At 33.9% G+C, this 72,089-nt stretch overlaps 7 protein-coding genes across 10 annotated transcripts in view; 5 read left to right on the top strand and 2 right to left on the bottom strand.

Annotated features, from left to right (window-relative positions):
* Nucleotides 1-7,574: 7,574 nt before the first annotated feature.
* LOC7476266 (multiprotein-bridging factor 1c) lies at nt 7,575-8,189 on the bottom strand. Its single transcript, XM_002324373.4, has one exon. The coding sequence runs from the start codon at nt 8,098-8,100 to the stop codon at nt 7,663-7,665; it is 438 nt and encodes a 145-aa protein (XP_002324409.1). The 5' UTR covers nt 8,101-8,189; the 3' UTR covers nt 7,575-7,662.
* Nucleotides 8,190-19,218: 11,029 nt separating this feature from the next.
* On the top strand, nt 19,219-23,743 carry LOC7458753 (ARF guanine-nucleotide exchange factor GNL2). The gene is made up of 2 exons (XM_002324940.4): nt 19,219-20,379; nt 20,466-23,743. Exons 1-2 carry the CDS (start codon nt 19,331-19,333, stop codon nt 23,542-23,544), a joined length of 4,128 nt encoding a protein of 1,375 aa, XP_002324976.1. The 5' UTR covers nt 19,219-19,330; the 3' UTR covers nt 23,545-23,743.
* A 1,124-nt stretch (nt 23,744-24,867) lies between these two features.
* LOC7476265 (trihelix transcription factor ASIL2) lies at nt 24,868-28,996 on the bottom strand. Of its 2 annotated transcripts, XR_008058039.1 has the most exons (3): nt 27,676-28,996; nt 26,177-26,225; nt 24,868-25,208 (listed from the first exon to the last, which is right to left on the bottom strand). XR_008058039.1 is itself a non-coding variant. In XM_024590309.2 (2 exons), the coding sequence occupies exon 1, from the start codon at nt 28,743-28,745 to the stop codon at nt 27,681-27,683; it is 1,065 nt and encodes a 354-aa protein (XP_024446077.1). In that variant the 5' UTR covers nt 28,746-28,994; the 3' UTR covers nt 24,868-25,208; nt 27,676-27,680. The 2 variants fall into 2 exon arrangements, 1 of the variants encoding a protein (XP_024446077.1); XM_024590309.2 differs by lacking the exon at nt 26,177-26,225 and having other exon boundaries at nt 27,676-28,994.
* Nucleotides 28,997-33,898: 4,902 nt separating this feature from the next.
* Nucleotides 33,899-35,013, top strand: LOC7458751 (uncharacterized). The gene is made up of 2 exons (XM_024589669.2): nt 33,899-34,599; nt 34,683-35,013. The coding sequence occupies exon 1, from the start codon at nt 33,953-33,955 to the stop codon at nt 34,589-34,591; it is 639 nt and encodes a 212-aa protein (XP_024445437.1). The 5' UTR covers nt 33,899-33,952; the 3' UTR covers nt 34,592-34,599; nt 34,683-35,013.
* Nucleotides 35,014-36,048: 1,035 nt separating this feature from the next.
* Nucleotides 36,049-37,628, top strand: LOC112325053 (protein ALP1-like). The gene is made up of 4 exons (XM_052449085.1): nt 36,049-36,250; nt 36,386-36,753; nt 36,846-37,077; nt 37,177-37,628. The coding sequence occupies exons 1-4, from the start codon at nt 36,049-36,051 to the stop codon at nt 37,626-37,628; spliced, it is 1,254 nt and encodes a 417-aa protein (XP_052305045.1).
* Nucleotides 37,629-50,549: 12,921 nt separating this feature from the next.
* On the top strand, nt 50,550-53,848 carry LOC18107633 (leucine-rich repeat extensin-like protein 3). The gene is made up of 2 exons (XM_052448941.1): nt 50,550-52,344; nt 52,652-53,848. The coding sequence occupies exons 1-2, from the start codon at nt 50,858-50,860 to the stop codon at nt 53,346-53,348; spliced, it is 2,184 nt and encodes a 727-aa protein (XP_052304901.1). The 5' UTR covers nt 50,550-50,857; the 3' UTR covers nt 53,349-53,848.
* Nucleotides 53,849-69,863: 16,015 nt separating this feature from the next.
* The window catches only part of LOC7458750 (uncharacterized), a 6,434-nt gene continuing 4,208 nt past the window's right edge, over nt 69,864-72,089 (top strand). Inside the window, exons 1-4 of one of the 3 annotated variants that reach the window (XM_024590739.2) lie at nt 69,864-70,188; nt 71,315-71,441; nt 71,529-71,834; nt 71,988-72,061. In XM_024590739.2, the coding sequence (XP_024446507.1) occupies nt 71,642-71,834; nt 71,988-72,061 (267 nt within the window). In that variant the 5' untranslated portion in view covers nt 69,864-70,188; nt 71,315-71,441; nt 71,529-71,641. Of the gene's footprint in view, nt 70,189-71,131; nt 71,214-71,301; nt 71,442-71,528; nt 71,835-71,987; nt 72,062-72,089 lie in introns of those variants that run through there. The other 2 variants (XM_024590741.2, XM_024590740.2) reach the window with 2 other exon arrangements.

Here is a 72,089-nt window from a genome sequence, read left to right as displayed (position 1 = left end):
TAATTATTCGTATAAATTTGTGTAGATGCGTAGAATGAAATCTACAGCACGTCGTCAGAAGACGGTTGCAGCTAGTTCTTCTAGCAGCGAGGAGGACGTATCCTTAGGTGCTGATCACGGCGAGGAATCTACGCCAACTTGTGATGCTGCCTCTTCTAGCGCGGTTTCACAACGCAGAAGCGGTGTGCCTTCACAGCGGAGTCAATTCACCCGCAAGTACCAGGCACAATGGAAGGATGACCTCTCAATGTAAGTTTGTTTAGGTTTTAGTTTTTTTTTTATATATACTTATAACATAATTTATGAACAACTAATTAATATTACTACTTTTATTTAATTTCAGGTTCACAAACATTGAGGCTGCAAGGACTATAACATTGGCGTTTAAATCGCCGATGGAGATTCCATTGTTTCAATGGAGCCAGGTTTCCAGACATCCTGAGTGGAAACCTAATATTGATGCATGGTTTAAGCGATTTCAGGTCGGTGTTAATTTTTAATTTCCAGCTTATTTTAAATAAATGATTTTTATAATTTTATATCTTGTACTATTTTTATTTTACATGAATTATTTATATACACAGAACAAATTTGAGTGGGATAGGGCGGACAACAATGTTGTCAGGAGGGTATGGAAGAATCACGCGGCAACTAGGTAACATCAAAAATAATATTTATTTTTGTTTTATAATTTTATGTTTTAAATTCAAATTTGTTACTATGGAAGTAGGTTGCGTGATTTTTGGTATGACACCCAAAAAAAATCAAAAAGACATGCGAGGGATAACGGTCTTGAAGGATGGAATGAGGTGGCGGTTTGGCAGGAATTCAAACCGCCATTCATCTCGGGGGAAATATGGACGGCATATATTGAGCACGTGACCTCAGAGCGGTTCTCACGGCGCTCACAGTCCGGCTGCCGACAACCGGAACCGGCAAATTCATGGTTCGGTGACCACGCACACTGGCGGATCCGTCCCATTCAGCGCACATGCAAAGCGGATGGTAAGATTAATTTTAATGAAATATATCGTTAATTAATTTGTCGTTCCTTATAATATATTTAACTTTCAACCTATTTTTTCCTTACAGGCTGCGTCTCTTGGACGTGAACCGAGTCCAATGGAGCTGTTTGTAGAGACGCATGTGCGGAGTCAAGACCGCCAAAAGGGGGTGCAGCAGTTCGTGGATCACAACCGTGCTCAGCACTTTGTGGTATGTTCGTTCATTCATTTTATTTTGTAAGTTATTATTTTCTTGAATTGCATCTTGAATTGCATTTGATGATTTTTTTACAGACAGAATTTTCAGGAGACCTATAATAGCCGGTTGAGGGAGAGATATGGGGACAATCCGTCGACCCATCCAGATTTCGATCCAGATTTGTGGATGGAGGCGGGATCGTCTGGTGGACCCGATAAAAATCGGGTCTACGGGCTCTCCAACACTACGGCTGAAAACTTGCGTTCGGCTCGTAGTGTCTCAACTGTTGGAAGCTCTCCATCAGTATTGAACACCCAGTCTGAGAAGTTCATTGCGTTGAAACAACAATATCAACAACTCTCGACGAATTATGATGAGCTCCGTCAAATAGTCATGGAGATGAGATCAAAGATGGGTGACGATACTTGTGCAGCTTCTTTTTGGTCGTATGGTCTTGGAAACAACCAGCCTCCTCCTCCTCCAGCTCCGCCCCTATTCTAGTTTAATTTTGTTTTTTAAACACATTAAATTTGTAATGAATATTATTTAACATTACTTTTATATTTTTAATGTTTAATCCATTTTTATTTGTTTATTAAGGTTTTTTACTATTAATAAATTATTTTTATATATATATTTTAAATACATACCGACGGCTTTACCGACGGATAATTTCCGTCGGTATTTCACAGAGAGTTGCCAAACAATTATCAGCCATGCCATAATTACCGACGGATAGATTCCGTCAGTGATTAAATACAGACGGATTTATCGATGGATAATATCCGTCGGTATTTCACAGAGGGTTGGCAAACAATTACCAGCCATGCCATAATTACCGACGGATATGCCGTCGGTAATTACCGTTGAAATTGCAGACGGATTTATTCCGTCGGTAATGTTCCCGCGGGAAACTTGTTTTTTTGGCGCGCACGTATCCGTCTGTAAGACCGTCGGTGTTCCGTCGGTGGGTGTTTTTTTATTTGCGACAGACTTAGCGACGGAAATGGGAGTTACCGACGACTGGTATACCGACGGACGTGTTCCGTCGATGAGGCCGTCGGTAATTATTTCACCGACGGATTTCATTCCTATCACCGACGGAATTAGTCTGTCGGTAAAACTGTTTAATGGTGTAGTGTTTAAGCTTAAATTTATCCTATTAATACATAAAAATATATGTGAGGCCATTCACCTAGTATACATGAGTCGGATCCCTTCTAGTAATGTCATCCTTATCCAAAACATAAGAACCTTTAGTTTTTACTCTTTCGGCTACATCAGGTACTGATCCGGGAAGGATTATAATGAAATTTGCAAATTTAATTAACCAAAACACAGAAGAATTAGCAGCATTAGACACTATTGATGCCGGAAAACTATTCCGTTTTGCCAAAGCTTTTGACATTCCTTCAACAGCAAATTCTCTTCGTTACTATGCGGGAGCAGCAGATAAAATTCACAGGGAAGTGTTGAAAATGTCTTGTGAGTTGCAAGGGTGCACCCTACGTGAACTCATTGGCTTTGTAGGACACATAACTCTCTGCAACATTCCTAGCTCCATCTTCTTTATGAAGGTTAGTCCAGCCTTAACTGCTGGGTGCAGTACCGTGGTAATCAAACCTGCTGAGCATTAATCAAACCCTACGTGAACCCACTGACACCTCTCTAAGCTCTCTTCTATGCTCATCTTGCTAAGCTGGTAAGCTCAACTTATTAATCTGGATGATTAATACTAATTAATTGATAGTTGCCAACGTATTTCTACAATATTATATGAACCAAGCTAGTTGACATATTCCCATCTCTTGTGGTGTTCTTATTTGTCTTCTGTTTTCTCTTTAAAAAATATTTTTGATAGTCTAAATAGGCGGCTGGCATTCCTGATGGAGTTCTCAATGTCATAACTGGATATGTACCGACAGCCGGTGCTGCCATGCATTGCCTCTCCTATGGACTTTGACAAGGTGAGGTTGTTAGAAATAACAAGGTGAGAAGGAAACATGGTGGAAGATAATCTTATTCATGTCATCTTACTCTTCTAAGAGAAGAAGTCGTTATAAACTTAGTATATTTATACTAGTTTTGGATAATTCAAGAAATTTAAAAAACAAATATATTTTTAATAGTTATATGTACCAAGAAGATACAGAATTAAAAGACATTTTGACTTCAAAATTAATTCTAGTACTCCCTTAATTTTGAAAGTCTCGAAACTCGAAATTTGAAATGTATTGAAGGATATCTTGCCATGGTTGTTGCATCTTTCTCATTTTTTATTTACGATAAAAACTTTAATGTGTTTTTGGATGCCACCACTGCATTCTTACAAGAAACTTGAAATAACTATGATAACGTTAGAAAATCACACACACAGTTCAAACAAGACTCCAGCATATCGCACATAGGGTTCAACAAACATCAATTGGTGGTTGAAAGTATCATCCATATCTTGTTTTGTCACCACAACATTGAAATGGTAACTATCAATTCCTTTCCAGTTATCCAAATCATATATAGGCGGTGTAATGTTTACAGCAAGCAGCAACCTTAAGTTTATCTGGATCGCCATCATCTCTTTGTTACAGTCCTTTACATAACATGATCCATACATACTTGAAAGCAACAGGCTCCCTCCTAGAGTTTCTTGGCCTATTTCCCTCGAAATATGTTTATGTGGTGACCAAAAATGTCAATCCCACGTTGTACATTGCTCTTGATTCCGTTGAAACCACCAGTGCTCCTAATTAAGGCTCTTGAAGAGGTCCATGCAGTGTCACTTCACCCGATCTTTTTTATCATTCTGATCTGAGCAACTGAAGAACAACTCATCAATAAAGCATATAGCTCCGTTTTTTAATAAATCAGACAGAAATTTCAGTGCCACCTCCCCTTCGTTCATCTTTAAAACCATAAAGTCAGCATACTGCACTGTTTCTCTAAACCAAGCAAGGAAAACGAACCCTTCATCTCCCATGGATGGATCAAACTCTTCTAGATCAGGATGAAGAGTAGCCTCATCTCCAGCAAGGTTTGGATAATAAATAAATGTAACACCAGACCTTTCTACCCCAGGTCCCATGGCAAAATGTTCTTAGCCCATTTAGCCTCAAATTGATCGGACAAAGTATTCTCCCTAGCCTTCTCAGCCTTTGGATTGTGGATACTTTCCATTAGAACTCTCTCCCTTAAGTAACTTTAGTGTTGACTCAAGAACAAAAAATACTAGATTATTGGGTTACTGTTCCAGAGCTCACACAAGAAGAATTTGTTACTACTAAACTTATCTTCTTATTATAGCAATTGCACTTGCTTAAACATGGCTCATCTAATCATTTTTCTTGTCCAGTGATTGCTGCTACATTCTTCATCATGACTCTTTAGCCATTGTTCATCTCTTTTATGTAGAGTTCTCTCTTCTTTTCTTTATATATAGTTTTTCTTGTACAACATCTCATCTCTTATACAAGAAGTTGTTTTAAGCATGTTTTCTTAGGCTTCTCTATTTATCTTGATACAAGGTCTCAAATATCTTGTTAGGCACTATTATCTTACACCTTTAGTTTCTTCTTTAGATGTTACTTGTCTATCCATACTCTTATCTTTTTCAAACGCCCCTACTAGATCAAACTAGCTCTAATACCTTATGATGTCAATCTCTTAATTATGTAGTCAACCAATTCTCAATCAAGTAGATAACAACCTAGAAAGCCAAAAATCAGGTTTGATAAAATCTTGACCCAGAGATAACCTTGTACCTAAAAACCAAAGATATTGGAAGAAAAAAACTTGGACAAAGAGATAACCTTAATTCTATCTAAGAACTCTAAGTATGCGAATGACGCCATAAAACTAATTAACATTCGATAAGTCAATGTACAATCTTTGTCCCTGCAAAGAAAGATTGTTTTGCCACAAACAAAAAAAAAATCATGTTTATTCTCTAACTTGCTGCTAGAATTTCTAGCAAAAAAAAAAACATAATATAGTCTCATCTAACTAACCCTAATGAGACCATTTTGGGTTGCAAGCTAATGAGCCTAAACTAATAATCAACTAACATACGTCCAATAATAAAATAAACCACTAAACAATGTCTAATGAGCCAAAACAAAATTAAATTAAAAATTAATTATTCAAAATTAAATAAATAAATAAAATAAGATAATAAAAACAAAGTTTTCATGCCAACATTCCTCCATGTAGTCCGAATCTCCAACTTTCGCACATTCTTGATAGATTTTCAATCTTGACTTCAAATACGTCATTCTCTTTTGTTTGGATGAATTATTGGGCCTACCATATATTGTTGTAAAACTTGCGATGTCTAGTTTCCAGCTCAATCTGAATCGTAACAAACTTCCACTTGTAGCTCCAAATATATCTTAAACAGTACACAAAGGTCTAGTTTAACAGATTTGACAAGATTTTTCTAGTAATATGTTCTCGAACTTCATTTGACCTGAAATTTACCAAAATATAATTCCATTTGTTTAGTATTTCCATGTAAAATTTTAGTTAGTTTTGATGTATGGTTTGAGAGATATGCTCGATTAATTTCGCAAAACTGGTCAACAAACTTGTTAAGACCAAATTCGGACCTAACTTGGTTCATATCACCTTGTTAGAAATAATAAGGTAAAAAGAAAACATGATGGAAGACAATATCAATCGTATCATCCTACTTGGATTATAATACTTAAACCCTTATATTTATACTATTCTAGAATAATTCAAGAGATTTAAAAGATAAATATATCTTTAATAGGTACACATTTATCTAGAAGATACCTATAAGAAATAAAAAACACTTTGACTTTAAGATTAATTCCAACAAAGGTGTCATTGAGTTTGCTAAAAGAAATTAGAAAATTCTACTACAGTTTATGACAATACTCGTCATTGCTGTTTCAAGAAGTTTTACTAGGTATGTAGAAATTGGATGCCAAGTAATAAAGGATGTTGCAGCTTGCAATTTGAAATCAATTTCAGTTAAATTAGGTGATAAGTCACCTTAATAATTTTTAATGATGTTTTATAATCTTGTCTCACTAGCATCCTGTCTAACAAGGTAAGATAGTATTTGCTTTCGGTCTTATCCATGTCCATAGAGCTATTAATTTTACTTATCGGAGAGAAAATAAAAAGTATACCAAAGAAAGAGAAGAAAAATCTCTTAACTCTACTCATATACTCTTTATAATTTTACTCAACTTTTTTTTATCACTTAGTGTATTTTTTTTATTTTAATTTGGATAGTCTTCTCTTACAAGCCCTTTATTTATAGTTGAAATGAAAAAATACATGCCACGGGTTTTTTTCCCAAATATTTTGTAAACAAACCCCTAAATCTATTTACTAAAAAAATTTCCTTACTTTCTAGCTCGATTCATAACTAGTTGTGTGCCTAATTTTTCTCCACGCACAATAATCTCTAACTCAGTGACAAACAACACCAAATTTGTCTTATATCATTGAAACCTACTAAAGCTTTGCAAACCCTACTAGTTCAATTTGCAAAGCTTTAGTAGGTTTCAATAAGAAGAAGTTGGAGCTAGTTCTCAAATTGACCAAATCATATACTAATTCAATTTTTGTTCAACTTGTTTAAAGAGGAATCAACAACGAAGGAAGAGAATAATACCACATTGAATAAGAAGAGGAAAATCAATGGATCTGAGAGTGAAAAGGTGTATAAAAAAATTCAGAAAAAATAACAAAGTAAAGATAAGGAAATCTCATTGACAAATTAAGGGACTAGTGGAGGTATTTGACACGAAAGCTCATTGAAAAATGGATTTATGTATTTAACTTGGAAAAGTCTAATTTTCAATGTATTAAATAAAAAATTTTGATGTTTTTATTTTTAAAAAAAATAAGTTAACCAGTTTTATTTTTCTAACTCAAAACCAAAATCATAACTCAAAATTCACTCGAGTTAACTATCAAATCGGGTTTAAAAACATGACAGTATGATAAAATTCTCTCTTAAATTTAACATGGAACATGGATTAAGAGAAGGAACGACTTTGTTAACATGGAGATAGTCTTATGAAGGGCATCCAATCCATGATCTTTTCCAGACACCCGCTCGTCTTATGATCTCGAACAGGACAGTCCTTGTCAATGGCGAAATAACAATTGACACGAACGATCCCTACAAGTTTGATGTAGCTCTCCTTGGATATGACCACCTACAAGAGTGCTTCTAGCTTGTGAAGTATATATATGCCAATTCTCTACTCACTTCGAAGTATTTACATTCGATTGATGGAAGCTCGGAAGCAGATCTCACAACTATTGGTATAACAATTCGGCAAGAAATTAAAATTACAACATTAACGAACACCAACCAAGCCAAGACTTGATAATTCGAAGGTAATTGGGGTTGCCCATAAAACTTGTACTTTATTTCGCAAGAACACATACCAAATCCTAACATTACTAATTTACATCATCTCACTTGCCAGTCTTCCCTCTAAGCTTCACGCCTAGCACTCTCTCCATCTTGGCCAAAATAGCTTGGTTAGGCACCGCCTTTCCATTCTCATACTCTTGCACCACCTTTGGCTGCTCATTAATCAGCTTAGCAAGCTCTGTCTGGCTCATCTTCTTCTCCAGCCGCGCTTTTTGAATCGCCTGCCTCACCTCCGTAGAAATCCTGTCCAACGCCGCTGGCTCCGTCTCCTCCTCCAACTTCCTGGCATTCACCACTGGTGCCGTTGCTTTCTTATTAGACCCAGCGTCGAATTTCTTGATTGTCTGGACTGGAGCACCCGATCGGAGGGCATGGTTCACTACCTTCGGATCGCGAAGGTCTTGGGACTTGGGCTTCGCCTTGTGCATCACCACCGGCTCCCAGTCCTGCTTTATTACTCCTGCTGATCTGCTTGGCATTCTTTTCGACACAGAAAGAGAACAAAGAGATAAATTACGGGAAATGAGAGAACGAGTATGAGTAAGGAAGAGAGATGATGAAGGTAAGCGAAGAGGAAGGTTTATATAGGAGGTGAGCTCTCTGGAAGGTTCTGTGCTGGTTTTATCTCTGGAAGGTTCCCGCGGTTGCTTGTGGGTTGAAAACTCAAAATTTTCTATATTCTTTCGATGATCTGGCATTTTGTTATTGGTTGATCCTAAAACATTCACGTGCTTGATACGCAAGGGGAGTAAAATATGCCTATTTTAAAGCTGTTTATTTTTTCATTTTTAAAATGCTTTTAAGAAATTATTTTTTTTTAATTAATGTATTTTAATGTTTTTATATTGTTTTGATATAGTGATTTTAAAAATAAATTTTAAAAATAAAAAAAAAATTATTTCAATGTATTTTTAAATGAAAAATATTTTAAAAAATAACTATTATCACAATATTCAAATGTCTCTAATATTTCTTATATATATCTATTTTATCCATTTAAATGAGTAATTTTATGGTACTTATAAAGTAAATAGTGATATTTTATAAATTATTTATAAGAATTTACTTTAAAGAAATAATGAGATACAAGTATGAGAGAGATAAATACTAAATAAAAATTTTTATTACTTTTCATGTATCGTGAAATTTATATTCTTTCTCATCTTCTCTTTATATTTATTCTTTATTCAAAGTGAACCCAATACAACTTTTAAAAAAGAGAAATCCTTGTGAATATTTTTTATCATTTTTTTTTATATCAAGAGTTTTATATTCCCTCTTATCTTCTTTATTCTTTATTTTTTTTTTTTTCCAAAGTAGATTTTATAAAATAACTAATAGTATTTGACTAATTATTTCTTAAACATATTAAAATTTTCCCAACAGGTGAATTATTTTTTTATTTATTTCAATCCATCTTTTTAAAAAACATATAGACCAAATTAGTTCAATTCAAAAACTAATTAATAAACTAGAACGGTTCAAGATATTAGTTAACTCCATCAAGAACTACTCAAAGTAAATGGGAGTAGCTTAGAATTTGTAAGAACCCAAAATCAATAGAAAACTATTAAAAATGGCTATCTTTTATTGTAAATTTGGTATTAAAAGTATTTTTTATTTAAATTGCATCAAAATAATTATTTTTAGATTTTTTATTTTTGGCATCAGTAAATCAAAATTATTGAAAAGTATTATAAAAATATCAATTTAATATTTTTTCAAGTGAAATGTATTTTTTAAAAAATAAAAACTATGATACTCTCAAACACTCATTTAAGGTTTAAGCACAAAACTTCTCATTCAATGATATGTGCTTTTACCACTAGTCTACTTAACTCATTTATAATATGTTATATAAATAAATTTACACAACCATCTAACCGATAAAAAAATATATAATTTTAACATTTTTATTTATAAATTCAATAACAAATATAATTAAGAGAACATCAATTCAAGCTTTATATTGTAGTGTAAATGTATTAATCCAATCTTTTATATAAAATAATGTTCATTTCTTTATTAAATAACATATATAAGTTACTCTTGCTTCATTATGAAATATCAAAAATTGGTATAAAAGAAATTAAAAGATCAAAGTAGCATGATAAATGTCTTAAAATTATCATCTATTATTTTATCACATTTTGATGATAATTTTGGTAGTTTTAACAACAACACGCGGCCATTATGTTATAATTACTTATTAAATATAAGGGAATTGTTGGAAATTTATTTAATTAATAATATTTAAAAAAATTATTAGTGATTGAGAAATCAATCTCAAACAACTCTTAGTTTTTGTACTCAAATAACACTTGAATTTTCTAGATTTAATTATTAATTTATGGTGGCTAATCAAAATTAAAATTGACAATTATGAGAATTAATATTTATTAATTTTTCAACCTTTTAACTTTCAAAATTCACTATAAAAAAAGGATGAAAGATGAGTTTCTAACTTTAATTTTAAAAAAAATTCACACTCTTTATCACTTCATTTTTAATCACTTCATTTTTAATGTTTCCATTCCTATTATGCTTTGGTTATTTCCTATACTAGAGCTCAGAGAGATATTTTAGTTGTTTTATTTTAATTCAAAGATCTTATTAAGAAGTGCTTCTAAACTAAAGTAGTATTGTTGAAATCTTGAAAGGTATTGTAAATATTCTAGGTGAATAGCAATAAAGCTTTAAGGATAAAATATTTATTTTATATATTTATTGATTTAAAATTGGTTACACTCTAGGCTTACCTTAAATAATATTTAATGTTTTATATGCTCTGATAAACTAACTAAACATTATTGCTTACAAGTCTAGTATAATACAACTTATTTTACAACCAGAATTTAATCTAAAGATATCATTGGCATGGAGGTAACGGAAGGGAAATTATATAGGAGATGATTTTTCCACTCTTTACTTGGGTATGACATAATTTGTAGGAAATAGAAAAATATAGTACATCAATTTTAGTCCTACAAAGGGTTAAATGTTAAGCATATATATTAAAAAAAATCTTTGAGATGGAAAAAATTCTTATTTTTGTGATTTTCCTTTCTTTTCCTTTCCTAAATCTAATATTAATACTTTTCCATTACACTTCTGCTTTTAAGTCTTATTATTTAATTTTAAATTTGATTTGATTTACGGTAATATTTATTTTTATCCTTAATTTTTAAAATATTATGAAACATTTTTAATTAAGCATTTGTATCTTCTCAATATTTTGTAAGAGAACATCAATTCAAGCTTCATATTGCACTCGAAAACCTTCCTGTAGATTGTTTTTCGTCATAACTACCACCGGCTCACAAAAGAATTTGCTTCTCATCCCCAGCGTTTGTTTGGTGCTTCAAAAGCTACTATCCCCCTAGATAGTGTTGTTATCCAATGTGGGCCTTGCATAGATCCAAGTTCTCATGATTTTCTCCTTTCTCCAGTTTCCAATGAGAACATTCGGAAGGCTGTGTTCAGTATTGAGAATGAGAAAGCTCCTGGTCCCGATGGCTACTCCTCTATTTTCTTCAAGCAAGCCTGAGGTGTTGTGGGGAGAGATTTATGTGTTGTTGTGCAGGACTTTTTCATTTCTAGCAGACTTCTCAAACAGATTAATCACTCAATCATTGCTTTCGTCCCCAAATTGGCAAATGTATCTTCTACAAGTGACTTCAGGTTGATCTCATGCTGCAATGTGATCTATAAGGTTATTGCCAAAATTCTTGTTGGTCACCTTTGCTCATGTTCTATCCAACATCATCAGCCCCATGCAGAATGCTTTCTTGGGTGGCAAATTAATGAGTGATAATATTAACTTAGTTCAAGAGCTTCTTCGACAGTATAACAGGAAACGACCCTCCCCCCGCTGTCTAATGAAAGTTGATTTTCGGAAGGCTTTTGACTCAGTCCAGTGGAACTTTATAGGGGATCTATTACGGTAGTTTGGCTTCCCTGAGAGATTTTCTCACCTTATCATGCAATGTGTTTCCACAACCTCCTTCTCTATTGCTATAAATGGTGATTTGTATGGGTTCTTCCCTGGGAAAAGTGGGGTGCGGCAAGGAGACCCTTTGTTCCCCTATCTGTTTATCTGTTGCATGGAATACTTATCTAGGATGCTCATACTTGCTTGCAGGCACCCTGGCTTTCGGTTCCATCCAAAATGTAGTATCCACGACATTAGCCACCTCGCTTTTGCGGATGATGTCTTGCTGCTTTCTCGTAGGGATTGCTCTTCAGTTAATGGTATTTTCCAGCAGCTCACAATCTTTGGCAAGACTGCAGAGTTGGATATTAATCCGAGTAAGTCTTCAATTTTCTTTGGAGGTGTTAGTCCCAGTCAGAAGCTAAGTATTCTTCATACTATAGGCTTTCGTGAAGGATGTTTTCCTTTCACTTATCTTGGAGTCCCCCTGAGTCCTCATAGGCTTCTTGCTAGTCAGTTTTCCCCTCTCCTACATTCCTTGGAATTGTTTGTTCAAGGCTGGATTGGCAAGCACCTCACTTTTGCTGGAAGGCTAGAGCTCCTGAGATCCGTTTTATATGGGAAGGTGCAATTTTGGTTGAACATCTTCTCGCTGCTAGAGATTGTTATCAAACAAATCACTAGCATATGCAGGAACTTCCTCTGGACTGGGGATGTTAGGAAGAGCACTTCTATTTTGGTTGCTTGGAAATCTGTTTGCCTGCCTAAGGCAGAAGGAGGTCTTGGATTGTTCGATATCAAAACTCGCAACAGAAGTTTTCTTGCAAAGCAGCTTTGGAATATCCATCTCAAATATGATTATGTCCGGATACATTGGGTGCACCATTTCCACCTGCGCAATGGAACTATTTGGACTACTTCTGCCCACCATTCTTCCTCTCCCCTGTGGAAGTCTATTATCTTCATTAAAGACTAAACCATCTAGCACTGTGGAAGTCAATCTGGGAGTATTGCATTGATGAGTGGCTGGAATTCTGGAATGGATAAATTTTTGTCACATGCTTATAACTTCTTTCAACCATCTGGCTCGCCAGTCTCATGGGAAAGAGTTGTATAGGAAAAGTGGTATCTGCCAAAGCACTGCTTCATTTTATGGCTGGCAGTTTAAAGGAAGCTTCGAACTCGAGATAGGTTGTCTTTTCTTCTTAGTGATCCCCTTTGTGTGTTCTGCCAGTATGAGGAGGAGTTGTATGACCATTTGTTTTTTGCATGTGAATGGACATCCTGCTTGTGGGGAAAGATTAAGTCCTGGCTGCGGATTGGCAGGAACATGACAACTTTGTATAGTGCTCTGCATGGTCTGAGGTTTAGGAAAAGCAACCTTGAAGCTCGGATGCGAAGTGTTTCCTTGGGCATCGTGTCTTCCTTATATGGGAAGAAAGGAACAAGTGGATATTTGAAGGAAAGTGCTTAGGAGTTGATAGAGTCTTCAGGAGATTTCAAATCTTATTCTACACAATATTCCACTTCCATGTCGCTGACCACTCCCGACTGGATGTTGGTTGAGTTTATTTTGCTTTTGTTGTTGGGGTTGCAGGCCTCCTATTAATGGACCTTATGTGTTTCAGTAGTCGTTGGTGGTTCTCTTATGTTTCAGCTGCAAATTGCGTCAGCTGTTGGATTTTCTTTTGGTTGGTATTCTTTTTGGTTGGTTATCTTTGGCACCTGCTGGATCCTGGGTTCTTTAGCTAACCGATGTGATACTTTTGGTTCTCTCTCAAGGTAGTTGTCTCCCTGTATTTTTGATGAATGGGAGCATGTTCCCTTTTGCTTCTGATTTTGTATATGTGTATATATGACTTGCCAGAGCCTGTTTCATTTTGATCTATTATATTCTTACATTTGATCAAAAAAAAAAAAAAGAATTTACTTCTCATCCACACGTTTCATTGCAATACATAGCTTATGCATTCAAGCCGAAACCTGAAAGCTTTTCTAAAAGTGACCAAGACCTGATCTTCTCTCATCGGCTTGTATCTGGAGCATGCCAAGGGAGCTAAGAATTGCATGTGGCAACTAACATGTTGGGCAACTGATGAATAAATCAATTGGAGAAAGTTCCAAGTTCTCAATTATATTATAAATTTGGGGATGTTACGTTAACTCTCCATGAAGAGTGGTTGAAAACCCTAGCAAATGTCTCACAAATCAGAGACTTTAATTGTTAAAGGAAAGCAAATATGTTACAAGACAGAGAATAAAGGGGAGTGGAAAGGAAAAACAAATCCCACTAATTGATTCAACGAGATTATAAGATGTCCATGTAATTAGTTTTTATCATATGATCTACTTACTCGAAATAGCATATCTGTAGTAGCACATAATTACTGTATATATTACTGCTTCACGTTTTCAGAAATATATAATACAATATACATAATTCTCAACTTCTTATGGTATCAGAGCAAAACCCTTGGTAACCTTAGCACACTTCTGCCACTATAACAAATACAGCCTCCTCAAATATACAGCCCTCTCATAATAATCACAAATCTCCCACAAACACCATGACAAAAACAAGCATGAAGACATACAAGTATTCCATGGAGTTATCAGACCCATATGCCATACATCACACATATCATACTGGACTTATCCTTGCTTCCAATCCACTTGATGGAAACAATTATAGGCAATAGAGTTGTGCCATATGCATGGGTCTCAGTGCAAAGAACAAAATTGGGTTCATTGATGAAACCATTATAGCTTCATCACCCCTGAATGAAAACTATGCGTCTTGGAAAAGATTCAATGATATGGCAACACTATGGATCGTGAATTCAATCCACTTAGACATTTCCAATAGCATCATGTACACAGAATTTGCTAATGCGATTTGGAACGATCTCAAAGAAAGGTTTTCACATAGCAGCGCTCAAGGATCTATCAGATTCGACAAGAAATAATTGAAAACCGTCAAGGGCAACTCTCGGTTTCCTCTTATTATACCAAGATGAAAGCCATGTGAGATGAGTTAGCATCATGTCATGATCCACTTGTTTGCACTTATGCAGGTTTAAAGGGGCTCACTGAATGGGAAGAGAAAGAAAGAGTTATACAGTTCTTAATAGGATTGAATGAATCTTACTCCACAATACAAGGCTCGATCCTGATGACGAAACCGCTCCTTGACACACGACAAGTTCATGGTCTCATTCTCCAACATAAACAGTAGATGGATATGGCAAGTCGTCGAGATATAGGGATGAATTCCCATGCAATGCAGGTAAGGCGAAACCCAACATTGCAGTCATTCAACAAACAGAGTATCAACACATCTTCACGTAAACTACTCAAATGCAATTATTGCGATGGAGATGGACACTTGGTAGACCATTGCTATTACATTATTAGGTTTCCAGAAGGACACAGATGGCATGGAAATAATGTAAAACCGAGAAATAAGATATCAATGGCCAATAATGTTAAGGTTGTTCACTCTGCTACAAGGGTTGTTCACACTGCTACAAATTCCAAGCCTAACACTTCAGTTCCAAATGGCCCTACGTTCACTACCGAGGAGTATAATCAGATCATAGCCATACTCCGCAATGGTAATGGATAGCCACCTATAAATACAACAAGTATCTCGCCAAAATGCAATATAGCATAAACAGGTTCACATTCGACTCTCTGTTGGATTATTAACACTGGAGCAACTCATCATATATCGCATTCATCACCAACGCCCAATGTTATTGATACTCAGCATGAATCTATTGGTTTACTAAATGGGGGACAAACAAAAATAAGACACATTGGTTCTATAAAATTATCACATGAATTATCTCTCGATAAAGTTCTTTATGTACCAACATTTCATGTCAATTTATTGTTTGTCAGTAAATTAACAAGAACTTTACATTGTATAGTAACATTCTATTTGAATTTTTATATTGTGCAGGACATGGACACGAGGAGGATGATTGGTCTGGGCAAACATTTTGATGGCCTCTACTACCTTACACCAAGACAAAACCATCATCTCGCCAACCACATTCACTATACCAATAACCTATGGCATCGACGTCTAGGGCACCCATCATCTACACCTTTACTTTCATTAGCAAAAAATAATGCTAAAATCATGTTTGATTCCACACACATTTGTGACGTTTGTCCTTTAGCAAAACAAACTCGTTTACCTTTTGGTCATAGTGAAATAAAAACTTCTGCACCTTTTGACTTAATTCATTGTGATATTTGGTGACCTCACAGGCATCCAACACATTTTGGGGCACAATACTTTCTTACTATTAGACGATTATACTTGTTTTACTTGGGTGCATTTTATGAAATTCAAATCCGACACACAATCAATTTTGAAATCTTTTTTCTCTTGGGTCAAAACACAATTTCAAAACGACATTAAGATTCTTCGTGCAGATAATGGTAGTGAATTTCTTTCCATGCACTCTTATTTAGACTCATGTGGGACTTCTTTTCAACATTCTTGTCCTTACACACCACAACAAAACAGGGTTGTTGAACTTAAACATAGGCACCTTTTAAATATTGGTCGTGCTCTTCAATTTCAAGTCAATTTACCTTTGAAATTTTAGGGGGAAAGTATCTAAACTACCTATTATCTCATAAATTGCCTTCCCACATCATTACTCTCTCATAAATCACCATACGAGCTTTTGCACAACACATTGCCAACCTATACGCACTTACGTGTTTTTGGATGTCTTAGTTATGTTACCAACCTCACACTCACTAATAAGTTTGATGTTCGTGCACGTCGTTGTATTTTTCTTGGTTATCCCATTGGCCAAAAGGGTTATAAGTTGTATGATCTAACCACACATAAATTTTTCACCTCACGAAATGTCATCTTCCATGAGCATATTTTTCCTTACACCTCCCGCACACCTGACAGTCAACCTGTAATGCAACTTATTTATCCATCTCCCGTTCCTACTCTAGATCCACTTTTCATAAAAATTCACCCATCACACAACACCAATCCTTCTGATCTCATTCCCAAACCCATCCTTACAGTCATCGCAGTCACACCAACAACTACAATAACTGACACCACACCCGAAACTACCTTTCCTTCTACCATCACTGCAACCCCACCAGAAACTGTTATTACTGTCAGATCCCCTCATCAAGACACGTAATGCTAATCCATCCATCCCACCAAACCACCAGCTCACTTCAAAGATTACGTGGCACTCAACTTTGCTCCCATCCACGACAACATCCTCATAGTCCATGTTCAGCACACGACATCCACTTCATCAGTATGTTTCCTATTCATGTTTGTCCCCTAAATATTGATGTTTTCTTATTCATATCTCCCACTTGGTAGAGCCTACTACTTATGAACAGGCTTGTCAAAACCCTTACTATATCACTGTCATGCAAGCCGAACTCAAAGCTCTCCCAAACAACAATACCTGGAGTTTTGTCCCTCTTCTACCTAGACAACGACCTATCAGTTGCAAATAGGTGTTCAAGCTTAAGTATCAATCTGATGGGACTCTTGAACATTACAAAGCAGGTCTCGTCACAAAAGGTTTCACCCAGCATGAAGGCATTGACTATAAAGAAACCTTCGCACCAGTAGCCAAACTCATTATTGTTCGATGCCTCTTGGTTGTGGTTGTTGTTTGCAACTAGTCTTTACATCAAATGGATGTTCAAAATGCTTTTCTTCATGGCAAACTCCAAAAGGAAGTTTATATGTTGCCTCCTCCGAGTTGTCATCGACAAGGGAAGAACATTGTTTGTCGACTCCATAAATCTTTACATGGCTTAAGCAGGCATCCAGAAACTGGTTTGGAGAATTTTCTTCAGCAATACAGACCATCGGTTTCTATCAATCCAAGACAGACTACTCTTTATTCACTCAAGCTAAGGGGACTTCACTCACTATTGTGTTGTTATATATTAATGACATGGTGATCACATGCAACAATGAAGTAGAAATTAAGAACTTGAAAGTTTTTCTCAGCAACAAATTTTCATACCCCTGAAATATTTTCTTAGAGTTAAGGTCGCACGGTCACAAGCTGGAATCACCATTTGCCAACGAAAATATACACTGGACATATTGGAGGAGGCTGGATTACTTGGTGTTAAACCTACAAAGATTCCAATAGAGGTAAATTTGGTGTTAACACCTGCAAGTAGCAGCCCACTACATGAGCCTGCAAGATATAGATGCTTAGTTGAAAATTAATTTACTTAACCATCACAAGACCAAAAATCGCATACACTGTCAACACATTAAGCCAGTTCATGCAAGATCCACAACGACACCATCTTCATGCAGTATATCGACTTCTTTGATATCTAAAAGGCGCTCCTGGACAAGGTTTGATGTTTGCTTCCCACAATGAGTTACATTTAATCAGTTACTGTGATGCAGATTAGGCGTGGTGTCTCACAACACGTCGATCAGTAACTGGTTATTGTATCTTTCTTGAAAAATCAATGGTGCCATGGAAAAGCAAGAAGCAGATTACAGTTGCTCGCTCATCCGCAAAGGCAAAATATCGGTCTATGGCTACAGCTACTTGTGAGTTAAGTTGGTTGTGATTTTTATTGAAAGATTTATGTGTTAAACATCCCCAACCAGCAAGATTATTCTGTGATAATCAAGCTGCTCTGCACATAGCTGCAAATCCTGTGTATCATGAACGTACGAAACATATTAAGATTGATTGTCATATTGTTCGCGAAAAAATTCAAAGGGGAGAAATCAAGACCTCATATGTCATAATAGGAGAGCAAGTAGCAGACTTATTTACTAAGCCACTGCGTGCATCTATTTTCCATACACATCTGAGCAAGTTGGGCACTATTGATATACATACTCCAACTTGAAGAGGAGTGTTAAAGGAAAGCTAATCTATTACAAGACAATAAATTGAGGGGAGTCGTAAAGGAAAACAAATCTCGCTAATTGATTCAACGAGATTATAGGATGTCAATGTAATTAGTTTTTATAATATGATCTGCTTGCTTGAAATAGTAGATATGCAGTAACACATAATCCCTGTATATATTACTGCTTCATGTTTTCACAAATATATAATATAATATACATAATTTTCAACTTCTTAGTAATGTTGATGATGATGATGTGTTCGGCGCATTGTTTTGCATGTGGCATGAGTGGAATAGCTTGTGTGAATCTTGTAGCTGAAAGAGTAGAGTAGATAGAGAATGCATGTTGTCTTGTAGAAATCCCTATCTGAAGATATATAGATATATACCTTGTTATTATGTTGTGAAATGAGAAGGAATTCCTTGCCCGTCTAGTCTCATAAGCGATGAGGTTGCTCAATCCTGGTATTGTCAGCCGATTCAATTACTTCTTTAGGCATATTCCTCAAAAAACTAGGAGATATAAATGGCTTCAAATAGTCCTTCTTAACCATACAAGTTTTTGCCATCCAAAGATAGGTTAATTATCCTCTTGTTTAGCACCTTTCTCCTGAGTTTGCCACATTTTTTACAAGTGTCAGGATATTCATTTCCAGGTATGACTTCCACCTCAAAATCATTTTTTTCTATTATTCTCAGGAAGCAGAAGAGGGATTGAAAATTAAAAAAGAAAAAAAAAGGCTATATTCTCAACCTCAACCTCAGTTTCCGTTTTTTGTTCGTTTTCGTTAGTTGATTATAGGACCTCAACTTCCTTTCCTAACCGTTTTTATCGTTATTTTCCCCTTGGTGAGTAAAACAAGAAAAAAGAAAGAATGGAGTCAACAGGAGGAGAGGAAGAAGAAAGAAAGCTATGTAAGTCATACCAACAGAAAAGGAAAAGAAAAGAAATTACCTCCGCCTGCATGTTGAACACCGAGCTGGGCGCTGTCTTGGCCGTGATGCGGCGGCCGCAACAAGAACCGTCCTTTTATACTTCAGATAGTCAAAGCGATACCAATATTCTTAATTCCTTGAAATCTCTGCGTTCCTTAATCTTCAATCCTCAACAAGAATGGCAAACCATAGATCCCTCCATTTATATCTCCCCATTTCTCGATGTGGTACAAGGTGAAAACATTCCCGCAGCCGCCACAATTGTTGCACTTTCGGCCATTTTGAAGATTCTCAGGCTCGAAATTTTCAACGAGAAGACCCCTGGAGCTAGAGATGCAATAACTTGTATTGTGACTGGGGTTTCCACTTGTCGCCTTGAAACTACAAACCAAGCATGTGAAGAAGCTGTGATGCTGAGAATTCTACAGGTTTTGACAGCAGTCATGAGACACAGCGCTTCAATTTTGCTTTCGAATCATGCTGTTTGTACCCTGGTAAATACATGTTTCCAAGTTGTTCAACAATCAGCGAACAGGAGTGATTTGCTTCAACGCAGTGCAAGATATGCAATGCATGAAGTTTTACAGGTTATATTTTCGAGGTTGTTAGAAATTGAGGTAAAACCCGAGCAATGCGAGTCTGATACGGAGGATGTTGACGATGGCACCGATTCAGATTCTGGTTATGGAGTTCGCTGTGCTGTTGACATCTTTCACTTCTTATGCTCATTGCTTAACGTGGTTCAGGTTGTGGAGACAGAAGGGTCTACATCTCATGCAGCTGATGAGGATGTTCAGCTTTTCTCCTTGGTTTTGATAAATTCTTGCATAGAGTTGGGTGGACCTGAAATTGGGAAGCACCCCAAACTCTTGAGGATGATTCAGGATGACCTGTTTCACCATTTGATCCATTATGGAACTCGATCAGCCCCCCTTCTATTCTCCATGATCTGCAGTATTGTTTTGAATATTTATCACTTTCTTAAAAGGTGAGATTTGTATTTCTGTAGTTATTGATTATTTATTTGATCCAAAACTTTTTTTTTCTGAGTTACGTCTGTGTTTAATTCTGCAGGTTCATTCGTCTTCAACTAGAAGCCTTTTTCAGATTTGTAATACTGAGAGTAGCTTCTACAGGATCTTCAGTTCACCTCCAAGAAGTTGCAGTTGAAGCAATTATAAATTTCTTGAGGCAATCATCATTTATAATGGAAGTGTACGTCAACTATGACTGCCATCCTACCTGCCTAAGTGTATTCGAGGAGATTGGAAAGTTGCTATGCAAGCTCGCATTTCCAGGGGCTGTCCCTTTGACCACCATACAAGTCCAAGCCTTTGAAGGTCTAGTGATCATAATGCACACCATCGCGGAGAACATTGATAATCAAGGTGATTCATGTCCTTTTGGACCATATCCAGTTGAAATTACCGAGTATAGACCCTTTTGGGAAGAGAAGTCCAAAGACGATTTAGATTTGGAGACTTGGGTAGAAGACTCAAGAATAAGGAGAACACAGAAAAAGAAACTGTTGATTGCTAGGGACCATTTTAATCGAGACGAGAAGAAAGGTTTGGAGTACTTGAAACTTTGCCAATTAGTCTCAGATCCAGCAGATCCAAAAGACATTGCTATGTTCTTTCGCTACACACCAGAACTAGACAAGAACATGATGGGCGATTATCTTGGTGATCCTGATGAGTTTCATCTTCGAGTTCTTCGAGAATTCGCAGAAACCTTCAGATTTTCAGGCGTGATTCTTGACACAGCACTCCGTACCTATCTCGCAGCCTTTCGGTTACCAGGGGAATCCCAAAAGATTCAGCGGATCCTTGAAGCATTCTCGGATAGATTTTATGACCAACAATCCTCAGATATATTTGCTAGCAAGGATGCAGTCTTCATCCTTTGTTACTCCCTCATAATGCTCAATACTGATCAACATAATCCACAAGTTAAGAAAAAGATGACCGAGGAGGAATTTATCCGGAACAATAGAGCAATCAATGGGGGGCAGGATCTTCCCAGAGAGTACCTTTCTGAGCTCTTCCAATCAATCGCAACCAATCCAATCGCAGTTTTTGGTCAATCTGGTTTGCTAGTGGAGATGAACCCAGGCAGGTGGATGGAGCTGATGAACCAATCCAAAGTTATGCAGCTCTACATCCAATGTGATTTTGATCGTCAGCTGGGAAGAGATATGTTTGCTTGCGTTGCTGGTCCATCAATTGCAGCTCTTTCTGCATTCTTTGAGCATTCTGATGAAGATGAGATGTTCCATGAATGCATTGAAGGATTGATGTCAGTAGCTAGGATAGCTCAGTATGGCCTAGAAGATACACTTGACGAGCTCATTGCCTCGTTTTCCAAATTCACTACATTGCTAAACCCTTATGCCTCTGCAGAAGAAACATTGTTCGCTTTTAGCAATGACATGAAACCAAAAATGGCTACTCTTGCCATTTTCACCATTGCAAACAGCTTTGGAGATTCAATTCGAGCGGGCTGGAGGAATATTGTGGACTGCTTGTTGAAACTCAAAAGGCTTAAGCTAATTCCTGAGTCTGCGATTGATTTTGATAATGCTGCCTCAGCAAACTTAAGTACTGAATCAGGTGTCATCTCTCCCTCCCACGATCCTAAATTTGGCGACAATCAGACTCCTAACGCTATTAGTCGGTTCTCACAATTTCTATCAGTAGAGAGCATGGAAGATTCATTATCTCTCGGAATGAGTGAATTTGAGCGAAACCTCAAGGTTATCAAACAGTGCCGAATTGGGAGCATCTTCAGCAATAGTTCAACTTTACCTGAAGACACTGTGCTGAATCTTGGGCGTTCTTTGATCTTTGCAGCGGCTGGGAAAGGTCAAAAGTTCAGCACCCCAGTTGAAGAGGAAGAGACAGTTGGGTTCTGTTGGGATTTGGTAACTGTCATTGCTTTGGCCAACATTCACAGATTCCAGACATTTTGGCCTTCATTCCATGATTATTTGCTAGTAGTTGCTCAGTTTCCTCTTTTCTCCCCTATCCCATTTGCTGAAAAGGGCATTTTATGTCTTTTCAAGGTATGTCTCAAGCTTCTTTCTTCATCCAGAGCTGATAAAATCTCAGAGGAGTTGATTTTCAAATCCATAAATTTGATGTGGAAGCTCGATAAAGAAATTCTTGACACATGTTGTGAGTCCATAACAAATACAATAAGCAAGATTCTTATTGGATATCCGGAAAATTTACAAACTCATCTTGGCTGGAAATCAGCACTCCATATGTTATCTGTTTCAGGCCGACACTTGGAAACCTACGAGCAAGGTGTTGAGACTTTGATCACCTTGATGTCTGACACTGGACATGTTTCACGTATAAATTACGCTTATTGTATTGATTGTGCATTTGGATTTGTTGCACTCAAGAACAGTCCGCTAGAGAAGAACCTGAAGATACTAGACCTTCTATCAGATTCAGTGAATTTACTTATCCATTGGTACAGAAATTACTCTGATCCGGGAAGTAATCATAGCATGGTAAGCAATGCAAGCAATTCCTCGGTTGAGGACATCATAAAAGGTTCTGGCAACTATACCATGAATCTATTTATCAAACTCGGTGAAGCATTTAGAAAAACCAGCTTAGCACGACGAGAAGAGATGAGAAACCATGCAATTGCGTCGCTTCAGAAAAGTTTTACTTTGGCCGAGGAGCTTGACTTCTCACCAGTCAACTGCATCAATTGTTTTAACCTGGTTATTTTTGCAATGGTAGACGACTTACTCGAAAAGATGGTGGAATATTCAAGGCGTGAGAACGCAGAGAGGGAGATGAGAGGTATGGAAGGAACTCTAAAACTCGCAATGGAGCTCCTTACAGATGTTTACATGCTGTTCCTTAAGCAGATAGCAGCCAGCCCTGGGTTTAGGACTTTCTGGCTGGGAGTTTTGAGAAGAATGGATACATGTATGAAGGCGGATTTGGGAGTCTGGGGCGAGACAAAATTGCAACAAATAGTACCAAGTTTATTGAGAAGGATGATCACGAAAATGAAAGAAGAAGAAATTTTAGTGCAAAAGGAGGGTGATGATCTCTGGGATATCACCGACATTCAAATACAGTGGATTGCTCCTTCACTCAAGGAGGAGCTGTTCCCTGACGAAATATAGATGAGGACTTCCGATCCATCCATCCATCCACAGCAGAAATACAGTGAGGCAATTATTTTCGTGTAAAGAAACTTCACTTGTGGTTGCAATACATTTGTTTTGAAAAAGATTAGTATTTTTTGCGGTGCCGTTTGACAATTACTATATTTGCAAGTGGATAAATATTTAAAGCTTAGCAGAGAAGACAAGGTAATCATTACACTAATGTTTTCGCCTTAACTACCCTCAAGGAACTATCATTTCTTCCTTGATCTCTTTATGAACATCTAGGCTAGGGAGGGGGGCATGAATTTAGCAGGCAGGCAGGCAACCATCTCCCAGCTTAGGTATGTGGCCATTAGAGAGCCAACACCTAATAACATTTGCTGTTTTGCAAACTGAAGTAAGAAAAGCATAAATGGATGCATAAACAACTCATGGGATTACTTTAAAAATGTTTTGCCTTTCGGTGACAATCATCATCGGCACCATCCATGATGACACTGTTAAGAACAACCAAAATCAGTGCCTTGCAACTTGCAAGTGCCCCATCTTGAATCCCTTGTAATTGAATCAAAGGCATCATCAAGGCTATTTACCTCTACCTAATCATTGGAGGACTTACCAAATATCTCCAAGGAGCAGGAACCCCTTTCTTGGAAACAATAAAATCCCCTCTTCTATAATGATAAATTAGCATTGAAGCAACCAGAACTTTGGCTGATGACAACCAACCTTTCACATGCCTCTTGAACAGATTTAGATGCCTGCAGCCATTGTCGGACCTGAACACAATGCCCAGAAGGACAGCACAAGTCCTTAACTGTCTGATAAACACACTCCGTATTTTCAAAGAATCCATTAGAGTTATGCTTCTCTATCCAACCCATTTCCATTCAATCTCTAGTTTTCTCTTCTCTCCACTCCGTGTATTTTAAATCATTAGTTGAGGCCAATAATATGATGGCCGGGAGAAAACAGACAGCTCTAGTTATGGCTTTGTTGACTTATATGGGACTTGAGACTAGTTGACTGTCTGTTTGAGTTTTCTCCTTTGACCAACCGGTTTCATTTAGTCAGCCCTCGTGAAATACAAGAATTTATGGTGAGGAAGGGCATCAATTTTTGGGAAGGACCCATGGTGGTTTCTTGGTACTCCATGGTGCTTGTTTTTCACTGTTACTAATGTTGCGTTCTATTATGCCTGTAAAACTTGAGATTATACAGTCTTCAATCATAGAAATGATGGGTAATTTATGGGCCCCTGGCCTTCTTTTTTCCTTTCCTTTTTTGTTTTTCACTCTCAGCCAGAATTGCATGAACAAACATGGAGTATCCGTGTGATTCACCAGAAAAGATTACTTTTTTAGCTATTGATTCAACGAGGCTACGCAGATTACATAATAGTGGCATCTTAAAAGGAAATGTAGAACAGCATAAATCGTTATCAGTATCTTTAACCAGTTGAACAAGAATCTAAGCTACCAATGAAATCCCAACAATGAGAAAATGCATGTGAGATCTTTAATACAAAACTTACACATACCCATTAAATTCTGAAAAACCTTGGAAGTCCAACATAGCTAGGCTTTTTGGTAAACTCTGATTAAAGGCAGTTCTCTCTCCACACATTGTTCAAATTTCATAAGAAACTTCAAATGCCAAGAACACGGCCTTCAAAATCACTGTTACAAGAAATACCGCAAGATTTATCATAATATAGGAAAGGGTAAAACATTATAAGAAATTGCAGACACTAAAACCTAATAAAGTAGCTGGTGTCTTGAACAGCCCAAAATATAAACCAAATTTAAAATCTAGCAAACTATTCAGGTCTCGCAAGCTAAAGACAAGAAAGAAAATGCATCTACTTCAAGAACAATCAGTTATACAATCAACAAAGCCTTTAAATCACCGCATGAAACAAACATAACAAGTCAAGGGTAGCTCATAGGTTGACCCTCACATTATTACCAAGATAACTTGACAACCATCAACAAAAACACATTCCCATCATACAACAAAAACTTCACAGACAAGTTTCCATACCTTAATTTATCAGCATCTACATGTAACTGAGCAAAAAAAGTCACTAAAACAACCAACTGCAACTTCTTTTCAAGATCACTCTTGCTCAACATGAGTTCAAACTATTTTCAAAGAAAAACTCTCTCCACAAAACATGGTCGCATTCCTGATGACCTTTTAGTTTTGGGCAGGAGAATTTATAGTTTTAAGGACAGAATATAGGAACAATAAACAAGACTCATCTCAGAAATTCAGGCACTCCAAATAGAGAATTACAACACCAAAGGAGATTTTGAAATCTTTGAAATTGAAATCTTTTATCTAAAATCCCATAGATCTCCAAAAGCATGCATCCATCTAAAGGAAATTTGAAGAACAACATTGCATAATAATCATATGGCCTAAACTTTAATGTACAGGAACTTTAAATGTTTCAGAGGGAGCAGCATTTACTATTGAAAGATCACACGCCCTGGAAAAACATCAGCATTTACTATTGTGTTGTATTGTCCAAATTTGCCATCACATAATATTCAGGTCTTCTAAAACTTCAATGTTTAGCAACTTTAAATATTCGAAAAAATCATCATTCACTGTTACAAAATCAGATGTCATGGAAACTTACTGTACTCTACTGTCCAAATTTGCCAACCACAATTATCTGCCATCCTAACCTGTCATTTCAACAAGTAAAAATATATTTGATGTTTATTGCCAGGGATGTTGGTATACTAATAATTTCCATTCTAACTGAATCAAGAAAATCTGTTAATGTTAAACCTAATATGATGCCTTTGCCCTAGAATGTTAATCACTGATTCATGCTCTCTTCATATCAAGAAGAAACAAAAATATGTAATGCCAGCTCTTTTCTGTTTTCAACAAGTAAAAATATATTTGATGTTTATTGCCAGGGATGTTGGTATACTAATAATTTCCATTCTAACTGAATCAAGAAAATCTGTTAATGTTAAACCTACTATGATGCCTTTGCCCTAGAATGTTAATCACTGATTCATGCTCTCTTCATATCAAGAAGAAACAAAAATATGTAACGCCAGCTCTTTTCTGTAATGCAAATCTCTTTATTATCAGGCTTGCAAGCACTGTATGCAAATAGAAAAAGGTTTATGATACCATTAATAAATCTCCAATTTCGAGTTAGCTCTCAACTTATCAGACTAGATAAAGGAGCAGGTCCGATCAAAGAATTCAAGACAAACTCTTTTCTTCACAGTGAGTAAGAAACACAAATATGTAGGATAAGAATGACGACACCATTAATAAATCACCAATTTCAAGTTAGCTCTCCACTCAGGCCAGATCATAGAGCAGGTCCAATCAAAGAATTTAAGACAAAACTCCATTTGTCATATTGTCCATATTCCATAAGTTGTTTATATGCGCAATCAAATTTTCCAGTCATTTATATCTTCACATTTCAGAAAATCAACTTGAATTTAAATAAACAAGTTTGGTTGCTGAACTTTCAACAAGGTCAATACATCCATCTGTTTCTTGCAAATCAATTCCTTTCAGGAAATGTCTAGGTTCACTTCAACTTCTCAACCATTTTGTGCCCTGTGACACTCCATTCTATTGCTTCATTTCCATTAATTTTTTTCCAATTTCCCATGTTTACTTTTGAGGATAAAATTAATCAAGTATAATTAAGAAATTCTGTATGCAGCGTTCCCTCACCAACACTAAATGCTTCACATCACATAGGACTGGCAGCCAAAATGGAGAGACAATCCAAGTAAAGAATTTCAAAAACTGTTTTACTCAATGCTGCCAAACATTGGAAATTATGAATATATGGTATGTCTACATTCAAAGCTAATTTAGGTTAGACATGTTCTTAAATTTGTTAAAGAAATATGTTCCCCAACTTAAGCCAGCAATCAAACTTTACCAGGCAATTATTGTAACTCCTTACTTCAAGCAGGGTAAAAATAACCAAATTAAGCCAGCAATCAAAACTTCAAGCCAAACAAGGAAATAAAATGTGCAGAAAATCAATCCTACTTATGTCAATTACTCAACAAAACTCCCAACAGAAAGAAAAAAGATCAGTTACCAAAACTAAAACACAACCATTATGTAAAGTATGCAAACACCTACCTATATTATTTGCTGATATTCCCTCCAGAAACATCATCATCATCAGAATTGTCTTCATCCTCCTCATCATCATCTTCTTCTCTTATTTTGGCAATCTCCGCCTGCGCCCTATCCAAAATTTGCTTCTTCTGCAACTCCAAATCCATTTGAAACTCAATCCTCATCCTTTCCAATTCCATCATCTGCTCCCTCTTACTGCTCTCAATCTTCCCATATATCTCCCCAAACTTCTGCACCGATTCAGCCAACACTCTCAACCCCTTCATCCCATCATTCCCAGCACTCCCTCCTCCTTCTTCTTCCTCCTCCTCCTCCTCCGACTCACACGGACTATCCCTCATCTCATCATTCATATTGGCACGATCCAAATACACGCGTGTATCCATAAAAACGTACTCTCCAGAATCCACTCCACAAGCTAAACTAAACCCACCGACAGTTCCAGATTCTTGCTTCATTAACATATCCATTTTATTAAAATAAGCCCATTTGCTAAAATTGCCCCCTTTAGCCTTCTCTTTTTTGTACCTCCTCTTCAAAACATCCATCATTTGCCTACACTGTGCTTCATTTCTTTCAATCTTCGAAGTCTCTGACACTTTCTCAGCAACATCAACCCAATCTTCAGATCTTAGGCTGTTCCTTCCCAATTGCAAGAACTTATCACCCCACACCTCCAAAAGAACAAATTTCTCATGTTCGCTCCATTCCACCGCAGAATTCCCATCTCCATATGCCAATAATCTGGGGTTTCTCGGAGCAAATTCATAATTCGAAACTGGGTTTTTCAGCCTTTGCCTCTTTGGGTATCTTTCAAAAGCCTCTTCGTTTCGTTGAAACTTGCGAGCATAGCCGCCTCCAGGGTTGTAGCTGCTGTCGTTCTTGTCCAGGAATTCATCGTCCAACTCGTCGCCGTCTTCGTCAACGTCGAGGTAATCGTAATCGTAATCGTAATCGTAGTTGTAGTGAAGAGTTGGGGTTTGGCGCTGAGGATATAAAGGGTGTTTTTTTGATCGATTCAGAGAATAAGATTTTGGTGGGTACCTTGGATCGTCTTCAATGTAGTCCATTGCTTCTTCTACTTTTCCTTGTATCACCTAGTTGTACTTCATTAACCTTATAGTATTATCTGGGTAAGCAAAAGACACAACAGGCAACGAATTTGGGGATTGCTCTGGATATGGAAATGGTGGAGCTAAGGGTATCAACAAGAAGAAGAAACAAGTAACAACGAAACCAAGGAAGCCAATCACAATAGGGTCTATGGCAATTTCACCCTTCCACTACTTATATTTTCCATTCCCTACCATCATCAGATCGGAATTTTATACAATTTGTTTTGACTGCCTCAAGTTAAATTGCATCTAGCTAGTTTTTTTTTTTTTTTTCCTTGTGTGTGTGATGAGTCGTTCAATTCTTCAACATCTATTTTCATTTAATTTATTATTATTAAAATAAATATTTTAAAAAAATTATTTATTTAAGTTTTTAATTAAGAAATGTATTTTTCTATTGATATAATTTTCTTATTTTAACAAAAATATATAAATTTTTATTAATAACATGATTATTTGAATAAAAACTTAAGACAATTAATATAAATATTTATAAAAAATTAAATGGTTTAAATTCAAGCGAAGAATGTATTCCTTTATCCAAAACCCCCTTTTCCATACTCATTTATTTCTTATTTTATTTTGATAAAAACATATTTTTTATTAAAAACATGATTTTTCAAATAAAAATTTATTGCAATGTGTAAAGCAATTTTCAACAAGAAAAAATAATGTTTGATTATTTTATTTGATAAAAAAATAATTCATTAGGGAAATAATATAAAAAGTCAACCAAAAAATAAATATATATATATATATATATATATATTATTTTCATTTAATATTCATGTGCAATCTTTTTTGAACAACTGGGTATTCCAATTCATGTATAATTATTAAAAAAAATGCAAATATTACCATAAAAACTCTAATTTTATTTAGAAATCACGGCATAATTAAATGATTTTTTAATTATAATTATTTATTTAAATAGGATTTTATTTTAAAATATCAAAAAAAATTATAAACAAAAAAATTAAAAGAGTGATAAGAGAATTAAACCCACATGCTAGTCTTAAAAGTATGGCCCAAACATGTATAGGTTTAAAAGACAAAGTATATGTGTTTGGTCTTTAAAAATAATGTTAAGGTGCTTATAGGCCTTCAATCCTAGGCATGTCCAGGCCTTGAAGAGTAGGCTTGCATCATTTTCTTTTTTTTTTATAGCGGATAATACATTACCTGTTGGAATAGTTTCTCATCACCTTTGATGATGAGAAAATTAAGATTTAGATTTCTAGATATATAAAACCCAAATCTCAAGCTATTTTCACTTGAAAAGAAAAAACATCATAGAAACTTACAAAATTCCATTTCTAACCATTAAACACATTTTAATAAGTTTAAAATCTCAAAATCAAATTAATTTTTTCAAACTATTATCATACCTAGCATGTATGATATGTAAAGGACTCAATATCTAATATTGTAGTCATTAGAAACCTTAACCGGTCTAATGCGAACCCTATGAATATAAAATTTCAGAAACCTTTAGTCCAATCAACCCTTCCCATGAAAGCCTCAGGTTTATGATTGAGTTTAACACAATGATAACTTGTACCGAGACTCCAAGACTATAAGTTATGTGATTTGAACTACACCAAAAGATACATGGCAAGTTCTATTTATTCAATTATAAGATCAAGGATAAACAAACTTAAAGATACATTCAATGGGCTTTTTCATAATAATTAGGTCAAGATGGATTTCAAGGAGGTAATATCAACAAGTGAAGATCATACCTTAGTCAATTTAATTCATGCATAAGAGGGGTCTGATCAATCTACTTCATGTGCTAATTAATTTAAGCAGATAAAGGCTTATTTTTTCTAATGCATGATTTTACTCTAACAAGTATAATTTTTTATTTAACTGTTGGATCGTGCTAAACTTTTATCATAAGTTTCTAGAGATTTTATTCTATATTGGGTTACATTTTCAGGGAAATCGAACTTCATGAAAGCCTAGTAATAAGGTCTAAAAGTTACTATGCATGAATTATATTAGTTTTCTAGTTAATTTACGATTCTTTTTTCTATTTTATTTAGAATTATTTTATTATTTTTTCAGTGTTGTTTAGGGTATTTTTTACATAATATAAATGTGGTTATTTATCTTGTATATAGGTTTTTTTTGTTTTTACAGTTTTTTATTTCAATAATTATTATTGTGTGTGAGGGTTTAGCTTATTTTTTTTTTGTTTTTTATTGAACTATTCTGACTTAATAAAGAATTAACCAAGTTTTATGAAATCTTTTATACTTTTTATTCGTGTATAGATGCTGCTGGACTGCTGTTTTGTCTTGCGTCTGTGACAGTTTCTGGTTTAGGCTACAAGCTGCTGCTGCTGGCGTGAGCTGCTGTGATTGATTTTAAGGGCTGCTGTGTAGACTAATTGCTGCTGCCATGAAGGAAAATCTGCAAGAATATTGTTTTCCTTGTAAAGCTGCTACTACTATTGGAGGAGTTTCTTGCTGTCAACAAAATTAAACAAGGCTGCTGCTTGTAAATTCAAAGAAGCTGGTGTTGTCAAGCTGTTGTTGTACTTCATGTCTTCGTTTCGCTGCTGCTGGAAAGGTTTGGAACTGTCGCTGCCAAGGCTGAACTGACTTGTTTCCACGACTCCTGCTTGGAAACACAGCTACTACTGTGACTGTTACTGGCTGCTACTTCTGCGTATTGAGGGCAGCTGTTGTAAATCTTTATAATTGCTTCTGCTGCGTTAACTACTGTAATTTTTCGCTGCTGCTGTCTGCCATTACAAGGCACTGCTGCTTGTAACTTTGGACACTAAAGCTACTGATTTATCTTCAAGAGAGAAAAGGGCTCCTGCATTTTCTCTTGTAATCAACTTAAATTATGATAATGACAAAAATAAATTCTAAATATGAAATATGTTAATGAAGAAACTAACAATGAAAGATAAATACATGAAGTAATTAAATAAATAAAAAAGGGATAGTTTTCATCTTTCTATTCTTCCTTTCATGGAAATTTGCTAGTGAATCGAAGTGAAGAGAAAAACTTAAATACCATAGATTTAAGAGAGGAGAAGTTGGATTTAGAGAGATAGAAAGTGAAGAATCAAGAAGAGGACAGAAGAAGCTTGAGAAAATTTCAATAGTTCAAATTATTACTAGGTAAAGCATTTATATCCCGTCCATAATAATTTGAACAAAAGTTAGAAGAGTTTGGTCAAAATCCTAGCAAAAATCAAATTAGGGTTCTTAGTATAAGATGATGTTTGGATACGCTACTGCGGTCGCGGTTGAAATTAAAATCTGCAACATAGTGTTTGGTTAACACCAACCACGTTTTTTATTGGCGTGGGTCCCAGTCCAAAACTAAGGTTGGACTGCAGTTTTTGAAAAGCAATTACCAATTGCTTTTCATGCATTTTCTCCTCTCTCTCATCACCGACACCTTCCCCTTACTTTCCCAACAGTAGCAAAACTTTCCCGTTCCTCACCCAAATTTTTCACAGCACAGTTCCTCACCCAAATTGTTCACAGCATGATAATTGGCAGATCAATTTGGCCATTGATCTACAAACTCCCACTTTCCACCTTCCTCAGACTGTTCCCCTCTCTCGTCTTTTGCAGACAACAACCCCGTTTCAAAATTTTGCAAAAACAACCACGTACAGGACGACGCCAGTTCTGAGAGCATCCTTCTTCCCCAGTCCCTTCTTCTTTCCAAACACCCACAAAGATCGTCACCTAAACCTTCACCGATCTGTCCCTCCATTGTAACCATTGCAGAAAAATCCCAATAGCTTTGTGCTGGGAAAGGTCACACGAGCGAGAGACCCGTAAGTACCTGCCTTATCTTCGTCAATTTTTTTAAAAATTTAGCTCAAAATTTCATTTCTGTTTTGGGTCTCCATTGTTTATTTTTGCAGAAAAACGCTACAAAACCGTGCTGGGAAAAGTCACATAAGAGAGAGACAGAGGTAAGTTCTTGCCTTTATCTCCATCTTTATTTTTTTAGCTAAAAATTACATTTCTGTGATGCTGCATGATCTGTTTACTGTGCGTTCTTGGTTTGTTTGAATTGAGCTAAAAAAAGGAGTTTGATGTTGCTGCTTCTCTTCTATTTATTGTGCCTTCGTCAATTTTTTTAATTGAGCAAATTTCATTGCTTTTCTGTGCTGCTTCATGACCTGTAATGTTCGTTCTTTAATTTTTTTTACTTGAGCTAAAAATTTCATTTCTATGCTGCTGCTTGGTCTTTGTATTGTGCGTACTTATGTGTTGTTCTTTGTTGAAATTTGTTTTTCTGTTGATGTCTAGCTTACAGTGTTGCTGCTTCATTAAAATTAATTAATCTGGAAACAATGTGATGCATCCATGCTGATCTGTTTACTGTGCACATTAAGGTTGTTTCTGCTTGATAAACTGTAGAGTTCTGTTCTGTTTTTTTTTCCCCTCTTTTTTTAGCTTCCAAACAGCATGATGACAATGAAGTGTTGCTTGATAATTCAAATATTATATCATGGCTGAAACTGAGTATTTTGAACAGTTGAAAATTAATAGGTTTCAATTAGTTTTCATTACAAATTAACGGGAACATTCTCATTCAAATACATGCATGGTTAATGTTTGTTGCTAACCACACAACTTTTATAAATGCTGAACATTGAGTGTTTTATTATTGTTTTAGTCCATGGTTTATGTATGTGCCACAATGTAATTGATATCATTGATTGATTTCAAACTTTTGTTAAATGTTTTAAAAGATATCATGGAAGGTCTTGAATCTTTTGATAAGGCTGCTTGGACAAAGGAAATGTTGCATATATTTTGTGATATATGCATTAAGGCAATTGATTTGGGAATGAGACCTAATACTCATTTCGATAAAACGGGGTGGAAATTTCTCATAACATCATTCAAAGAACAAACTGGCCATGCATTCACCAAAACACAATTGAAAAACAAATGGGATGGATGCAAAAAGGATTGGAGGATATGGAATAAGCTGGTTTCTGAAACTGGTGTTGGCTGGAATAGTGAATTAGGCACAATTTTAGCTAGCGATGAATGGTGGAAACAAAAAATTCAGGTATATTCTTTGTCATCCTAACAATTTGTTTTATTGTTGTCAAATTCCAACACCAAAATTTTACTAGTCTTGATCCTTCATTACTTGATTTAATTTATATGCAGGAAATTAGAGGAGCCAAAAAATTCAGACATGTCGGTATTGAGCCGTCTTTGAAGAATAAATATGACCGAATGTATTCCAACATTGTCGCAACTAGAGCGTTTGCATGGGCTCCTTCATCAGGTGTACCTGCTGACAGTGATGTTGATCCTGGTACAAGCAATGCCGACATTGCTCATGATGGTTTGGAAGAGGGCAGCGGTGATTCGGAGGAAGATGTGATTCCAGATTTCCAGACTGACATGGCTCGAATGGTTGGAGGGATAAATATGTCTAGCAGCAGCAACACAAAAAGCAGTGGCAAAAGAAAAGAACGAGATCATTATGATGTGCGAGGTAGAAATAAGAAAACATCTGGAATTCAGCTGCTGTCAAGGTGCAATCAACTACTTGAGAGTATATCGACTAAGAGTGATTCCACGTCTATTAATTTGGATCGCGAAGGCTGTAGTATTCGCGAGGTGATGGCTGTGCTGCACTCAATTCCTGGAGTTTCAATTGAAGATGAGTTCCACGACTTTGCTACAGAGTATTTGAGTTTAAGAAGGAAAAGAGAAATGTGGGCTAGTATGGGTGATAAGGAGCAGAAGTTGAGATGGCTGCAACGAATGTATGCACGCACTAAACGTGCTTAGCTGACATGGTATTATTACATTTTCTTAACCGTTAATTAATTAACTATTCACTTGCTTAATGTATTTATACAAGTTTATTTTATTGTTACAGAATAATGGGATGCCGGTTTTAAAAATGAGTTTTTTCCAATTGCCGAAGTTTATCCGAGTCATTGTATTCTTCCACATTTCGTGTTGAGATATATGGGCATTTCCATTTGCGGTAATTTGTTTACTGTTGTATTTATATTACATTGCTTTTCGGGAGCTAATATACTTGTATGAGGATATTGTTGGTTTTTAATGTTGTATTTTATCAATGAATTAAAACTGTCACTTCTGTTGTTATTAATGTTAAATGGTTGACCATTTGATTGAATTTGTTGGTAATTTTCCTTCACTGTGTTGTTCCCTGAAGGTCTTGAATATTGAGTGTTGCTGTTAAAATGTATGTTCTATTATAATATACCATGTGCAGCCTTGTTTGTTTTCTTTTATGCCATGAGTTGATGGGATCTGTTGCCTTGTGTGTCCAGCTGTAATTGTAATAAACCATGTGCAGCTACTGTGTGAAATGTTGGTGTTTTTTCTTTTCTGTCGTGAGGTGATGGGAGCTGCAGCCTTGTGTGTGAAGCTGTATTCATTGATATACCATGTGCAGCTACTGTGTGAACATTTGTTTGTTTTCTTTTTCTGCTGTGAGTTGATGGGTGTTGCATGGTGATAAGAAAACTGCAAGTAATTGAGATACCATGTGCAGCTACTGTGTGCTTGTGCAGTGTGATAAGGAGCATTTGTGTTCTGTTCTGCAGTGAGAATTGATGGAAGATGATGCCTTGTTTGTTAATGTTATTCATTGTTGTTAATGTCATGTATAGACTGTAAAAGTTTTGAATATTGTCTCAGCTACTGTGTGCATGGGAGCCAGTGCATGAAATATATGTGTATGTGCTACTGTCATTGCTGTTTGAGCTGCTGGATTTGTCACCGATTATTGATGATTTCTGTACATGTTGGTGTGCACTATCATGGTGATAAGAAAAAAGTGGGCCAAGGAATCTTGAATAATAGAATGAGAACAAAAGGTGAAAAAATACATGTCAGAATATATTAGCTGTAAAATTAACATTATATGTTACTTTTACAGTCTATACATGTGATAATGTACTTGTATTGTAAGCTGAATAAAATTGCTTATAAAAAAGACGTAAAAAGCAGTAAGTTTTTTCTATATAAAGAGGATTGTTTGTAAGCCAACTTTCAAATAACTTTTTTGCTTCATAACAAACCTCTCAAACCTCCTCAACTGCATTTTATACAAGCAAGTGGAACACTGTTTTTGTTTGGCTTTACAGGTATGAAAAAACTTATGTTGCACCAACTATTTGATAGTTCTTTTTTATTGAATGATATTTAATTATTTAAATATTTTTATTAACAACATATAATTTTTTTTTTGTTTTCATGTAATTGAAGTTATGGATGATTCACGGTTTAATGACATATTTAATGGGGATTTCGATGGCAATTATGATAATGTAATGAACCGCATTGTAGACCACATTAATTATCCTAGTTGTGAAGGTAGTGGTGCCTCATTTTCTGGTGCTGGAGATGACAGTGATGGAAATTACGCCGATGATAGTAACGATGACAGTGATGATGACGGTGACGATGACGGTGATGATGACGATGCATTTATTTTAATGACTCATTTTGATATGAAAAAATTAATTATATGCACAGCTGGAGCTATAAACATGTGTTATGTTAATTATATGTATAAAGAACCATGTATGGTTTCGTATAATACAGGGATGCGTTGGTTGACAGAGGTTTTAAGAGGTCATTGGAAACGAAGTGTTAACATGTTCAGGATGGACGCAACCACTTTGTTGAGTCTGTGCACTGAATTAGAAACGCACCATGGCTTAAAACCGTCAAGAAGAATGAGCGTTATTGAAAAGGTGGCAATGTTTCTATTTACAATAGCAGTTGGGGCGTCAAATAGACAAGTGCAGGAACGATTTCAGCATTCAGGTGAAACTATTAGTAGATGTTTTAAAGAAGTGCTTAAATCATTACGTTTGTTTGTTGTGGAAGTCATAAAACCAGTAGATCCACAATTTACGAGCACACCAAGAGAAATTGCTATGAATCCAAGATTTATGCCACATTTCAAGGTAAGATGAATTTTTGTTTAATTAAGTTGTTCAAATGAATATGAAATATGTTATAAATGTTTATGAGTACTTAATGTTTTTTTGGCCTGTAGAATTGTGTCGGTGCAATTGATGGAACACATGTTCGTGCCTGCATACCATCTGCAAATCAAATTCCATATATTGGAAGAAAAGGTGTACCAACACAAAATGTCATGGCCGCTTGTAGTTTCGACATGCAATTCATGTTCGTGTGGGCAGGATGGGAAGGCAGTGCACACGATACGCGTATTTTTCTTGAGGCTATTGACAATAGCAATATCAAATTTCCAAAACCTCCAGAAGGTTGTGATTTTGACTAAATTGAAGATTTGGTAATTGAAGGAATATAATATTTTTAAAAAAAAGTTCTGTTATTCATTACCATGTTGTTATTATTTATAGGAAAATACTATTTGGTTGATGCTGGATATCCAAACGAGTATGGGTATTTAGGTCCCTACAAAGGCGAGAGGTATCACTTCCAAGAATTTAGGCGGCGTGGACAACCAAGTGGTCGGAAAGAAGTGTTTAATCGTGCACACTCGTCACTACGTAACGTGATCGAACGTTCTTTTGGGGTATGGAAACAGAGGTGGAAAATTTTGCAAAACATGCCTGCTTATCCATACAAAACACAAGTTGAGATTGTAGTTGCATCAATGGCACTACATAACTATATTAGAAGGAGATCGCAAGATGATGCAGTTTTTTCTGAGTATGATCGCAACCCCAATTTAATTCCAGATGACTTTTTACCTGATATTGTTCAGGCTTCGGCCGTTCAAGGCTCACAAAGGCCTTCACGTATGGATTTTGTACGCGATGGAACTGCAAATAGTTTGATGGAACAATAAAGGAGTACAAATGTATAAGGATATTTCATTTTGTTATGTAATCATAATTACAAAACACCTATGTTTTGGAATTATATATGTATGTCTCTATATGTCCTTTTAATTAATTCAAATCAAATATAAAACACAAACCATATTAACCAAACAAAAAAAACCATTTTTTAAAACCACAATTTAAAACCACAGTTTTACCAAACACAAAACTGTTTTTTTTCTACCACAGTTTCAACCACAGTTTTTTAACCAAACATAAGAAACTGTTTTTTTTTAAACCACAACTTCAACCACAGTTTTAACCAAACACCAAATTTTTTTGAAATCAACCTCACAAAAAGTACTTTTTATTAAACTGCTTTTTTCAAACCACAACCACAAAAGCTACCACAATACCAAACACGCTCTAAATTGGAGGAAATATCAAAATTGATTAAATTGAGCAATTGAGGTAGAAATGGTTTTGTTTGATATTGAATCACAATAATAGGAAGAAAGATGATGGTGGAAAGAGAGAGATTGATGCCGGCTAAGAGGTAGAAAATGGAAGAAATGTTTGAAACTTTTAATGTTTTGTAATTGTGTAGAATTAATGTGAATTAGGGGTAATCATTTTTTGTTTGGTTCAGTTTTTATCAAAAAAAAGTAACCGAACCGAAATTATTTTTTCTTAAAAAAACCGAACCCGGTTCAAACTGACCGATTTCGGTTTGGTTCGGTTTTTAGGACAAAACCGGTTCAAACCGACTTGGCTCAGTTTTGACTCAGTTTTTTCCGGTTTGGCTCGGTTTTTTTCGATTTGGGTTCAGTTCGGTTTTTTCAGTTTTAGACTTATAAAACCGAACCGGTCGGTTTTTTCAAAATTTTAATCGGTTTTTTTCACGGTTCGGTTTTTTTGATTATTTTTTTTTGTTTTCTCGGTTTAATCAGTTTTTCAATTTTTTTGCTCACCCCTAATGTAAATTATTATTATTTGGATAGTGTTGTGCATGAAAATGGTGCTATAATTGTTATGATGGTATTTTTGGTGTGACATAAATTAAAGTACTTGAAGAAATTGCAAAGTAAAATGTGTAGATTAAGGAACCAAGTGTTGACGATGATTCTATTAGATTATAATTGATATAGAAGTTAACAATTGATAAGGATGATTTAGCTTCATATATAAGATTATTCTTGTTAATCAGATTGTAATGTAAAAGTATTTGTTAAACAATTAAACATAAGAGATGATTATATTGAATGATAAAATGAAAGTATATTATAAAAAAAAATACAACAAAATGAATGAGTAATATTACAAAATAATTGAATTTAATGAGTATTGAAAAGGAATTTTAATTGATAGTTGAAAACATTTACAATGATAATGTTTCGTGTTGGAACAAGAGAGGCTAATGGCTTAAAACATCATTAAAATATAGCACCATAAGCATAAGCTCTAAAAATGTGCTTTACGCCTTAATATTTTTATGTTGAATCCAGTAATTACATTTTAATAAATGTGTTAGGTTTCCTCTTTAATATTAATGTGAGTAGAACTAATTATCCTGTAATGGAGCTTGTGTTTAATAAGAGGTTGTGGAATTAGTTGTTTTGTGATGAAACTAGTGTTCGGTAATGAGTAGTAGAGCTAGTTACCCGATGATAGTGTCATAATCTAATTTTGACTCATTTGCTTTTAATTTAATTTTTTAAGGGTTAGAATTTTGGAATTTAAAAGATAAAGGACTGATTTTTTTATTGAGGGTGCAATTTGATAATGTATAGAGGAATTTGGGACTATAGTTTATTTTTATTTAAGAAAACTATCAAATACATCCATTTTCAAATTTAATTTTTAAAATTTAAATTTTAAAAAATAATTTTGTTTTGTTTTAGACTCTAAAACTCTTTATTATAAGTGTATATTAAAAAAGAGGGTTGATCAATACTAAGAGGTAGTTCAATTGATTAAATTTTAGATTTGCTTTCTAATAATCACGAGTTTAAGTTTTTTCATAACCATTGAAAATATACATGATTCAAAAATATATATTAATTAAAAAAAAATTAATCATAAAAAAATAAATTACAAAACTCTAATCCTTATTTTATCTGGTACTCCACAGGACACAAAACCATACCCACATGAACCCTCGCATTTTTTCATCACTGTCAAAATCTCATCTCTTTGGTTTTGTCTGCTCACCGTGAACCAGCACCACACAATCTAAAACACAAAGACCAGCTACTCCCCACAGGCTTCCCCATGCCATTTTTTTGGTCTTCATCAGAGGCCAGCAGCAGTAGCTCTCTCATCCCTCACTTTCTCTCACATTGATCCAACCTCCTCAACATTGCCATCAGCCCCTCTCTCGGCCGTCAACCACCATAACACAGCCCCCTTTTCCACTAGCCAGCCACTGTGAGATCCAGCCACCAATAATATACCAAATACGGCAGCCCCTTTCTCTTGACTTCCACGCACGCCAGAGATATCTCCACCAGCAATGTCGTTATCTTTCTCCCACCCAGCAGCCAATGTCAACAGTCTCTCCTTCTCCTCCCACTGACAGCTCCAACCACCAAACCAGCAGCCTCCCAGTGCCTCTCTCAAGAACAATCCATCAACCCATTAATACCAGCCTCGCCATAACCACCGAATCGACCCAGTCATGCTACAGAGAAGCAGATCTAAAAAAAATAATAAATCGATTGTTAGTGTTTGAGATTTTCTTTTGTTTGCAGGTAATATGAAACACCCATCACCGCCATTAAAAAAAAAAAAACAAAAAACAAAAGAAGGAGAAACCGATTCAGATCTCCAGATTTCTCCGTTCCTGCAACGACGGCGCGTGAACCCACGCGCCGCCAGCGGCGGGGCGCGTACATACCACACGCTGCCACTATTCACACTATGTCAGTGACACCAGTAGCTCTTCTTGATTATTCGGATCTTTTTCAGTCACCCCAATGTAGTTTTTTATTGATTCGTGTTTGTTATGATTGTAATAATTGTAATTGTAACAGCATTTGCAAAAATTTAAATTAAAAAGCTAAATTGATAAAATAGCTTTTTAAATAATATAAATATAATTTTGTTATTATGTGCATTTCAATAATAAAAAACTATTTAGAAAAACTATTTATATTTGAATATATTTCATATTAAATTTATTTTTATATAATTATATAACTAATTTAGATATTTTATATATAATATAACTATTTAGATATTTTGACTATTTTTTAGAACTAAGAGAAAATTAATATACTGATTTAATTGTATTTTCAACAAGACAAAATATAATTAACCTCAAATTAAAACAAACAACCAAAAATAAATTTTAAATATGTCACTCTATATTTTTATCAATATCAGCTACCATTATTACTTCCTCTTAATTTTGTCAAAGATAACAACATAAATAAAAAATTGTTTTCCTTAACCCATATCAAAAACATAAAATAACAAAGAAATAAAAATCATCACAAATATCAAATTAACAACAAAAAATCTACAAAATCAAGAGATATTAAAGAGTAAATATAAAAAGCTTTTAAATAAACATACCTTTTAATTTCAGCTAATTAACACAATTGATGTTATTAATTAACCAGAGAATAATTGATTTTTGTTTTTCTAAATTTGAGAGAAGAGTGAGTTTTTCTAAATTTGAGAGAAGAGTGAGGCACAATACAAGATTTTTTAAAAAAACAAGTTTTTTCCTTCCTTTTAAAGAAAAAATAAATATTGTTGCCAATGGCTATAAAAATAGTCGTTGGCAACATTAACTTAAATTTACCTCTTCTACAGGAACTTGTAGAAATGCCTCTGCTTAAATTAAAAAGCCATTTTGGCTTCTTTGATGGCTGCTCCGTTGGAATAACTTAATAAAGATCCTAAAGGTAAAAGTACATGTTTTTGGATTTAGCTCTCCATTTGCATCTCCGGTTGGAGATGCTCTAAGGGTGTGTGTAAATACGTAAAGAAATGGATGTGTGTTGCATGGTTTTATTTTTAGCATTTGTTAAAATAAACAACTAAAAAATAAAAATGCCATAAAAACGTTTTCAACCATTTATTTTCTTAAAAATTTGCATCCAAGCTAAAAACAAAATCTCTTATGCATCAATTTTATTTTTTTGTTAAATACTATGTTTAGTATAAAACAAACAAAAAAAATTATTTTGCATGTTTTAGTATTATAAAAAAACATGTTTTTGACATTTGTTTTTTTTAATGTATTTTTATTACATGTATTTTTGGATTTGATAAGAAGCTTATCTAGTTTATTAAAATCTTGGTCCAAATAAAATGTCTTTTGAGCCAACGTACTAACCCCTAAAAAAAAAACTCATTCCTTTTAACTAAACAGTTGTGAAAATTCACTAAATTACTAGAGTTTTGAATAAAAGGTTTCAAAGTCTATTTTTGCTATATTTTAGAGTCTAATAACAATTGTAAAACTCAATCCAAGATTATTCGGTTCAAAGTAAGTGGATTTACGATGAGTATCAATCTTGTTATTTATTGATGTCAGAGTTAGAAATATTAATTCTAGTATTTACTAACGTCAAAGTTAGAAATATAAACCTTAATATTTACTGATGTCAAAGTTAGAAATATTATAGATAAATCATTGATAACATAGCACAACAATCCATAACAATTTAAAACAAAACAAGCAATGCAACTTACCTAATGTAAGACGTTTCAGGGGTGATAATATTTTTTATTTAGTGTAACCATTCTCTTGTCATAGAATCTTTGAAGACTAGTTAGGGTCCTGGTGACTATAATACTATGTAACCACTCTATAAATGAGATATTTCTTTTATAAGAACAAGATGTTAGATATTAGTTTTTTTAAAAGGTTGTCGCGATGTTGGGTGCGACAGATAGGATTAATGCTCGATTACGGGGCGGTGAAATTAGTTAACTAGCAATTAGGAATTTTATCTGACAATATCTAGTTACAATAATTTGAAAATGAGTAAAAAGAGAAATATATCTTAGAAAGATGATTCAACAAGACTATAAAGATGATTTATTTTATTATTTATATGTTAATTTCATGATTTAATTTACACTTAATGTTAAATTAATTTTAGGATCTATGCAATCTCGTGTGAAATGAGTAGATGTTTAGGATTTCTTTTTGTTAATTAATGAATATGTAGTTTTGATGTAATAATCATTTTGTAATGTAAATTTGGGCATGTAAATAATGTCAAGAATTATGATTTTTGTATCGCTTTTTATAATACCTTCTTATTAGATTTTTACAATATTATGATTTATTTTTGGTACATTAAGATTTGAGATGTATAAATCTAACTTATAATGTTTTCCTGTAAATTTTGTATAATTTCTTGTATTTGTTTATTAATTGTGAAAATTGGATCACAAGATATGACGATATGAGATAAAGTCTGAAATGATTGGACTATAATTATGATATAAGAATATAGTATGATGGAAGTTAATGAAAACTTAATAAAATTTAAAGGATAAATAACAAAAGGTATCATTCTGCTTAACCGGTCGACAAAATATATTTATAAATTGATTTGATTGATCGTTTGATGAATTGAACAGTTAAATTTACTATTGTCACAATCGGTCGATGGAACCAATCAACCGCTTAATCAACCAGTAAGGGAAATTTTAGAGCTATGGAATAAACCAATCAACCAAATTTTTGGATGGAGTTGATCTGGTTCACTGTTAGAACTAATAATAGATGGATTTATATATAAAAAAAAAAATACCTCATTTTTGACATTAAAGTGAAGGAGATTATTTGGAAATGTGATTCAAAAGTTAGGGATATTACATTTTTACTATGGATGGTTTATGAAATGGGATTGTGTATACACGTATACACATATTTAATTTATTCTTAATTCATAAAAGTATCTGACTAGCCATTTAACTTGTGCTTTGAAAGGGGTCATTTTTTTTCTCAAAACAATATTGGCTATGTGTGCTTCAATGTATTTTTTAACATAAAAAAGTATAAATTAAGAAAAGCCTATGCAAGTACCTCATTAAATAAATTAATAATCATTTATGTACATAAATGGGGGGAAATCATTAACAATAACCAAAAGAAAAATTGATAAAGTTGAGATATCAATGTAAATCAAGATATTCAACCACACAAAATAATACATTCACCTGATGATTATGTTTACTGAACTTGTTTATTAAAATCAATAAAAGATAAATCCATAACCTAGAAAACTCATGACTTAAAAGATAAACACAAATAAAATTGAATAAATAAACTCATGCCCTAAAAAATATTATGCAATGCCAAACACATCATCAATATTATTTAAACATGAATATATTTTTTATTTTTAAAAATAAACTTCATTTGTATAAAACACCTGATGATTATGTTTACTGAACTTGTTTATTAAAATCAATAAAAGATAAATCCATAACCTAGAAAACTCATGACTTAAAAGATAAACACAAATAAAATTGAATAAATAAACTCATGCCCTAAAAAAATATCATGCAATGCCAAACACATCAGCAATATTATTTAAACATGAATATTTTTTTATTTTTAAAAATAAACTTCATTTGTATAAAACAAAAAAAAAACATTAATTAGAGGGCAACTAAAAATTTGATTTGATATGCGCTCTGTAGCGAGTCGTAATTTTTCTCTCCAAAAAAACTAGAGTATACAGACTATTTTAATATGTTTTTTTTTTACATAATAAAAATTATAAATGTAAATCAAAAAGTTTATCCAAACATTTAATAATCATCTATGTAAATAAATAAATAAAAGTTTGTTAACAATAACTAAAAGAGAAACTGAAAAAATTGAGAGATGGACGTAGATCAAGATATTTGATCTTGCAAAATAAGATATTTACCTGTTTGTGTCCACTAAATTTATTCATTAAAATCACTAAAAGATAATAGAAATAAAAACACATATGAAACAAAGTAAATAAAATAAAAATAAAAATAAAAATAAAAATAAAAGAAAAAGTATGCATGGCCGAACATATAAGAAATATTATTTCAAAATAACTATTTTTGTACAAAACAAAACCTACTTGTATAAAATAAATAAAAAATCAGCAAAAATTAAACACAAAATAATTTTTTTTTAAAATATTTATCCAAAAACACTTTGCAAAACTCGTGGTTTAGGTAATGAGATCAAGACAAAATGATAGAAAATAATATGAAGGTAACTACAAAACAAATATTTTTTAAACAATGAAGAATGATAAAATCGTAAAATAAAATGAGGGAAAAAATAATTTCTAACCGTATTAACACTTAAAACTTGTGACTCGTGTCATTAAATTGGAAGCATGACAACTAAAAAAACCGTGAAGCCCAATCCCAAATAAATCAAACATCGAAGGATGTAACTGGAAAAAAAAATCAACTACATAAAAAAATTTAATTAAAAAACAAGGGTGGTAACCAAAATAAAAAAATAAATTTGAGGGAATTTAAAAATTAATTGCAGGATTAAATTGAAAAGAAAAAAACAATTAACAAAAGGAAAAAAAATCAAAAGAATAAAAGTTAAATTAAAAAAAAACAACATAAACTTTGATTGAAGGATGAAATTGAATACTAATAAAACTTTAACAAAAGATCCAAAGATAAAAATAACAAATCAAAAGAATAAGGACCGAAATAGAGAAAACAATATATGACAAATTGTAATTTAAGGATTGAATTGAAAACATACAAAACTTTTCTAAAAGGGCCAAAGATGAAAATAAGCAATAAAAACTTTAAGGACTAAAATTGAAAAACAAAAAGAAAAGAGGACAAACTTGTACTTTAATTGGAAGAGATAGAGAGAGAGGTAGGAAGAAGAAAGAAGAAACGACCACCGACGACAAGCTGCCGGTCCACCAATGACACACTCCATACCAGGTGGAACAAGGTTGTCAATTCCATTCCGTTTCGCCCGGAATGGCCGAAACATTCTGTACCAATTCAAAAAACAGAACAAATTTCATCTAATTTTAAATCTCGGTCCGTTCCGGATTTTTCGGCTAAATTCCGCCCGGAACGTTCCAGTTTCATTCCACATGTTCCGTTCCGCTCTTGAAAAGCCATTGAATCAAATTGAACCTTGTTCAATTTAATTAATTAAATCACCCAATTATAAAAAACTCTTTTTCATTACTATTTTCAATAACAATGATATTAATAATAATATTGAAAATTATTATTACTATTTTCATTAACAATGATATTAATTTTTTAAAATTAGATTTATCACTAATATATATGGTTTATATTCATGCTGTTTTTTTCATGTTTATACTTTGTAGAAATTTGAGCAAAACAATTGATACTTTATATTCCATTAGCCTTGATAACATTGACCTAACTTTATATTTAAAATATTTGTGTTAAAACATTTTACTTTCATAATATTTTGATATTTTGTTTAAATTGAATTACTTTAAGTTAAAGATCTATTTAATTTTGACTATTTAGAAATATTTTAAATTTTAAAATTATATTTGTTCGGCATTTGTGTTTGTATTGCATAATTTATAATTAATTTATCTTGAATTTGAATTATGTTTGTTGAATATATATATATGAACAGTACAACCCCGAAACGGCACGCCGAAACACTCTGAAGCTGAAACATTCCATTCCAATTGAAAAAACGAAACACCTACCGAAACGGAATTGACAACCTTGGGTGGAAGAGCACGTGGTGACACTTTCAATGACACGATAAAAGACTATTTTTGAAAAAACGGTGGCAATACACGCGTTGTCAAAAGAGCACAAACGCCGCCATCATGTTGTCATATGAAAAACACATGTCAACAACTTTTTCAAATTTAATATTAAAAATAAATTTTAAATTACCAAAAAGCCCCCATAACCCTTGAAATAAAAAATAAATCAATGTGAAAGTATCAAATCACCCGTGAATGTATATAAGTTAATTTGCCTTATCTAAGAGCAAATAAATATTTTACTTATTTCAAAGTTTGTGTAAAGTAAAAAAAAAACCCCTTGATCAACAAGTTTAAATTTTGTTGGTTGTGGGGATAAAAAATATTTTTATTGTACAAAATAATAATATCAATGTTTAATCTTTTAGAGCCCGTTTGGCTAAGCGTTTGTGGCTGCGTTTAGTGTGTAACAGTTGCAAATTGCAATATATTGTTTGGTTATAAAATCAGCCGTGATTTTTATATGTGAGCCCTACCATTATCTGCATTGAAAACGCTGTTTTGTTGAAGCTGAAATTCCATGCTTCTCGTTGCGTTCCTACCTCTCTCATGCTTCTTGCGCACTCATAGAATTTTAATTAGCATGAACAGTGCGTTCCTGCCTCTCTCATGCTTCTTGCGCACTCATAGAATTTTAATTAGCGTGAACAGTGTAGCATGCTACACTGTTCATGCTAATTAATTCATTCTATGAACACTGCGCAAGATGAACAGTGTAGCATGTTGTTCTGGTCAGACCGGGTCTAGTTCAAAGCTCAAAATACATTGAACCGAGTCCGACTCAGTAAAATAAAAAATAAAAAATATTTTTTAATTTTTAATTGTGTTTTATTTGAAAAACTAGTGTTTAACATTATTCAATGACACTACATAAATTAGACAGAGATCGCTTGATGATGTAGCATTTGCAGAATTTGATCGCAATCCCAATTTTGTTCCTGATTATATTTTACTTGATGTTGTTGCGTGCTTAAGAAACCAAAAAAATTGTAGTCCTTGTCTGATGTATTTCATACATGATGAAAATGTAGATAGTTTAATGGACCAATAAAAAATATTTTATATAAAGTTTTATTTATTTCATGATGTAATAATAATAGTTAAATCTACAATATTTAAATTAAAAATCATCAATATTAATATATATTTTTGAAAATTATTTTATAACTTCAATTTCAAAAGCATTATTAACCAAAAATATTAAACTACTTTTTGTTCAACCTCAATTTCAACCACAGTTTTAACCAAACATACATAAATACCAAATCAACCTCAACCAAAAGTACTTTTTATAAAATAATTTTTTTCAAATCACAACCGCAACCGCTGCCGCACTATAATTCAAAGTAAATTGTATCAACTACTCCAACATTGAATGTAAATTCAAAACGCGTATTAGAGTTTTGTGAAATTCTTTTTCCTCTATCTGTTTTTTCACTAATTAGGTTGGGCACCTGAATAAAGGGCTAAATCCTATAAGCATCAAATACTTGAATTTTAATTCCCAGTATAAACCCTACATTTCGAAAGCCGGACTCGTTAAAGGCCCTTTTGCTTTGGCTGTGAGCTCGCTAGATTTCAATTACTCTTCCACGAAAAACATATATGTGTTTTATTATATTTGGTTAATTGGGGAGTTAAACAATAATTATTTGCAGGAAGGAGATGATAGGTTTCATGAACATTGTTAAATAACCCTTTACTTTCTTTTTTTAGAACAAAATCTTTAAATAAATTTATTAAAACTATATTTAAATAATTATCCAATTATTTCATAGTTTTATAGAACATTAGAGCTTTTTGATAATATTAACAATTATTTTATGAATAATTATATATTAACTTAAAATACATATTTTTTTTAGAAAAATCATCATTGATATTGAATAAAAATAAAATATTTATTTAGATATTTTTTATTATATATTTTTCTTAGATTTATTTTTTCTTATTTTTTTTTAAAAAGTTCATAAAAATGATTGATTTATGATTTTGTTAATTGAAGTTTCTTTTATGATTACAATAAGATTTTATCTAAAAACAAAACTTCTATAATTTTATTTTTGTAAAACAAAGAAATATGTTAATAAAAAAAGAGAGTTTTGTTTAAAAAGATACATTTTTCCTCTTTAATTTAAATTCCCATAATTAAATTTTTAAGTATTATTTGTTTTTATTTGATAAACTATGTTGTTACTAAAAACAGGCATGTTATATATATATGATAAAATTTATTTTTATTTAATTATATGATAGTTAAATAAATATTCGTGATAAAAAATAATTAAAATTATAAAAAATGCATTTTATTTTTATAAAAAATATTTTTTCTCTTTCTCTCTCTCTCACACACACATATATATGAGAAAATATATTTTTTATAAAAATAAAATGCATTTTTTTATAATTTTAATTATTTTTATTACAAATATTTATTTAACTATCATATAACTAAATAAAAATAAATTTTAAAAAGTGCTCTATAATATCGCATAGACACTATAGCTAGTTGATATCTTAAATTGCTGCTTATCGTGCAAAGTTTAGAATTAAGTGTATCTACTTTTATTTCTATATTTATGTATTTATACTCTTTTTTTCTCCATTAAGTGTCTTTAATTTTATTTTTCTATTTAAATGTTTTCATCTTTCAACCTTTTCAATTGTCTCCTCTAAAATCTAATAAATTCGAGGCGCGACGTCCTTATTATTGTACCTGCTATTTAAATGTTTTCGACTTTTCGTTCATGTTTTTTATTTTTTTATTAAATTTTTTTTTTAAAATGTTTTCGTCTTTTTAATATATTAATATTGAAAATAATATTTAAAAACATTTATTTTAATATATCTTTTTAAAATATTTTAAAAAACAATAACGTCCATTCCTATTCCTAGACAGCTTGCAAGAAAAATATCCTGATACATTCTCCGCCGCGTCTACAGCTGTTAGTCCAAATTACCAAAATATCGTGAAAGTTTTCTCGTGATATCACCTTAACCGGAAACGGCATGGCCCATTTTCTTTCGTTCCTTTTGGTTTTGGTATCTTTCGGTCAACTTTCCGCCGGAAATCAGAAGCCACCGACTTCCAATTAAGAAGCTTCATTTTCTGTATTCTACTATCTTATTTTAAATAAATCAATAATTATAAATTGATAATAGATTAAGGGTTTGTTACAGCTATTGCTTGGGGACCTTAAAGTCAACTAGGATTTCAAAATTAAAAAGGGATTCTAATAAGCAAGGTGGCTCATGACAAGAGTACGAAAAAATAAATCAAATTATTTTATTGGAATGGTTTCTTTTAGTAGGTGAAGATGTTCTGTCTATATTGTTTTTTATTAATTTAAAAATATTATAGTAATTATTTTTTAAAGTAATTTTTTAAAAATATATTAATATATATATATATATTATTTTTTTAAATTATTTTTAATATCAGCACGTTAAAATAATTTATAAATATAAAATAATAATTTTAAAAATCATTAAAATAGTTTCGGGTTTTGACCGGGTCACTCGGGAAAATTCTGATTTTTAAAAAAAAATCAAAATGATGTTGTTTTAGTAAAAAAAAGTGAACGGTTTGCAACTGGATTTTTGACCGGGTTTTGCCGGGTCAGTCAGGTTGTTGGGTCAACTCGCCGGGTCACTCCGGGTTTGACTTCCTTTATTTTTTTAAACTCGGCTTGATTTCAACCCTGAATCGGTAGGGTCATGACTGGTCAGATTTCAAAATTATGTAAAACATTCCAGCCGCTTCTTAATATTGTAAGGCCTGTTTGTTTTTGCGTTTCAAAACGCTTTTGATAAAATTTGAAATTTTTTTATTTTTTTATTAACTTCAAATTAATATGTTTTTAGTGTTTTCAAATCATTTTGATGTGCTGATGTCAAAAATGATTTTTAAAAAATAAAAAAATATCATTGGCATGTATTTTGGCACGAAAAGCTATTTGAAAAGCAACCGCAACCACAATGCCAAACAAATCCTAAAAAAAAAGAGAGAGCTGTGCGTGGAAATGGAATTTCAAAATAAAGAATTTAAAGGAGCATTCATATCGGGCGAGAAAGTGAACGCGAAAAAGTGGCATATGATGAGATGAGAGAGTGGAGTGGATTTGGGGTTTAAAAAAAGAAAAAAAGAAAGTGAGAGAGAATCTGGTGGGCTTTGAGCTGTGATTTAGCTGTCCTTCGATGCATTATTTCTTCTTCTCCTTCACACATATCTCCAAAATCCCTAGAAAAAACCCCATCTCCCTCTCTCTCTCCTTACGCCCAAAAACACATCCCCATTTCTCTCCTCAAATCTCTCTCTTCTCTCTCTCTCTCTCTCTCACATTCTGTGTCTCAGATCTCGAACTGCATAGCTTTTGCTTCATCAACCCATTCTCTTGCAACTCTACTTCGGGGGAGAATTAGGGAGGTGGTAGGAAGAAGAGCCAAAAGAACTGAAAGTGGCATTTCGGATATCAGATGTCTCATGTGAGATGAAGAAGACGACCCACTCCCATCTTCATCTCTCACTTCTCATTGCCTTGTTTCTTGGCACAGTTGTGTGCCTCTCTGCTGCTAAGCAAGCACCGACTATCTCTAGCTATGGAGGCCTCAGTGACGCCGACGCTATGTACATCAAGAAGCGGCAGCTTCTTTACTACAAAGACGAATTTGGTGACAGAGGAGAGAGAGTCACAGTAGACCCATCTCTTGTTTTTCCGAATCCAAGACTTAGAAATGCTTACATAGCATTACAGGCTTGGAAACAAGCCATCTTCTCAGACCCTCTAAACCTTACAGCCAATTGGGTTGGATCCCAAGTTTGCAACTATGAGGGGGTTTTCTGCGCTCCAGCTCCGGACAACAAAACAATCCGTACAGTTGCCGGCATTGATCTCAACCACGGTGATATTGCAGGGTACTTGCCTGAGGAGCTTGGCTTGCTGGTGGATCTTGCATTGTTTCACATCAACTCTAACAGGTTTTGTGGGACTGTACCTCGTAAGTTCAAGGACATGAGGCTGCTCTTTGAACTGGATCTTAGCAACAATCGGTTTGCTGGGAAATTTCCACAGGTTGTGCTCAAGCTGCCTTCACTCAAATTCTTGGATCTGAGATTCAACGAGTTTGAGGGTACTGTACCAAAAGAGCTATTTGACAAGGACTTGGATGCAATCTTTATCAATCATAACAGGTTCGTTTTCGATCTACCTGAAAATCTTGGCAACTCCCCAGTATCTGTCATCGTTTTGGCGAACAACAAATTTCATGGATGTGTGCCGTCAAGCTTAGGTAACATGTCAAACCTCAATGAAATCATCCTCATGAACAATGGGTTTAGATCTTGCATGCCAGCAGAGATAGGTTTGCTTAAAGACCTAACAGTCTTGGATGTTAGCTTCAATCAATTAATGGGTCCATTACCAGACGCATTTGGTGGAATGGCGAGTCTTGAACAGCTCAATGTAGCTCACAACATGCTCTCAGGGAAGATTCCGGCAAGTATTTGTAAGTTGCCGAATTTGGATAACTTCACCTTCTCTTATAATTTCTTCACTGGAGAGCCACCAGTGTGTTTGAGTCTACCGGATTTCAGTGACAGGAGGAATTGTTTGCCAGCAAGACCATTACAGAGATCTGCTGCACAATGTAACGCATTTTTGTCTAGACCTGTTGATTGCAGCTCGTTTAGATGTGCTCCTTTCGTTCCATCTTTGCCTCCTCCCCCTCCTCCCTCACCTCCAATGCCGGTACCTTCACCTCCACCTCCACCACCAGTTGTTATTCCACTGTCACCTCCACCCTCTCCGCCACCTCCAATATTTTCACCCCCGCCACCAGTGCACTCTCCACCTCCGCCCCCTCCACCAGTGTACTCTCCGCCTCCTCCCCCTCCACCTTCTCCATCGCCGCCACCACCCCCACCCGTAAATTCACCACCACCTCCACCGCCCTCTCCCCCACCGCCCTCTCCCCCACCGCCCTCACCCCCACCACCCTCACCCCCACCACCTTCACCGCTGCCACCCCCACCCCCACCCCCACCCCCACCCCCATCTCCATTACCTCCATGTGTACGGCCCCCACCCCCGCCTCCACCAAATTCCCCACCACCGCCACACTCACAGCCCCCGCCTCCACCACCAGTTTATTCTTCACCACCGCCTCCTGTCAATTCTCCACCTCCCCCATATAACTCTCCTCCACCTCCCCCATATCACTCTCCTCCACCTCCATCACCCCCACCTTGTATAGAACCGCCTCCACCTCCACCACCATGTGTAGAGTATTCACCCCCCCCCACCCCCTCAATCGCCCCCCCCACCTTCTCCACCATCACCAGTGTATTCTCCTCCACCGCCTCCTACTCCACCTCCCCCACAATCATCACCGCCACCACCACCATCCCTGTCTCCCCCGCCGCCTCCTACACCACCCCCACCATCTCCATTACCTCCATGTGTACGTTCCCCACCACCGCCTCCACCAAATTCACCACCACCTCCATCACCAATATTCTCCCCACCACCACCTATTCCTTACTATTATAACTCCCCACCACCCCCATCACCTCCACATTCGCCTCCACCTCCACATTCGCCTCCACCACCAGTTTATCCTTACTTATCACCTCCACCACCACCTCCTGTCAATTCTCCACCTCCCCCAGTTTATTCATCACCGCCTCCACCCCCACCTTGTATAGAACCGCCTCCACCTCCACCTCCACCATGTATAGAGTATTCACCACCTCCACCCCCACCTTCATCGTCACCGCCTCCTCCTATACATTATAAGCCACCACCATCACCATCCCCACCACCACCACCAGCAGTTTACTACCATTCTCCCCCACCATTGTCGCCTCCACCCCCACCCGTAATCTATGGAAGTCCGCCACCTCCGACTCCAGTGTATGAGGGACCATTACCACCAATCACAGGGGTTTCATATGCTTCACCTCCACCACCACCCTTTTATTGATTCTTTTGAGAATTTCCGATCTCTAACCTTCCATCAAACAAGGAGAGAAATACTATGGATTTCGTCATCAGGGTTTCTTTTTTCCTCTTGTGGGCGATTCTCGTCGCTCTTCTAGAGAAAATTGAGAAAGAGTCTGGGCAGTTTACATGATTGAATCATCTCTTGCAGATGGTCTCAGTCAGATTTATTGCATTGTTATTACTGATCATTGTTAAAGAATTGAAGCAAAGAAGACAATTTAGAGAGGTAAGAGGGGAAATTGTCTCCATATTTATTTGAATTGTTATGGAATATTTGAGTTGCGAAATAAAAATGGCAGAGAAAGATCAGTAGGTTGCAGAGAGAGTGCATGTATAGGGATGGAACGGAGACCATAATCAGGGCTAGCTAGCATTGCTGCTCGATTGTGTTCTTTTTTCTTTTTTCTTCTTTTATCATACCTGGTTCCTTATTTTTGTTTTTCGATTTATAGTATAATAATCACGAACACTTCACTTGTATTACGTTGTTATTTCTCTTCTTCTGTGAGATTGAACCTTACAAATGGTTTGTGTACTGGTTATAATGTATGATTATGTAGATCTTGCTAGGATAAAACTGTCCAGCTGCCGAGACAATAGCCATTTGTCTATATGCGTTGTGATTAGTTGTGGTTTTGAATTGATTCACCTTTCTGGGAATCCATGGCGTTTCAGCTCCGGTGATCCTACTCATCTAGTAAATGCCAGTTGCTATATATATATATATATATATAATATCGGTGAGGAACACTTTGACAATAGTATTTTCCAACTTGTGACATTTTCTGAGGCCACCTATTTGCGCCGTGTTGTTTGCTTAATATCCGATCGAGGCTAGCTAGATGCATGGCGGGACCCGAACAGCCAGTCTAGGTCCCCCTTGATTGGTGCTAGATGAGCTCCTTGATTTCCTCCTCTTTTTTGTCATTAGATTAGCAAGATTGCTTGCTTGAAATCGGTTTATCTGACTTTGAAATTAAGCTGTCGGCATGGGTTCTTAACTTTCCTATTGATGATCATTTACTATAATACTTGATGAAGCTCGTGAAGAGCGGAGTCAAATTGGAAACTTCTCCTTAGGTGTGGTGTGCTTGCCTGTGCATGTTGACTCTTGTCCTAAACGACGCGCCCTTTCCTTATTTTCCAGCTGCTTGAATGAGACCTCTTTTGGATCATCCTTTGCCTTTGTTTCACATGATGAGATGAGATGAGATGTTTTTTGTTTTTTCTTTTGCTATTTGCTACGCTAGTGGAATTACGAATCTAATAAAATTCACGTAAAGACAATTATCCCTCACTGCCATTGACCATCCCACCAGCGCAGCTGGTCTTTGCCCATTACCCATGGTGGCGCAAATGTGCCCTCCACCTCCACCACCACCACCAAGTTGAGTGAAGCCCATATGAGCTAGGCACGATTTAGCACCTCTGTCCCCTTGGATTGAGAAAACCCAGGGCAGGTGCCCATACGGGGTCCCACGTTATTAAATCCCAGCTGGTACACCTTTCTTTGTATTGTTGCGGAAATTTAAAGGCAAGAGCACAGTTTTCGTGGGTGCTTTTAATTTCTTCCAAAAACACCGTTGGCTTCCAGTAGGGCTCTTGCTTTTTGCATATAAATACGTATACATGCATGCACTAGGGCTCATGAATTTTCGCTTAAACAGAGCCTAAGAGAGTTTGTGCAATGCAGTACTAATAATAATAATAATAATAATAATAATAAAACATGAAAGGGGACAGCGAGTCCCTCTCAACTGACGCGTTTTGTGGGGCTAGGGTTTCATCAGTTTGTAAATTCATTTGGTACTATTCTATGCGAACACCTACTTTGCTAAAAGTACTTTTAGGGAGAAATGCCATTAATGAATTATCTCTGCCCTCTTCGGCTCTACTTACCCTATGGGTGGGAGGGAGGGAGGGAGGGAGGGAGGGAAAAAAAAGAAAACTGCTGTCTAAGTAAAGGCAAAGACAAATCGCATAATTAAGTTTGCATGTTACCATAATGGCATCAGGAGAAGTTACCTTATAACATGACAATGGTGTCGAACGCCGGCTAGGCCGATGGTCCCTCATTCAACTTTTTAAATTTAAATTTCTGTATTAATACCAGATAAATTCTTTCATTTCAATACAGAAGGTCAATATAAAAGATAAATTATAAGACTTGTATAGCCGACGGATCAATTCTGTAAATTGTTGACCTAAAACATAGTCCGAGCTAACTATAGACATGACTATCATTTCTTCAGGGGCTCTCTGGATAGGATATATTACGGGCATGTATTTAGTGTCCATTTCAAATTTATGATATTCACTTTATTATATAAGCAGATGGAGAATAAAAATAAAGAGGAAAAATAGAAAAAGAATCAAAAGGAAAAATCTTAAATCCCCATATGATTTCTCCAACAAATCCCTATAATTTAATATCTTTTCCTCCAACAACTAATCTTAACTTAGATTGATAGCATATTTTGTCTCTACGCTCTTAATATTTTCTAATATGGTCCTTCTAATTTGTTTTTTTAGTTGTTTTGTTTACTTAATAATTTTTTTTATAGTTGTTTACATTGCTCGTTTATTTATACATAAGACTAAAATTTTTATGAGGTGATAACAACTCTAATAAAATGAAGCAAATGTAACATTCCAATTACCGAGACAACACACCAATCATAATATAGGAAAAACATAATAATTTTTTTTATAAATGAAATCATACAAGGTTCGCTGAAATTTCTATCGAAATTTTGGCAGAGTTTCCCTTGTACCGGGAAATCCTAAGTTATCGACAAACAACCTGTACACTTCTATTAATTATTATCAAATCACGACCCAATCGTCTTGGGTCTCAATTCTCATCAATGCTTATAAGTACACCAATAATTTTTCAAATGTTCATATAATAAGAACCAATATTAATTAGTACTTAAATAAGAAAAACAAACATACATGGAAATTATAAATCCATGATAATATAAATTATGTTCAGACATTCGATTTAAAAGATGTTATTACAATTCAAGTCATAATAGTTTCTTGAGATACAAAATACACCAGCATTTGTTTAGTTCTAAATGACACAAAATATAAAGGATCTAAAATATTACTCATATTATGAATATGATGGACCTGAAACAAATATAACATTGAAAAATAATTATCATAAAAAGAAATTCTAACATTAATAGTCAAACAATATATTCAAGGCTACATATTATCATATTCTTTATAAGTTTCCATCTAATCCCCTTTTAATATTTCTAGATTTATTGCTTCTTGATTCACTAACATTTTCCTTTCCATTCCCAAATTTTCCGACGAATGTCATATGTTAATGTTGAAGGATAATTCCTTTAAAAATATCGATACCAATTAATTGATACCATCAACTATTCTCCATAAGATTACTAATCAAATCTTTTCTTCCCAAAATCTTGGGATGGTAATGCCAATACTAATGAATCTTATTAGCATCATTAGTAGACCTTACCAGGACTGACTAATCAAGTTTGTCGTAAATACTGATATCAATGCAGCCCATTGATATCATTAACTATTTTTAACCCGAAATAGTTAATCAACTCTCAATAACACTTTGGGATATCTTTGAAAATGCCGATGTAAAAAATTCTTGACATCATTAGCTTTCATAATAGGAATAACTAATCAAGTTTCATGAAATTATCGATATCGACGTCTCTTATCGATATCATTAACTATTCTTAACTCGAATAGTTAATCAAGTTCAGTATCTCATTCTCTAGAATGGTCATGCCAACGTTAATAGACCCTACTAACATCATTAACATCTCATACTTGGGACCGACTAATCAAATTCAAGAAAATTGTTGTCAATAAAGTTCATTAATATAGTTCACCATTCCTAACCAGAACAATTAGTCAAGTCTGTTTTCATTTCTTATTTATTTCATTTGATCGTTTCTCCTTTTAGCAACATCAATATGTATACAATCCAAGAATTAAACAGATTTTCATAGTTACATATATTTAAGAAGGGTATATGTATAGGACACCTACCTGTTGTAGAAGCTCGACTTGCACTCCTTTATTGCTGTTGTGCCTCTCATATTGTCCCTCTAAATTAACAGACATACCACATTATTTCTTATTGAAGTTACATTTCTCATAATAGTAATAATAACAACAATGTTGACTTTCTTTTAACAATTGTTTCCTTTACATTTGTGTTTCCTATTACATCCTTTAAGATCATTGTTCTTTATTTAATCATAACTAACATCATAAATTTGATTTTGAACACAATTTATTTTATTTTGAATGCTAAGGCACGACACTACATATTTTTTGAAGGGAAGAAAACCCAATTATGCCTTAACATGACTAAATTTCCTGTTTTGACAACTTGTCAAAACTGCTAGTAGAGGTTGCAGCTCGACCTCTTCTCAGATATTTACATATATCTGGAGTTCTAGAGCTTCAATTTAAGCAAGGTCGAACTTGTTGGAAAGCTAACATCATTGGCTATAACTTCTATGAGGAAACATTTCCTATATTTTTATCATTTTTAGGCTCGAATTGTCTCTGGAATCAGGGTGATGAATCTGTCTAGTTTTCGTCAATGGTTTAAATGAACCTTTAATATCCTTATTTCTCCTCCCTCTTCTCTCAAGACAACCATTTTTAAATATGATCTCCAAAAGATTATTTAAGCTAATTCACATTTTTTTTTGTATAGTGGTCAACAATTATTTCAAGAAACATACGCATTATTGGATTCCATATTTTCCTACATTTCACAACTCCTAAATCAATCCATATACCATACATTATAACCAATAGACTCATTTCTACCTTAGATAACACACGCATTTGATTTATAAAATTCATTTACTATCAAATTATCATGCTTTACTTATGAATAAACTTTCTACTACACCTAATTTACCCACTATTAACATATGAAATCTCAAAACTCCTCTCTCCCCTCTTAATCTTGCCTTGGCCGAAACTTAGCCTAAGGGAACCGGGTTCCCTTCTCCTTCTCATGCAATCATTTATTTTATTTAGTCACTGTTCACGTTATGATAACACATCATAATGACTTTATCAAGAAAATCATAAATTCTTCTCATCCTATTCATTCCCGTAATGGACGGCCACTCTTATTCCCTTAACCATTGGTTTTTCTTTGGTATTTTTATATGATTTCATGTTCAAGGTAATTTACAATACTTTAATTAATTCAATTTCAACAAATTCTACATTTCCCTAATTTTACTCTAAGAACCCTAATTTTAATTCAAGATTAGTACACAATTCCTAATCGAAGTTAAATTGCTTTTTACAATTAGGTTTAGGGCTCTTTACCTAGTGATAATTTGGATTTCGATTCTTAATTGGTTGAAAAATTTCAACTCCTTCCTCTTTGCATGCAGCCGACCCTTTTCCTCTCTTCCCCTCACAATTTCTTCACTTGTTTCTTACTAATTCCCTTGCCAAAAGATGTTTTCCCTACCAAGTAATTTAGAACTTGTATAGACTTGACAAATCTTGGTGTTTTTCTCTCAAATTTTGGTGGAAAAATCTGAAATTCTTCCCCTCTTATTTGTCTCCATGCTGCCGGCCTCATGAAGGAGAGAATGAGGTATTTATGATCCCATTCTTTTTAATTACACTTTGGCCCCATTATTTCTTCTTTTTACAATTTGAGTTGTATTTCTTTTTTTCTTTTAAAATCCCCCCTTAACAACTGAATTTATTTGGTTTTCCATACATTTAACCTCACCTTCTTCACCACGAGGTTAATTTAAAGTTTTTTTTTCTATATTATTTTTAATTTATGTAAAAGTTTATTCTCAGTGTTTACAGTAAAGATATGTTTTAAAAACACTATTATGTAAAGAAAACACAAGAGTTCTAAAGGAGAATAAGTTTGCAGAAAACATAAGTGCATAAAAATAAACAAAAATTATAAAGAAAGCAATAAAGAAAATAAAAGCGATAAAACCTTTTAGGAAAAGAAAAAAGAAGAAGATATATTGCAGGAATCTAAATATGCAGGGCTGACCCTCATTGAGGGTAGTATTTAACCCTATTTATACTGTTATAGAGATTGAATCTTACATGTCTAATTAATTCTAATCCTATATATATACACATGAATCATAGTATAATCTCTTATTTCTGGTTAATTATTGTGTTGAGTACTTTCGTTTTGAATAAGATTGTATATCTCTAATTATGCGTGCTTTCAAACTCTATTGGTCGATCATTTTTTCTAGTTGCTTGGTTGATAGGTTGACTACTTCTTCAACACTTTTAGTTAATTAAGGACTTTTCCAGCTTGGTCAATTCTTTTAATTCTCAATCAATTTTAACTTGTTTCCTCTATTTTATGGTGAACAATCAATGTTCTCTTTGCTTAACATATGTATATTTATTTTAGATGTAAAAAGTTCCCTCGTGTTGCTTTATTTCTCAAATGAAGGAATATTAACCTTATCGTACTTGTATTAAAATCAATCGATCAAATAAACAAAGTATGATGTGGTAAATAATATTGTTCACCTAAAATCAGTCGATTATGTTTTAAAATATGTCCAACATGTCAAACTCTTTAGTTAATCAATTTAATTTAAAAACTATATATGTTTTGGAATTTGGGTGTGTCGTTTAAGTTTCTTAACTTGCACTCAATTCTTCATCTTTTATATAACAATCCTCAAATCTTCTAAAAGCCTTGGAGATTTTTATATAAAGATTTAATCAAGAACCCTAAACACCTTTTTTCCTATTAAAAATAAGAATGACAACCTCAAGCTTTAACTCCATTAAAATCCATGATTATTTGGCATTACCATAACCTTAGAGATTTCTTACCCAATGTAAACTAGTTTATTGTTAATGCTACACCAAGATATATGAGTGGAGAATATCTTAACCTGTTTATAAAAAAGTGTCACAATAAGCAAAAGATTACCACTTTATTCTAGATATTTAGAAAAAAAAATTTCCCTTTTAGCATAACCATGAAAATCTCAAAACATAGATCAAGCCATTCTAATATGGCCAATCATTGTCCTTATCAATTAGATGATGAAGTAGGATACAAGAAAGTTTTGGTGAATAATGAAAGCATTAAAAAATCTTTGATATTATTCAGCTAACCATAATCACCACCAACCTAAAAGGAGTCATTAGTCCCTCTTTTTCTATTTCAGTCAAAACCTAACAACCTTTTTTTTTTTTTTTTTTTTTTTTTTTTTCAGGTATGAGATGCAAACTATTACTTCTCATGTCCTGGCCTTAATAGGAGGTTTATATATAGTAGGTGAAAAGCTTTGCACTTTCATCTAAATTTCTACAAGCCTTTTCAAAGACTTGTTGTTGAATGTTCATGAATTCGATGTATTACTGGGAAAAAAAAGGAAAGAAAAGAGAAACTTAAACTTTCATACAAAATATATAGCCTTCTTATTGTACAGTTCTGGACAAAATTCAAGCCTTGTTGAAGTTCTTCTTTAACATGGATTCTCTTACTTCGGCTGACCTTAAATAGAGCAGGCCTTAGGCTGAGCTAAGAAGACTCAAGGGAGCTGAGCTAGCAACATGTGACTTGTATTTGGGCCCGATATAAAAATCATATCAATTGATAATTAAACCAAAATATTTTCTCTTACTTTAGTTCAAGTTTCAACATGTCCGTTTTGATACATCACTAGTTCATAACTTGTGCTTACAAAAATTATTTGATTTGATTTGATTTATACCGTGAACTTCAAATCTGATACATATTGAATGACACCATTTTTTAATATTGAGATTGTAACATATCAGATGACACCATTTTAAAAAAATATTGGGAGGACAACATGTCGAATCAACTCGGACCAATTTTGATTAACCTGTAAAACTTACAACCCAAGTCATTAGATCATAATAATCCCATTGAAAGAAAACCAAAATAAATTATGAAGCCTAATTTCCAATAAGCTAAAATGTCGAGGGAATATATATATACACATTCAATTTAAAAAGAAAGACAAAATAAAAGCAGTCGATTCGCTAAACCTACAACTTGAGTCATGATAATATATTACCTTATAGAAAGAAGATTTAAAAGCATTATGAAACTCAATTTTTAACTAACTCATTATTGAAGGACATAATCGAAAAGAAACAATTAAAAAAAACCAATTCGAATCAACCTAGGTTAACTTGGCAAACTCACGACAGGGTCATGAGACTAGGATAACTTAATTGAAAGCAAATTGGTAAAAATCACAAAGTTCAACTTCCAACCAATTAAACTTGTGACCTGAGTCATGAGAATGAGATTACTCCATAAAAAAAATGAAAAATTATGAAGACTAGCTCTTAACCAACCCAATGTTGAATGACAAAATCGAAAAAGAAACAATTAAAAAAAAACAAAAAAATCCTAATCAATATGGGTTAACTTGGAAAACACGAGACCTGAGTGATGAGACTAGGACAACTTAACAAAAAGCAAATAAAAAAAAATCATGAATTCTAATTCTCAATAACTAAATTTATCACCTGAGTTATGAGAAAGAGATTACCCCATACTAAGCAAATTGTAAAAAACTTTGAACCCCAACTCTTAACCAACTCATTGTTGAAGGATGAAATCAGAAAAAAAAAACATTTAAAAAAGAAAAGAAAAAAGAAACAACATGGGTTAACTTGAAACCCAAGTTATGAGATTGATATAACTTAAAAGAAAAAAAATAAGAAAAAACCATAAAGTCCAATTCTTAACCAACTAAATATTGAAGGCCAACATTAAAAAAAAAATCCCACATCAAACCTTGTTATGCCTTCAAACACATGATTTAGTTCATAAGACTTGGATTACCTCAAAGAAAGAAAATAAAACAATTATAAAGGTGAATCTTCCAACCAATCAAATGTTGAAAGATAAAATTAAAAAAAATTACAAACATTAATTAAAAGAATGATGATCAAAATTGATATAAGAGCAAACTTTACAAAGCAAGGCATGAAAATAGGGGCAAAGAGAGAGAAAAGAGAAAGAAAAGAAGAATGGGCCGCCAACGACACATTGCCACTTGACTTGCACCATTTGCTACCCCATTGTGTAGCCCTTGCTGAGACGATTCAAAATACATGGTGGAACACCATTTTTGGTGGTTAGAGGATGAAGCATGCGCCTCCACAACACGATGATCTCTTCATTCTCTAGCGAGTGCAACACAAGCTCAAGTATTACCCCAATTGCCTGTCCAATTTCATCCCTGCTCTTGTTTTAGCTCCAGTCCTTATTATTTTAAATTAGTAAAATTGAATTTTATTTTTCAAAATCAAGCATTAACCATGTGCCAAAAATCTTTCTTGACTTTGAGAGATCCTAACATATTGGCCACAAAAAAAAAAAAAAAAACCTTCAAGTCCAATCCTAAATAAACTTAATGTGAAATGATTAAGTTGAAAAAAAATATTAATAGACAAAAAGGAGAGTTCAACCTTCCCTTGCCCATACATTTTAGTCCATGATTCCAGCAATAAAAAGGAGTTGAATATTTATCAATTATTCAAATCCGATCCCCGTAGCTTTAAATGTTTTAAATCAATAAAATTTAATTTAATTTTTGCAAACCAGACATCAATCGAGCAAAGATTTTTTTTTAACATTGCGAGACCCCCTAGTTTATGACTAATCATTTTGTTCATTTTTTTTATTAGGGTTTTAGATGTAGACTTTAATATTTGGAGGATGTAAAACTACACAGTAGAGTACACCCTCATGTATTAAAAATACAAAATGTAAAATAAATTCGATGCTAAAATTCAGACTTTAGAATGATTAGGATTTAACCTGATAAGGTAGAGACTTTCTCATGAAGAGAGATCTGTCTTAGATCTTAGAAAAACAATCAAACAACAATGCAACTTACCTTAGGTGGGGTTCACTAGGGGTGATGCGTCTTCTCCTTGCACAACCAGTCCCCTACCCAAACTCTCGCAAACCATAGGTTTCTATTAACTATAATACTAGGTGACGACTCCTAAACTTTAATCATAATTTTATGATTAAACTCAAAACTATTTCCTTTTCCATTCAACACCATACCTCGCTTAGGAGGGAGGCACGTTTAAAGCGCGCCAAGACCAATGCCATGACTACGTCGCGCCCCTACGTGCGACAAATTCGATGTATTACTGAAAAAAAGGAAATAAAAGAGAAACTTAACCTTTCATATAAAATATATAGCCTTATTGTATTGGATATGCAAAAACCTTATATGCTTCGACCAAAGGTAGGAAAACTATTATAGGACCTTTTGTATTAAGCCACATCTATAGGGTATTGGAGAATGCTAGGATAAATAAGAAGATTACTATTTTATAATGAAAAACAATATTTATGGAATCTAAAACCAACTTGTCCTTTCATTTTATAAGTTTTCTTTTATATATTTTGGAGGTTAATTCTAGTCGTTAAGTATTTATGATTTTCATTCTTATAGATGAATCATGCAAAAAAAATTGATCCATCTAAAATTTAATAGAAAAAACAACTTGAAACATAAGAAAAACAAAGTTTTAGGACAAAAAACAAACACCTAAAACTATAGTGACAAGAAAATGTAGAAATAAAAAACCTTTGGCGACTAAATTGAACTTTTATGAAAACCACAATGACTAAATTAAGCTTTTCACAATATCCAAGGACTGTCACGTGAGAAAAAAAAAAGTTTAAAGACAAAAAGGCAAATACCTAAAACTACATAGACAAAAAATGTGAAATTCAAAAATTTTAGGGAACAAATTGAACTTGTTTAAGATTTCAGGGGCCAATTTAAAGAAATAAAGATTTAGGATCAAAACATAAGCAAATAAAATTTTAGGGATGGAAATGTAAAAAAATGTAAGTCTTAGGGACCTAATTGAAACTCTACCAAAACTTAAAGGACTAAATTGAACTTTTCTCAACATTTATGAACTCAAAATCAAAGAAAATAAAATCTTAGGATCTAAAGGAAAATACCTAAAACTATAGGGATGAAAAATGTAAAATTTAAATAAATTAAGGATCGAATTAAACTTCTTTTAAAACTTTAAGGATCAAATTAAATTTTTAAATATTGCACCATCGAGTAACATTGCAATCCACAATAAATTGTGTTTTGTTGTGTTGTACCAGCTGCTATGGTAAAGATAGCAAATATTCTAGTTTATCTGTAATAAATATTGTAAGTAATTTTAGAAAAATCTCTCTCGTGTTGTAGTCTATCAATCAAAGATATGTTGTAATGGATTTGAACATCTTTTGCAAAGCTATGCCAGCTATGGATTTGAACATGATTCCTTAGTTGTGGAAGTTGTTCAAAAAAGATAGGAGACCTTCGGGTTGTGAAACTATTGTTCCAACTTTTAGGGTCAATCAATCCATTTCTCGTTTACATTGTATAAGATGCTGTCCGAGCTGGGTTTTGGTTCCCATTATTTATCGACCTCTAGCCCATGGTCCCTGAGATTATAAATCTTTGATGTAAAGCCTGTCCGAGGTGCAATATACAGACAACTGTGGACAAACTTCAAGTCCTGCTAAAGTTCTTATTTAACATAGATGCTCTTACTTCGGCTGTCCTTAAGCAGGGTGGGCCTTAGGCTGAGGCTAAGAAGACTCAAGGGAGCTGAGCTGGTAACATGTAACTCGTATTTGGGCTCGACATATAACTCGTATTCACTGGCGAGTGCAACACAAGCTCAAGTCTTGCCCCAACTGCTCGTCCAATTTCATCCCTGCTCTTGTTTAAGCTCTAGCCTTAATTGTTTTAAATCAGTAAAATTAAATTTTATTTTACAAAATCAAGTATTAACCATGTGTCAAAAATCTTTCTTGACTTCGCGAGATCCTAATATATTGGCCACTGAAAAAAAACCCTTCAAATCCAATCCTAAATAAACTCAATGTGAAAGGAATAAGTTGAAAAAAAATATTAATAGATCAAAAGAAAAGGGTTCAACCTTCCCCTGCCCATGCATTTCAGTCCATGATTCTAGCAAGAAAAAAGAGTTGAATATTTATCAATTATTCTAATCCGATCCCGTAGCTTTAAATATTTTAAATTAATAAAATTTAATTTATTTTTTTGCAAACCAGGGAGCAAAGATTTTTTTGACACTACAAGACCCCTTAGTCTAGGCATCCAAAATAAACCACTCAGTCTAACCCCAAATAATCACAACATTAATAAACCAAATAGAGAAAATTAAAAATTGAGGGACCAAAATAAAAAAAAAACATTGCAAAAAACTATTACAATTCCCTATGTTTTCTATCTTGTATTATATTTATTTATTTATTTATAATTGTAATTATAATTATAATTCTTTAGTTGGATACAAGTGAGCCAGCCATTAATGGACATGGGCTTTGTGTGTGCGCCAGGCCCCTTTTCCCCTCCTTTGATACATGTTTTACACCTTCGTGATGATTATTTTTTTCTCATCTAACCTGGTAATTATTACTAGTAATCAGATCTTGTAGGCTAGGCTGTTCAATATTATTTAATAATTGTTTAGAAACGTGATAGTAATTTCGTTTTAAAATATTTTTTTATTTAAAAATATTTTTTTATATTAACAAATAAAAATGATTTAAAAACATTGAAAAAATAATTTAAAATCAAAAAAATAAAAAAACTAAAAAACATGGAATCAATATTGAACATTGATATGTGATTTTACCACCACAAAAGCTAGTGAGTGATATGTGATTTGACGTTAATGGAGTACGAGCAGCGTTTTTCCAAAAACAAATAACTAATGTCCGGTAATTATTTAGGGGCATAAGTAGGAAGCACGTGCAGGAACGTGAAAGAAAAAGTAAAAAAAAAAAAAAAAAAAAAAAAACCTCCTCGAAATAGAATGACAACATTCAGGCGGACACATGACAAGGGATTCCATCCAAGCAGCTAGTTTTGTCCCTACCTCTTTCTTTCTTTTAGACATTTGCACCACCTCCACCGAACTGAGAACGAATTATATATTCACTTTAATTTTACTTTTTAATTATTGATTTGAAATCATTAAAAATTTATATAATTATTAATTTCATGATTCGTAAAATTAATCGAATTACATGCAAGTTATTTTAAATATTTATATTAATAAAAACAATTATATATTCACCTTTTTGAATAATTCCCATCCAAATGCTTGCCGGAATATGTTCCTTCATGCTGTTGGTAAAAGAAGACACGACACTCAATGATAAATCCGTAGTTTTCGTAGATAAAATGATTTTGTGTATTAACGATTCAGCTCCTGCGTGCATCAACCTAATACATTATTTGTTTTTGTATTTAAAAAAAAATAATTTATTTATTTAAAATTAATATATTTTTAGTATTTTTAGATAATTTTGATATGCTGATTTCAAATATAATTGTTATAAAATAAAAAAATATTATTTTGATATATTTTTAAATAAAAAAACATTTTAAAAACTAATAAATAATAATTTTGTGAGATTATGAAAGATATTTAAGGAATTCCGTTTTGGATTTCTGAGAAAGCTGATGGAGTTTTTTCCTTTGCTTTTCTTTTCCTCCTGGATCATCGTTAACATCATCATCTCTCTCTCTCTCACTTTCTCTCACTTTTAGGGTTCATGGGATCTGGTCGTATGTGACTCCTGAAAAATCACGTCTAACATTTTAGGTGGTAAAGTTGATAATGAAGGCAACTTTGCTAAAGTGAAGGTGGTAGTCTAGAATCAGTACAAGCTAGCTATTGGCCGGAAATGATCATGATAAATATATTTCATTACTATATATATATATTATGACCTGGCAATCTGGTTAGACAGTCAATTGTTAACAGTTGATAGTTAATACACCGAAAGTGAATTTTGATCACCATTTCAAAGATTGAAATTGTTTTAATATTTCAAATCTATTTGGAAACGAGAGGCTGCGGTCGAACCCTGTTTTTTTAACACTTTTCACACTTGAAATTGAGATTTAAAAACAAATAAGCCTTTTATAATAATAATAATAATAATTTAAACATGAGACTTCTTAAAAATATAATTAAATTATTAAACCAGAGTTATGTTTGTCAAAGAATCAATTTAACCCAAAAACTTAAGACCCCAAGATATAATTTATATTATTCTCCAATACATCCCCTCAAGTGAAAGTTTTTTAAACTTGAAACATGTACATATTCACACTACCTTGTGTTTAATTTTTATCAAATAAATAAAGATAATGAGATTTGAACTCTTGACCGTTTGGTTTTTAAGGCTCTAATATCATGTATGAACCTTAAATTATTAGGTGAGGTTCAAGATATAATTTATATTATTTTTAAAAAATAATAAGAGGAAAACTTAGAATTTCATACCGGAAGCTTTATATTTAGCATTTTTGTTAAATTGTTTTTTTTGGATGTCTAGGAGTAAAGATGTGTTTAGTTTCTAGAAGCATGGAATGTGAAGTGGTGTGCATCTCAAGAAGTTGCAGGTAGCTTTAAAGTGTTTTGACCTAATATCCCACTGCCTTGCTCAGCAGCCATTAACAATATTCCTTATCATTGCAAGCGCATGTTAAACCCTAATTCATAATGCCAAATCCCATTCCCGTGCTCTTAATCCATCAATGCGTCTGATCCGATAAAGTCCACTAATGATATTCAATTATTATTCCTTCCCTACTTCTCAACCTAACTATTCCATTTCCAAGAGGCTTATTTTCTTTATTTATTTATTCTACTACTATATATTACCGCTATTATTATCGTGTGTATATATATATATATATATATATATATATATATATATATATATATGGGCAGAGCAAGAAAAAAAATTAAGGGGGGTCAAATTAAAAAAATTATTTTATAAGAGTTAAAATTTCAGTTATTTTACTACTAAAATTATAAAAATTAACGAGAGGGGCTGGAAAAAACATTTCTTTGCAGGGGTTGAGGCCCCTGCCAGCCCCCTACCTCCACTACTGTATGTGTGTGTATATATATATATATATTTTTGATATCACTGCATGAAATATATGAAAAATATCCACACAAAAGGCTTTATTGGATTTTTTTGGTTGAAATAAAAAAAAGAAAAAAAAAACTAGTACAATATCTCTCACAATTTTATGCATATAAGAATGAATATTGAGAAATAAAAATAGGATTGACTTTGCTGAGACTCAATCTGTGAGATTGTGATTCTATTTCTTTATTTGGATATATAAATAAATTGTGCTTGATTGACCTAAGACCTCATTTAAGATGGGTAATATAAATTGTGTCATTATAATTTTATTTATTTAATGTAGTGTAAGAGCCACGTGATTTTTCAAAATCTTGCCCCCAACTTCCACTCAGAAACGCCGCATCAGAGGCGCGTGAATCTTTTAATAAATCTCCTTTGTGTCTCTTCATAACCTCTCTGCCTCCCCTTTCCATCTCTCCAAAATATCTGTATCATTCTAGGTTTTTTCGTAGTTTTTTTTTTTTATTCTAATATCATGTCAGTGGAGGGTATTGATGTATTTTAACAATGTTAAGTAATTTTTATTAATTTTCTCATGCTTTAGCAAGTCAGCAGCACATTAAAGGCCATCCGGCCATCCGGCCATCGACCATCGTCTTCACTAGCTCTGTTGAAATCATCACGACGCCCCCTACACGATGAGGCGATATTATTTAAATTATCAATTAAATCAATAACCCAAGTCTTGAATTTCTTTCCCTGGCATTCTTTTTTTACATAAAAAAAATGTGGTCGGAAAACGGCGAACGGCGGAACACAAATCTAGTAAAATCTGTAACTTAAAGTTCAAGCATCAAGTAACTTGCATATTAGCTTGAGTTCTAAGCAACAAAAACTAATTTCTCATGCGAGATAACTAATTTGCCTAAATAAATAGCAGTAATTAGTAATTATGATTAATACAAACAAGCAATAAAAGTATATAGCCAGAGGAACGTGATTAAGGAGATACGTACATACTTTCCCAAGAATGTTTTTTTTAAAAAACAATTTTAGTGATTTGCTCTGGATAATTACAACTAATTAATTACCAAAACTATGAAAGTATACTTAAAATATATTTGGCTGAAACAACCCGGTTTATTTTTATATTTTAAAAATATTTTTAAAAAAAATTAAATTTTTTTTATTTTTTTTGCTTCAAATTAATATTTTTTGGTGTTTTTAAATCATTTTAATGCGTTGATTTCAAAAATAATTTTAAAAAATAAAAAAAATATTATTTTAAGTAATAATATTTTATTAATAAAATCACTTTAATTTTTTAAGTAATAATCTATTATGATTTAAGTAAAATCACTTTAATTTTTTATTAATAATCTATTATGATTTTATTTTAATTAAAAATATTATTAAGGATGTAATTTAAATTAAATATTTTATTTAAGAAAATAAAAACTTTCTTTAAGAAACTAAATGAAACGATTTCACTAAAAAGAGAGAGAGAGAGATAAGATTATAATCTACTTTATTTTTACTTTAATTTATCGGTTATAATCGTTTGCTTATTCTTGTAGGATACGATGAGTGAAGCTTACGGAGGGAAAGAGGAAGAAAGCAAAGAAAAGGCTCAGAAAAAGCAAACTGCAATCCGCTCTCTTTCTTTCTTTCACTCTTACAAAAAAAAACCTGCTTATAACGGACAAGAATTGTAGCACAAAAGCAGAAAAAAGGAAACAAACCAGAAACTCTATGCTGTGCAGTGTCCAAGAGAGATCATAACTTGTTCAACAAATATCAATTGCTCCTCCGGCTAGATCTCTCGCAACTACTGGTACAACATTCAATGTTTCTTCTTTATACTGAGAATATATATCAAGATCTTGTTTTCTTTTAGTTTGTTGTTTTTGAGTTTTTCTAAAGATTGAAACTGTAAAACTGATAATGCATGTAGATTGGAGGGGAGCCTTGTTAACGTGTTGATGAAAGTAAAAGATGATATTCTTGGTGATTGTGCAGTTTTTGTGTTAATTTGCAATTTGGGAAAATAGAATTAAATAATTTGACGAGAAAGGAAAACTTTCGTTTCATTTCCTTGAACTTTCCTCCACTTTCTCGGGAAGCAAACAGAAGGGGTGAAGTCATTTTTATTTTTTTGGTTTTTTCTGTTAATGAATAGAAATTAGTGGAGAATCACCTTTGCGTATATGGTCTAGAGGCATCGGCAGAGAGTCATTCTTTATATCGCTGCTCACTGCAGAAAAAAGAAAAGAAAGTAACGAGTGTCAAGTGCAATTACCAAGATTACCCCCGCCGCTTGTTTGAGACTTGTTGCGTGAGTTTTTGGCATGGAGGGGTACAAAAGTGTTCGTATTATGCAGTAAGACTTGTAGACTTGGAGGTGAAGGAAAGATTCCTTTACTCATCAATGCTCGCACGTCTCCCAAGTATTTAGCACAAATTGAAATTGGATTCCTTTTTTTTCACTGTCGACAAAGAAAAAAAGCATGTGGTGTGTTGTGATGTCAATTCAATCATACAAATAGCTTTGGATTTAGGAGAAGTGAACATTCGCTATCGATCATGTCACTGTAAAAACGTTTACGGAATATGGCCATGTCCCTGTTTTCTTTATAATATCAATCAGTTCATCCATCTCCGTTTTATGGATTTAGGGAACAACTCAATTCATGGATTTTAATTTTCTCTAGGAACTCAATCGAGACAAGGTCCATAGTGAGGGAACTTTTTTGAGTTTTGAATTTTGTCTTAATCGTGTGTAGAGTGTAATTCATATTTCAGCTGTTGAAAGACCCAAGAAAGGAAAAGAAAACGAATTGTTTGTGTTTTGGGATTTTTGTAAGAATCCTCTTTTTGACTATTATCAAGAAGTCTCCTTTTTATTCAATAGTACTGGCTGTATTCATAGTCTCTCCATGTGATTTAGACTGATTTTGCAGGAACTGGTCATAAACGGTTGCCTGCGCAGCACTAATTGACTTTCGAGGCATTACTCACTAGTGGCTTCAGAAAGGAATTGCACCACAGATCTAGGTTTTTTGTCAGAGAACCCAGCAAGACAACAAGGTTTCAACTTGGCTCTTTCTGTTATCACCGAGTCTCTATTTTGCATTGCATTGTAATTGTGCGCACTGATTCCACCTTCAATGGCAGGATATTAGAGCACCTGATTGCATTGCAAAACGAGGAATGCATTGAAATCCAGTGAGGTACTATGGTACGTTGATGCTATATGTGATGAAGAATACTGCTAGTTTGAAGGTGAAATGGAGAGTGGTGCAGGCATCACAAATGAGAGGCTTGCCGTGGTACTCAAAGATCCATCATGCTTTGGCCAATTCCGGAATGGTTCCAATCCCTGGATGGCCAGATATGTTTATGGCTTGATCTTTCTGTTTTCCAATCTGCTAGCTTGGGCTGCAAGGGACTATGGCCGTGGTGCCTCAGTGACATTGGAAAGTAAGATTGCTCATTGTTTTAGTTATTCAGCTACTCATTTGTTAGCTGTATGCTTATGTTAATTTTTCCTAAGGATTGGCAGGGTTAAAACACCTACCTCCAAATATTTTCTTTTGGTCGCTTTATCTCTCTGGTGTTAAACTGTGGCTGCAGAACTGAAAGTGTGTGCGGGAAAATCTGACTGTTCGGGTGCTGAAGGAGTTCTGCGTGTGAGCTTGGGATGCTTTGTATCCTTCAATTGTAACATTGATTCAA

This window comes from Populus trichocarpa, chromosome 18 (assembly GCF_000002775.5).
Source record: "Populus trichocarpa isolate Nisqually-1 chromosome 18, P.trichocarpa_v4.1, whole genome shotgun sequence".
Taxonomy (NCBI): Eukaryota; Viridiplantae; Streptophyta; class Magnoliopsida; order Malpighiales; family Salicaceae; genus Populus; species Populus trichocarpa.
The sequence above is the reverse complement of the archived record's forward strand: the minus strand, read 5'-3'. Positions and strand labels throughout refer to the sequence as shown.

Coding starts and splice junctions, on each gene's coding strand:
- LOC7476266 (XM_002324373.4), bottom strand. CDS start 8,100: ATGCCAAGCAGATCAGCAGGAGTAATAAAGCAGGACTGGGAGCCGGTG.
- LOC7458753 (XM_002324940.4), top strand. CDS start 19,331: ATGGAGTCAACAGGAGGAGAGGAAGAAGAAAGAAAGCTATGTAAGTCA. Junction 20,380..20,465: donor ATTTATCACTTTCTTAAAAG/GTGAGATTTGTA, acceptor TTAATTCTGCAG/GTTCATTCGTCTTCAACTAG.
- LOC7476265 (XM_024590309.2), bottom strand. CDS start 28,745: ATGGACTACATTGAAGACGATCCAAGGTACCCACCAAAATCTTATTCT.
- LOC7458751 (XM_024589669.2), top strand. CDS start 33,953: ATGCAGGAAATTAGAGGAGCCAAAAAATTCAGACATGTCGGTATTGAG.
- LOC112325053 (XM_052449085.1), top strand. CDS start 36,049: ATGGATGATTCACGGTTTAATGACATATTTAATGGGGATTTCGATGGC. Junction 36,754..36,845: donor GATTTATGCCACATTTCAAG/GTAAGATGAATT, acceptor TTTGGCCTGTAG/AATTGTGTCGGTGCAATTGA. Junction 37,078..37,176: donor ATTTCCAAAACCTCCAGAAG/GTTGTGATTTTG, acceptor TATTATTTATAG/GAAAATACTATTTGGTTGAT.
- LOC18107633 (XM_052448941.1), top strand. CDS start 50,858: ATGAAGAAGACGACCCACTCCCATCTTCATCTCTCACTTCTCATTGCC. Junction 52,345..52,651: donor CCACCGCCCTCTCCCCCACC/GCCCTCACCCCC, acceptor CCATGTGTAGAG/TATTCACCCCCCCCCACCCC.